The sequence below is a fragment of the Bos indicus genome, chromosome 2 (assembly GCF_029378745.1).
Source record: "Bos indicus isolate NIAB-ARS_2022 breed Sahiwal x Tharparkar chromosome 2, NIAB-ARS_B.indTharparkar_mat_pri_1.0, whole genome shotgun sequence".
Classification (NCBI taxonomy): Eukaryota; Metazoa; Chordata; class Mammalia; order Artiodactyla; family Bovidae; genus Bos; species Bos indicus.
Window position 1 is genome coordinate 131,850,387 of NC_091761.1, and position 69,815 is coordinate 131,920,201.

General features: G+C 52.1%; 2 protein-coding genes and 1 long non-coding RNA gene across 3 annotated transcripts; 2 read left to right on the forward strand and 1 right to left on the reverse strand.

Moving 5' to 3' along the window:
- Positions 1-1,532: 1,532 nt before the first annotated feature.
- LOC109574309 (uncharacterized) lies at positions 1,533-15,025 on the reverse strand. Its single transcript, XR_002183062.2, has 2 exons — positions 14,683-15,025; positions 1,533-10,555 (listed from the first exon to the last, which is right to left on the reverse strand). It is a non-coding gene; the product is annotated as an uncharacterized lncRNA (long non-coding RNA).
- On the forward strand, positions 15,010-22,609 carry MUL1 (mitochondrial E3 ubiquitin protein ligase 1). The gene is made up of 4 exons (XM_019982276.2): positions 15,010-15,249; positions 18,561-18,648; positions 19,295-19,415; positions 20,661-22,609. The coding sequence occupies exons 1-4, from the start codon at positions 15,130-15,132 to the stop codon at positions 21,382-21,384; spliced, it is 1,053 nt and encodes a 350-aa protein (XP_019837835.1). The 5' UTR covers positions 15,010-15,129; the 3' UTR covers positions 21,385-22,609.
- Positions 22,610-34,984: 12,375 nt separating this feature from the next.
- CAMK2N1 (calcium/calmodulin dependent protein kinase II inhibitor 1) lies at positions 34,985-38,987 on the forward strand. Its single transcript, XM_019982294.2, has 2 exons — positions 34,985-36,107; positions 37,669-38,987. The coding sequence occupies exons 1-2, from the start codon at positions 35,942-35,944 to the stop codon at positions 37,737-37,739; spliced, it is 237 nt and encodes a 78-aa protein (XP_019837853.1). The 5' UTR covers positions 34,985-35,941; the 3' UTR covers positions 37,740-38,987.
- Positions 38,988-69,815: the final 30,828 nt, after the last annotated feature.

Here is a 69,815-nt window from a genome sequence, read left to right on the forward strand (position 1 = left end):
ATATTATCCTTGGCCACAGTGATTGGTCTAGGCATAGACATATGACCCAGGGTAGCCAATGGGAAGTCTTCCCTGAGATTTTTTTTTTTCCTTCATGGTCCCCCTCTTTGCCTCATCTGTCCCAGTTTTTCTTGCAAAATGAAGACCTTAGTCTAATGCTGCTTGCAACTGTGATCTAACTGAAAGGAGAAAGACTAATGGTGGTGAGAGACTGAAGTGAAAAGGCAGAGAAAAGCAGAAGAAAGGAGAGGGGAGGGAGGAAAGGGAGAAAAGGAGAGAATTAGCAAATACTGGTGTGTTTGAGCCCTGGATCCATGTGTCCTAGAGACCAGCTTCACCATGTGCTTCTTCTGCTTAGAATGTTCAGTCTATAATTTTCTATTTTGGCTTAAGCTGGTTTGAATTGGGTCTGACTAGGACTGCAGCCGGGCAGGCTTGCTTGTATACTCCTGAGAATGAGCGCCCTTAAATTTGTACCCTAGACTCCTCCCGGTTGCGCCTTAGTCTTTAGCCTGAATTAAGTTTCAATGACTTGTAACTTAATGAATTATTGGCTAATAAAAACTCTGCTTATATTTTGTCATTGCAAGCTAGAAACATATCACTTGATCAAATTAGCCAAATTCATTTAAATACTAATGGGCATAGCCTGAAGAACACAGACAACTGGGTCAGTGTAGTAGGTTTCTAGGTAAGAAAGTAAACCGTGGCCCATTTCACAACTGCCAGCACCTGGCTTGGTAACACAAGCCACGAATTAGGCAACATGACTGTGTTGATTATAACTTGTCCAGATATCATTTGTGACCTCAGAGCTTCTGTCTCTCTAACTTGTCTTATGGTTGGTAGAATGGATGCCGAGAAGTCATCCCTCCTTCCTTAGGTAACGGCGCCCAGAACAGTGCTTGTTACATAGAAGGCGCTCAACTGTTATTTGTTGGATTGAACTGAACTGCACCTTGATCTCTGGGCTCCCATCTCCTCGTACATGTCTAATAGCGAGTGTGTCATTTCTTCTTGGCTTGCTCTTATTGTTCAGTTGCTAAGTCATGTCTGACTCTTTGAGACCTCATAGACTGTAGAATGCCAGGCTCCTCTGTCCTCTGCTATCTCTCCAAGTTTGCTCGAATTTATGTCCAACGAGCGGGTGATACTATCTAACATCTCATCTCTGCTGCCTTCTTCTCCTTTTGCTTTCAATCTTTCCCAGCATCGGGGTCTTTTCCAATGAGCTGGCTCCTCACATCGGGTGGCCAAAGTATTGGAGCTTCAGTGTCAATCTGCCGGGGACCAGCCCCGGCTGAACCAGGGTATTCGAAGGAGAGACGGCGTAGGCGAAGATCAGGAAACAATTGCTTAATTAAACGTTAATTAAGGATATAAAGAGTAATAGAATGAGGATAGCTCAGTAGGAAAATTCAGTGGAGAAGAGAGGCTGAAATAAGGATAGCTCAGTGAGGAAATTCAGTGGAGAAAAGAGGCTGAATAATTCAGCCAGAAGGCAAGAGAAAGAACGACATGGTGAGACCAAGTTTCGGTGAACAAGGCCCGCACTTTATTTTTCAAAGTAGTTTTTATACCTTAAGTTATGCACAGAGGATAATGGGGGAAGGGGTAGAGTCTTGCAGCAAACCAGGCTTTCTTCCTGCAAACTTATCATATGCAAAAGCTTAGGTGATTTGCATCATCTTCTGGCCCGGAGGCCTGTTAACATTTTAAGACCTTTTCTTCAGAAAACTTATTTTTCTCTAAAGGTGATTGGTCAGGAGCCACCCTCCAAAAGCATTAGATAAAGTTGCATTCGTACAGCGCAAAGGTGTGGTGGGCTATAACAAGAAAAAGAATTAACTCAAGGGTCCCAGGTTACAAACATTAAAGCTACTACTTACACCAACTATATTAATCAATACACTGCCAGGGACACAGCAGGTAAGGGATATGGAAACTTAGCAGCAAACATTGGCCCAACAAATGAAAATCCCTTCACCAATACAATTTCTAATCAATCTTTTAACTACTCAAAAGAATCTGTGTTTAGACAGTTTAGAACATCTCCTGCCTCTCACAGTTGGGAGGCTCTGAACAATCACATGTGGCCGGAAAAACCTATTCAGGCAGGCTAGAGGATTTCCAAAGGAGTTTGTAGGTTAAACACTGTCACACCCAGGAATTATTAACTGGAGCTGTAAGCTAACTTTTTTCAGAGAGGTAGTGGGGGACAGCCCCCCGTAAAGTCAGAGGTGTAGGTGAAAGCACAAAGCAGAAAGTAGGCAGACTCTGGTTTTGGGGGTATATGCTCGAGAATTTCCAGGGGGACTCCTGAAGCTCGATCCCGCCTTTGCGTATGCCGAGCCTCCTTCCTCATGACCTTTGTCATGGGCGGAGTTCCTCACGCTGGCTACCGGCAGTGATAGAATTTCCAGTTGAGCTATTCCAGATCCTGAAAAGTGCTGCACTCAATATGCAATATGCACTCAATATGCAATATGCCGGCTCCCGGCATCAATCCTTCCAATGAATATTTAGGGTTGATTTCCTTTGTGACCTCCTTGCTGTCCAAGGGACTCTCAAGAATCTTCTCTGGCACCACAGTTCAAATGCATCAGTTCTTCAGTGCTCAGCTGTCTTTATGGTCCGACCCTCACATCTGTATATGACTACTGGAAAAACCATAGCACTGACTGACTATATGGGCCTTTGTGGGCAAAGTGATGTCTCTGCTTTTTTAATATGCTGTCTAGGTTGGTCATAGTTTTCCTTCCAAGGAGCAAGGGTCTTTTCATTTCATGGCTGCAGTCAGTCACTGTCCGCAGTGATGTTGGAGCCCAAGAAAATAAAACCTGTCAACATTTCCGCTTTCCCCCCTTCTATCTGCCATGAAGTGATGGGGATGGATGCCATCATCTTAGTTTACTTAATGTGAGTTTCAAGCCAGTGTTTTGCTCTCTCCTTGACGAGCAGGTGCTTTGCCTCCCCTGGCTTCAGTGATCAGCTCAGGGATGGATATGTGAGCTGAGGCAGTCCATGAGACTCAACTCCAGAATTTTTCTTGAAACTAGTGGGACCAGAACCAGCTGTGCCTGCCAGTAGTACTAACTCCTGCGTTTGTCAGGGGAATAAAAGGGACCATCTCTTTTAGCCTGTGCTTCTTAAGAGAGGACTTCCCTGAAGCCCCTCCGCAGACCTTCTCTCCCAACTCATTGGTCAGAACGGGATCACATGTTCATTCCCAAGCCGGTCCCTGGCAAGGAGGAGACCACCATGACTGCTGGGACCGAGCCACGGCCAGCCACCCTGCCGCACAAGGTCCCACAGCGGGTGCTTTATTGATCCCTTCCTCCCCAGCGCCGACAGCCTGTTCTCTCTTCAGGTTCCATCTGCCTCGCACATGGACAAGTCCCTTCCACCCCTGGGAAAAGCTCTTCATTTGACCCTACACCCTTTCTAGCCACCAAACTCCTTTCCTTCCTTCCATCAGAATTAGGTAGGCTAATGACTTGCAGAACTCAAACGGTGTTGCTGAGGTGTGCAAAAGGACTCTGTATTCAGCCTCTCTCAAAATGGACAAAAGCTCAAGAAAGGAGAACCAGGGGCAAAGGAACCATTCAAGCAAAGACTGGGTGACCATCTCTGGGTCAGTGTAGAAAGGCTTCTCCTACTGGGAGTGAGCTTGGGCTGATTTTATTTGTTTATTGAGCACCTATGATATACTAGGTATACTGGGCTCAATACTGAGGATGTAGCAGTTAGCAAGACAGAAATATTCCTGGGGTCATTCAGCTTAGAGGTTAGCAGGGGAGACGGGCCTTGAGTGAATAATTATACAGACAAATATATAGTTACAGGCATTGTAAGATGATCCTTAAAATCCCTTCGAATCAAAGACTTATGATTTTCTATGTCAAATCCTTAGCTCAGTGCCTGGCGCATGGTAGGTAGTTCAGTAATTGCTACTATAGATGTTCCCTGCCCGCTGAGCCTACGGGGAATGCTTCTCTCCCCCAAACTCCTACACTCTTTGTGTCTGGGTACTGTGTGCGTACATGGGTGCTGTCTCTTCAGTCGCGTCCGATTTTTTGTGACCCATGGACTGGAGCCCACCAGGCTCCTCTGTTCATGGAATTCTTTGGGCAAGAATACTGGAGTGGGTTGCCATGCTCTCCTCCAAAGGATCTTCCCCCACCCAGGGACTGAACCCAGAGCTCCTGTGTTGCCAGCACTGCAGGCACATTCTTTACCACTGAGCCACCTGGGAAGCCCTGTCTGAGTAGTAATATTTGCTTTTCAGCAGTTGTTGTCAGTCCCTCAGGCATCTGTGACTCTTTGTGACCCCCATGGACTGCAGCATGCCAAGCTTCCCTGTCCATCACTATCTCTCGGAGTTTGCTCAAACTCATCTCCATCGAGTTGGTGATGCCATCCAACCATCTCATCCTCTGTTGTCCCCTTCTCCTCCTGCCTTCAATCTTCCCCAGCATCAGGGGCTTTTGCAATGAGTCAGCTCTTTGCATCAGGTGATCAAAGTATTGGAGCTTCAGTTTTAGCATCAGTCCCTCCAATGAACACCCAGGACTGATCTCCTTTAGGATGGACTGGTTGGATCTCCTTGCAGTCCAAAGGACTCTCAAGAGTCTTCTCCAACACCATGGTTCAAAAGCATCAATTCTTCAGTGCTCAGCCTTCTTTATGGTCCAACTCTCATGCCTGTACATGACTACTGGAAAAATCACAGCTTTGACTAGATGGACCTTTGTCAGCATTCAGCAGAAGTTTTATTATTAAATTTTGAATTTGTTTACCTGGTGCCTCCAACTATAATATTAACCTACCAAACGACCAGATTCAACTAGTTAAGAAACAAGAATTATTCATATTGATTCACTTCTTTGCCTATGTTCTGCAAGCCAAGAACACAAATAGTGATTAAAAAGAGAAGAATTCCTAATATATCTCCAGCAGTTTCCCATATATCAGCTTATCTGGGCCAACAGCAGTCCTGTGCAGAAAGCAGGAATGTTACCCTCCCTTTTCCACTGAGAAAAGTAAGGCTTAGAATATCAAATGGTTTTTCAAACTGCGGAGGAGAATGGTTCTTCCTTCATTTTTTACTTATTTTTAAAAGTTTTATAAAAAATTTATTTGCTGTTAGTTGCAGCACGTGGGATCTTCAGTGTTCCTTGCAGCAGGCGGGATCTTCTGCTGTGGCATGTGGGATCTAGTTCCCTGACCAGGGACCAAACCCCAGCGCCCTGCAGTCCGAGTCTTAGCCACTAGACCCCAGGAAGTCCCTCTTCCTGCAATTTTCAAGCCTCTTGAAAATTGGAACTCCTCTAGAACTCCTGCTGGAAGACACCAGGGGAATCATCTACTCCCATTTTCCCATTTTACAGATGTTCTCATCTGTAAAATGAGACTCAGGTAGGTGCTGGACTTGACGGCAATCACATGGTTAGTAAACCAACGAGCTGACGGAAGACTCCTAGCACCTGACTCCCAAGCCTGAATTGAGTCATCCTGTCCTTATACACTGAGCGATAGCTGCTGTTAATAATTAAGGGTGGGTGGGTGTTAAGGGTGGGTGAATGGGGGATGGGAGAGGGGGGTGAGGGTGCAGGGACGAGGATTCGGGATTTCCCAGGTGGGGCTGGAGGCAGAGGTAGTCACAGGGCCTGGGGCTTGCTTGGGCCCCTGATACAGCCCCACTGGGGCCACAGGTAGCCTCAGGGTTCCCCTTAGGTCTCCTGACCCGGGCCATTATTCCTCCATCTCCCTTCCCTAGGCCCTAGGCCCTCGTGGCGTCCTGATTGCCTTCCGCATTCCGTGCTCTTGGAGCCCCGCTGTGGCTGAAAGTACCCACTGCAGCACTGATTGCACCTGTTCCTGGGGGAAATAGCAGAGCTAGAAAGAGGGAGGTGAAGGACCCTTGGCGACCATTTTACAAATGGTTTCCCCTTTTCTCGGGGGAATCCTGTCTTCTAGGCATTTCCCAAATGTACTGTTCATGACTAACTCTTCGAATAGGAGTAACGTGTGTGGTTCAGGGTCGGGAACGACTCCCACCTGTCACCAAGCAGTTTCTAGGGCCAAACACGAACGAGGGGAAAGTCGGTAGAGTTTAGTGCTTGGGCATGGAGCTCTGGAGAAAGAAAGAGTTGTGTAAGCTGCAGCTTCACCTCAGTGATCCCCATCTGTAAAGTGGGGATGGAAATAATGCCTAATGAGGTTCCCTGGCAGTCCAGTGGTTAGGACTTGGTGCTCCCCATGCCGAGGACACAGGTTTGATCTGTGGTTGGGGAACTAAGATCCCACCTGCCACTCCGCATGACCTAAAAAAAAGTACCTAATCAGTTTGTAGGCAGATGGGAGAATGGCATGGAAAGGGCGGTGCTTGGCACACCACATACAAAAATTAACTTGTGTGATAGATAGTGGTTAACATAGCAGATCCTAAGAGTTCTCATCACACAGGTAATTTAAAAAAATTTTTTTAGTGTCTATATGAGATGATGGATGTTAACTAAATCTATTGTGGTCATCATTTCACAGCATATGTAAATCAAATCATCATGCTCTATACCTTAAACTTACACAGTAATGGATGTTTTATTTATTTCTCAATATAACTGGGAAAAAAAAATAACTTCAGATAGATCATAGCCCTAAATGTAAAACATAAAGCTATCAAACTTTTGGGAGAAAACCTAGGAGAAAAATGACTGTAGTCTTAGATTGGGCAAAGACTTCTTAATGCAATACTGAAAGCATGATACATAAAAAAAAAAAAAATTGACAAACTGGATTTCATAAAAATCAAGAACTTCTGCTCTTCAAAAGACCAAGAGAATGAGAAGTCAAGCCACAATACTGAAGAAAATGTTTGCAAATCACATATTTTGTAAGGGATTTGTATCCAAAATATACAAAGAATGCTCAATAATTAGCAAACAAAACAACTCAATTTAAAAAATAGGGAAAAGATTTGAGCAGATACTTCTCTTGCAAAGATATGTGGGTGGCAAGCAAGCACATAAAAGATGTTTGATGTAATTAATTATTAGAAAAATGCACATTAAAACCACGATGGGGTGTCATTACACACCTACTAGAAGAGGGGTCCCCAGCTCTGGACCATGGAGTGGTGCCGGTCCACGGCCTGCTAGGCACTGGGCCACACAGCAGGGGGTGAGCAGGAGGCCAGCAAGGGAAGCTTCATGTGTATGTACGGCCTCTCCCTGTCTCTCATTACCACCTGAGTTCTGCCTCCTGTCAGATTCTGCATTATGGTAGTGGTCTATTTCATTATACACCACCATGTAATAATCATCAGTATCAGTTATCAGTTCAGTTGCTCAGTTGTGTCCGACTCTTTGCGACCCCATGAACTACAGCCTGCCAGGCCTCCCTGTCCATCACCAACTCCCAGAGTTTACTCAGACTCATGTCCATTGAGTCGGTGATGCCATCCAGCCATCTCATCCGCTGTCGTCTCCTTCTCCTCCTGCCCCCAATCCCTCCCAGCATCAGAGTCTTTTCCAATGAGTCAACTTTTCCAATCAGGTGGACAAAGTATTGGAGTTGCAGCTTCAACATCAGCCCTGCCAATGAACACCCAGGAATGATCTCCTTTAGCATGGACTGGTTGGATCTCCTTGCAGTCCAAGGGACTCTCAAGAGTCTTCTCCAACACCACAGTTCAAAAGCATCAATTCTTCGGCGCTCAGCTTTCTTTATAGTCCAGCTCTCACATCCATACATGACCACTGGAAAAACCATAGCCTTGACTAGACGGACCTTTGTTGGCAAAGTAATGTCTCTGCTTTTTAATATGCTGTCTAGGTTGGTCATAACTTTCCTTTCAAAGAGTAAGTGTCTTTTAATTTCATGGTTGCAATCACCATCTGCAGTGATTTTGGAGCCCCAAAAAACAAAGTCTGTCACTGTTTCCACTGTTTCCCCATCTATTTGCCATGAAGTGATGGGACCGGATGCCATGATCTTAGTTTTCTGAATGTTGAGCTTTAAGCCAACTTTTTCACTCTCCACTTTCACTTTCATCAAGAGGCTTTTTAGTTCCTCTTCACTTTCTGCCATAAGGGTGGTGTCATCTGCATATCTGAGGTTATTGATATTTCTCCTGGCAATCTTGATTCCAGTTTGTGCTTCATCCAGTCCAGCGTTTCTCATGATGTACTCTGCATAGAAGTTAAATAAGCAGGGTGACAATATACAGCCTTGACGTACTCCTTTTCCTATTTGGAACCAGTCTGTTGTTCCATGTCCAGTTCTAACAGTTGCTTCCTGACTTGCATACAGATTTCTCAGGAGGCAGGTCAGGTGGTCTGGTATTCCTACCTCTTTCAGAATTTTCCACAGTTTATTGTGATCCACACAGTCAAAGGCTTTGGCATAGTCAATAAAACAGAAATAGATGTTTTTCTGGAACTCTCTTGCTTTTTCGATGATCCAGCGGATGTTGGCAATTTGATCTCTGGTTCCTCTGCCTTTTCTAAAACCAGCTTGAACATCTGGAAGTTCATGGTTTACGTATTGCTGAAGCCTGGCTTGGAGAATTTTGAGCATTACTTTGTTAGCGTGTGAGATGAGTGCAATTGTGCAGTAGTCTGAGCATTCTTTGGCATTGCCTTTCTTTGGGATTGGAATGAAAATTGACCCTTTCCAGTCCTGTGGCCACTGCTGAGTTTTCCAAATTTGCTGGCATATTGAATGCAGCACTTTCACAGAATCATCTTTTAGGATTTGAAATAACTCAACTGGAATTCCATCACCTCCACTAGGTTTGTTTGAAGTGATGCTTGGTAAGGCCTACTTGACTTCACATTTCAGGATGTCTGGCTCTAGGCAAATGATCACACCATTGTGATTGTCTGGGTTGTGAAGATATTTTTTGTACATAATAATGGACTTCCCTGATAGCTCAGTTGGTAAAGAATCCACCTGCAATGCAGGAGATCCTGGTTCAATTTCTGGGTTGGGAAGATCCCCTGGAGAAAGGATAGGCTACCCACTGCAGTATTCTTGGGCTTCCCTGGTGGCTTAGCTGGTAAAGAATCTGCCCACAATGTGGGAGATGTGGGTTTGATCCCTGGGTTGGGAAGATCCTCTGGCAAAGGGAACGGCTACCCACTCCAGTATTCTGGCCTGGAGAATTCCATGGACTGTAATAATAATAGAAATAAAGTGCACAATAAGTGTAATGCGTCTGAATCATCCTGAAACCATCGTCCCTCCTGGGTGTGTGGAAAAATTGTTTTCCACGAACCTGGCCCCCAGTGCCAAAAAGGTTGGGGACCACTGTATCAGGATGTTTAAAATCAAAAGACTGATTATACCACATATTGCTGAGGATGTGAAGGATGTGGGGTTCTCACCCACTGCTGGTGGGAATGTGAAATGGTGCAACCGTTTTGGGGAACTTCTAGGTAGCTTCGTAAAAAGTTTGAATACACGTCTGATGCACGACCCAGCCATTCCTGTCTCAGGAGTTTACCCAGGAGAAATGAGAGCATCTGTCCACACACAGACTTAGACATGCATGTTCAAAGCAGCTTCATTTGTGATAGTTAAAAACTGGAAACAATCCAAATGTCCATTAACAGGTCAATGAATAAACAGATTGTGATATGTTTACACCATGGAACATTATTCAGCAGTAAAAAAAAAAAGAAAAGGCATAAACAGTTATTGACATGCAGTAATACGGATAAATGTCAAAATAATTATTCTGAGTGAGAGAAGCCAGAGAAGACAAAGTACACAGCATGTGATTCTATTCATATGAACCTTTAGAAGATGCAGACTTACAGCGACAGAAAACAGCTCTGTGGTCACCTGGGGATGGGATGCGGTTTACTTCATTATAAAAAGGAAAAGGTCTCCCTGACACCCTGCCTGAGGTCAGGGGGCATGTCCTGCATCGTATCCCTGCGTTCCACTGTGTCTGGGGGAGTACACTGCATGGGTTAAATGGTCATGAAAAGTATGCTGACACTTGATAATTCCTAACAATGATTAAGTTAAGGGCTCTCCCATGGGAAAGCTCTGTAAGGAAAGTGAGTGACGACCTGACGTGATTGTTAACCTTTTTTAAATTTCCTTCGGCACAGCTGTGTGGCAACATTAGCGCAGGAGGTCTCATCTTTCAAATCTCCCTGGTGCCCAGACCCTGCCAGTGTCTCACCGGAATGGAGCGCCTGCAAGGGCATTTACCCAGTGACTCACGGGGAACTCAGGGACTTTGTGACATGCTTCCAGTGGTGGCACTGCCCGTAGTAAACCCCTCCCCTTCCAGCTCCTCCTAGATTCTCTGCCTGGTACCTCACTTTCCTCTTGGGAACTTAACCTCACTTTCTCTAAGTCAGAGGCTCCTGTTTAACTTGTGATTCAGTGAGGACAGTCACGCTGAGCTGAGAACGGCGCCCTGGGGACATCTGGCTGCAGCTGAAAGTGCCCGTCGTCCATCACTCCTAACAAGGTCCACATGACGGAAATCTCAAAATGTCGCAGTAGTCCAGCCTGGCTGCTGAAGGATTTCAGCCTTTGGCCAAAAAAAAAAAAAAAAGGTAGAGCTATTTAAGACCAAACTGCTTTAAGAATGACAATCTTTTATAGAGTACAAACTTATGTAGGGGAAAGGGGGAAAGATAAATTAGGAAGAGGGATTAACAGATACACACTACTCTACATTAACAGGTAAACAGTAGCACTGGCAACTGCCGGGGTCCAGCCCCGTGGAGTCAGGGGTTTCCAAGGGGAGACGGCATGTTAATTAAAGATACAAAGAGTGGTTAAATAAGGATAGCTCAGTGAGAAAATTTAGTGGACAAAAGAGGCTGAAAAATTCAGCCAGAAGGTGAGAGAAAGAACAACATGGGGAGACCAAGTTTCAGTGAACAAGGCCCGCACTTTATTTTCCAAAGTAGTTTTTATACCTTAAGTTATGCATAGAGGATAATGGGGGAAGGGGTAGAGTCATGCAGTAAGCCAGGCTTTCTTCCTGCAAACTTATCACATGCAAAAGTTTAGGTGATTTGCATCATCTTCTGGCCCGGAGGCCTGTTAACATTTTAAGACCCTTTCTTCAGAAAACTTATTTTTCTCTAAAGGTGATTAGTCAGGCGCCACCCTCCAAAAGCATTAGATAAAGTTACACTCCTATAGGGCAAAGGTGTGGTGGGCTATAACAAGAAGAAGAATTAACTCAAGGTTACAAACATTAAAGCTACCACTTACACGAATTATATTAATCAATACACTGCCAGGGACACAGTAGGTAAGGGATATGGAAACTTAGCAGCAAACATTGGGCCAACAAGTGACAAACCCTTCACCAATACAATTTCTAATCAATCTTTTAACTGCTCAAAGGAATCTGTATTTAGACAGTTTAGAACATCTCATGCCTCTCACAGCTGGGAGGCTCTGAACAATCACATGTGGCCAGAAAAACCTATTCAGGCAGGCTAGAGGACTTCCAAAGGAGTTTGTAGGTTGAAACACTATCACACCCAGGAACTTTATTAACTGGAGCTGTAAGTTAACTCTTTTTTCAGAGAGAGGTAATTGGGGACAGCCCCCCATAAAGTCAGAGGTGTAGGTGAGAGCACAAAGCAGAAAGTAGGCAGACTCTGGTTTTGGGGGTAGATGCTCGAGAATTTCCAGGGGGACTCCTGAGGCTCGATCTGCCTTTGCATATGCCGAGCCTCCTTCCTCATGACCTTTGCCACGGGCGGAGTTCCTCACACTGGCTCCCGGCAGGCAACTACATTCAACACCTTGTAATAACCTATAATGGAAAAGAATCTTAAAAAGAATTGATACATGTGTAACTGAATAGATAAATACGTATAACTGAATACATATGGATACATGTGTACAACTGAACCACTGTGCTGTACACTGGGAACACTGGAAATCAACTACAATTTAATTAAAAAAACAAAAGGAAATCTGGTGTTGGACCCTCCCTTTTCCACCTGGCAGGTTACAGTCCACAGGGTCACAAAAGACTGAGCAACTGAGCAGGCATGCATGCCACACCACATACAAAAATAAACTCTAAACAATAAGAATGAGAACCCGTATCAATCTAGACGGGTGGGATGGGGAGGGAGATGGGAGAGAGGTTCAAAAGGGACGGAAGAGGTGACTCATTGGAAAAGACTCTGATGCTGGGAGGGATTGGGGGCAGGAGGAGAAGGGGACGACAGCAGATGAGATGGCTGGATGGCATCACTGACTCGATGGACGTGAGTCTGAGTGAACTCCGGGAGTTGGTGAGGGACAGGGAGGCCTGGCATGCTGCGGTTCATGGGGTCGCAAAGAGTCGGACGACTGAGCAACTGATCTGATCTGATGGTAGATTCATGTTGAGGTTTGACAGAAAACAACAAAATTCTGTAAAGCAATTATCCTTCAATAAAAAAATAAAATTTAAAATATGGGGGAAAAAAAGAATGAGAACCATAAAACTCTTAGAAGAGAACATTGACAGAACACTCACTGACATAGTTGTGGCACTATTTTCTTGGATAAGTCTCCTACGGCAACAGAAATAAAACCAAAAATGAACACCTGGGGCCTAATTAAACTCAAAACTTGTGCACAGCAAAGAAAACCATCAACAAAATAAAAAGACAATCTATGGAATGGGAGAAAATATTTTTAAATGATGTGACCGACAAGAGGTTAATATGTAAAATATACAGACAGTTCATATAACAATATCAGTATACAATATCATCAACAACAACTACCTAATCAGAAAATGGGCAGAAGACTTGTATAGCCATTTTTCCAAAGAAGACATACAGATGGCTAACAGGCACATGAAAAGATGCTCCACACCACTAATTATTAGAGAAATGTAAATCAAAACAACAATCATATCACCTCACACCTGTCAGAATGAGTATCATCAAAAGTCTACAAATAACAAATGCTGGAGAAAATGTGGAGAAAAGGGAACTCTTGTACACTGTTGGTGGGAATGTAAATTAGTACAGCCACTGTGGAAAATAGTGGCTCCTCAAAAAATTAAAAATAAAGTTATCCAGAAATTCCACTCCTGGGTATATATTTGGAAAAAACAAAAACACTAATTTCAAAAGACAAATACACCTCAGTGTTCATAGCAGCACTATTTACAATAGTTAAGACATGGAGAAGGCAATGGCACCCCACTCCAGTACTCTTGCCTGGAAAATTCCATGGACAGAGGAGCCTGGTAGGCTGCAGTCCATGGGGTCACTAAGAGTCGGACATGACTGAGCAACTTTCCTTTCACTTTTCACTTTCATGCATTGGAGAAGGAAATGGCAACCCACTCCAGTGTTCTTGCCTGGAGAATCCCAGTGAGGGGGAGCCTGGTGGGCTGCCATCTGTGGGGTCGCACAGAGTCGGACATGACTGAAGCGACTTAGCAGCAGCAGCAGCAGCAACACGTGGAAGCAATCTGAGTGCCTAGCAACAGATGCCTGGATTAAGAAGCTGTAATATTTCACTCAGTCATTAAAAAAAAGGCTGAAATACTGCCATTTGCAGCCACTTGGATGGACCTAGAGAATATTATGCTTAGTGAAGTGAGTCAGACAGGGAAAGGCAAATTCTGTAAGATATCATTTATATGTGGAATCTAAAAACAATACAAATCAATGTCCATGCAAAACAGAAACAGACTGAGAGATGTAGAGAATGCGCTTGTGGTTACCAGAGGGGAGAGGGAAGTCAGGAGAGACAAAACAGGGGTTATGTGATGAACTGATACAAACCACCAAATATAAAGTAGATAAGCAAGGAGGATATACTGTACAGCACAGGGAACTATAGGCATTATCTTGTAATAACCTATGTGGAGTATAATCTGCAAACATATTGAATCACTGCTGTACAGATCAGAAAACATTTTGAAATCTGCTCTATAACTGTGCGGTGAGGATTAAATGGTTTGATGTTGGTAAAACTTTTTGTCACAGTTCAGTTCAGTCGGGTCTGACTCTTTGCGACCCTATGGACTGCAGCATGCCAGGCCTCCCTGTCCATCACCAACGCCCGGAGTTTACTCAAACTCATGTCCATTGAGTCAATGATGCCATCCAACCATCTCATCCTCTGTCCTCCCCTTCTCCTCCCGCCTTCAATCTTTTCCAGCATCAGGGTCTTTTCAAATGAGTCAGCTCTTCGCATCAGGTGGCCAAAGTATTGGAGTTTCAGCTTCAGCATCAGTCCTGCCAATGAATATTCAGGACTGATTTCCTTTAGGATGGACTGGTTGGATCTCCTTGGAGTCCAAGGGACTCTCAAGAGTCTTCTCCAACACCACAGTTCAAAAGCATCCATTCTTCGGCGCTCAGCTTTCTTTATAGTCCAACTCTCACATCCATACATGACTACTGGAAAACAACAGTTGTAGCTATAATTATAAATTAGTAAAGTAAGTTGTTATGTGTGGTGCTGGCAGATTAAGGAGTTACTTTAGTGATCTAACCTCCTGTCTTGGAGGTAATAAGCTGTGCAGTCCGGTAAATTCCTCTCCAGTAGCAGTGTGACTTTGAGCACACGCACTAACCTCTCTGGCCTGTCTTCTCATGTGTAAAGCGGAAGAATAAAAGCCAAGACCCAAGGTTTGCCCTGAAACTTAAATGTGTACTCCCCGTAAGTGCTTACCTGACGTTCTTTCCTTCCAATCCAATGGCAGAGTCATCGAACAACTCCTGCAATAATAATAACCCCAGGAAAGCAGAAGCCCTGAAACAGTGGCACCGCAAGCGATACAATTACGGCCAGAGTTGAAGCGGTCGCGGAGCGACGAGAGATCGCTCAAGTTCCGCAAACCATTCCGCACTTCCAACTCCTGGAGACCCGACTCCAGCGGAGGCAGCTGATGCTTGTCCATTACCATGGCAACAGCACCTTCCGGTCTGTTGTGCCCGCCCTCCCCCTCCCCCTTCCGGTTCCGGGTCCCCTTCCGGTTCCGGGTGCTGTGCCTTCGGCGGGCGGCTGGCCGCGGGCTTCCGGGAGGAGTCGTCTCCGGGGGTGTGGTTCCGGGTGGCGGGAGGCTGAGGGGCGAGGGGTCGCTCGAGCGCGCCAGCCTCGCCAGGGCTCGGCGCAGCCATGGAGAGCGGAGGGCGGCCCTCGCTGGGCCAGTTCATTCTCCTGGGCACCAGCTCTGTGGTCACAGCCTTCCTGTATTCCGTGTACCGGCAGAAGGCCCAGGTCGCCCAGGAGCTCAAGGTCAGTGCCCCAGCCCGCCCGGCCTCAGCCGGCCATGCCGCCCCGGGGGAACGGTGAGGCCCCTGACCTGCCGTGGGCCGCTCCACTCTCGGGAAAAGACCCCACAGAGGAACCAGGCTCTGGGACGGCGTCGCCCGGCCCCCAGGAGCCAGGATCAGAGTTCGGGTCGCGTGATAACGGCTTCCCTTCCTCCTTTCTCCCAAGTTCTTCTCGTTGCTCAGAATAAATCTTGACTTCATCACTTTATTGACGAAAAAAATCTTTATTGAACACTTGCTATGCTCCAGGCGCCGAGCCTGGGTAGAACAGACAGAAATTCCTGTCTTCATGGAGAGTGCATTCTAATCCAACCAGACAGACAGTAAAACAGTCAATCAGATGGTGTGACACGTGGGGATAAAAATACAGCCTAGTGCAGGGAAGAGAGGAAATGGGAGTGCTGGAGAAAGGGAGGTTTGCTCTTTTAAACAGGGTGGCAGTTGAGCAGAGCCCAGGAGGATTTGAGGCTAGCGTGCAGGTGCCTGGGAGGGGACAGCTCCTTGCTTCTGCAGACTCTGCCTTTTTATATTATGGCCATTTAAAAAATATTGCTCACTTTCCTAATGCAGCACCTGACGGTTTACACAACATATTCCCATCTTGGTTTTAGTTCTGCTTCACAGTAATTTGAGGTAGATGAAATGATACCTCCAACCTGCCAATCAAGAAATCGAAACTCAGAGGAAAGGTCTCTACAGGGTCAGTTTGGAGCTTAAACTTAGGTCTTTTGATTCCGAGTGTAGGGTTTTGTTGTTGTTGTTGACCACATTTCCTTATTATGAATGTGTGAGTGGCTCATGAGAGATGAACCTCATTAGCTAAGAAATGGCATCTTATCCTTCCTTCTAGGTTCTAACTCAATGGTTAACACAGAATAGACACTCAGTAAATATTTGTGGATTTGTTTGGGGTGAAATTTCTTTTTTAAAAAGGTGAATTTCTTCGAGGCCATGCCGGGCTTTCTCTAGCTGTGGCGAGCAGGGCCAGGGGCTACCCTCTAGCTGCGGTGGGCAGACTTGTCCTTGCAGTGGCTTCTCTAGCTGCAGAGCATAGGCTCTGGAGTGCAGGGCTTAGTTGCCTCGAGGCAAGTGGGAATCTTCACGGACAGGGGATCGAACTGTGACTCCTGCATTGGCAGGTGGATTCTTAACCACTGGACCACCAGGGAAGTCCTGGCTGGAATATTTTCATAATACAGCAGGGCTTAATTTGACATTTATTTGGAAGACGGATGCCTCAGCCTGACACGCTTCGTTATCGTCAGATGATTTGCGTTGAGAGCTTAGAATCAAGTGTGTGAGTTTTGGAGCGCACCTAGTTACCAGGGAGTTGAGTTTGGGGTGTGAATCACAGCCTGGTGAGATTCCAGCTGCCTTCTCGTCTGCTTGATTAAATTACTTCTGAAATGATTGGCTGTGGTTGTAACTTATACTTCAGTTTCTGACGCTGAATCAGAAATCGCATTGGCATCAAGCTGGCTAGAGATGGGATCCTTTGAAGCAGTGAGTGCTCAGGGATCCATCTTTGGGTGACCTTAAAAGCTTTGCCAATTAGTTCCTCAGTGAGGATGAAATAACTAGCTCCTGCCTGGAAAAACAGTTGGGACTCTGTCTTAGGCTCTATTTTCTTGATCCACTTACATAACTTGCCAGACTAGGCTTTGTGTCTTCCCCTTTTACGTGTCTCACAGTGATGGGAATGCATATTTATCGCATACCTACTGTGTGACAGCCCCTGGTCTGGATTCTTTCACACCTTGAGTTTCATTTCATTCACATGAAAATCCTGTGCGATTGTTTTGCCCACCTTTTACATGTTTTGAAACTGAGACTGGGATAAATTAAGTTGCCCAGAGTCAAAATAGATGCCTTGAAGCTTGATTCAGTCACAGGCTTTCTGACTGAATTTCACCTCCTTTCCTTCTAAAAAATGTTTAGACTATCCTGTGGTGGATATTTGACTATTTAGGTGACTTAGAGCAAATTACTTCACTTCTCTGAGCCTCATTTTCCTTATCTGTAATTGGGGGTGATAATGTCTACCGCAGAGGGATGGTATGAGCATTAAATGGGGTTATGCACTTAAAATGCCTAGCAGAGTGCCTGGAATGTAGTATATGTAAGTGCTTAGTTATTCACTAATGTCTTCATCAGAATTGTATTTAGTGCCTGCTACGGGTCAGGCACCGTCTCGGCACTGGGGGACGGCAGTGCACAAGACCAGCAAGGCCCTAGGCCTCCTGCGCTTACAGCCCAGTGGAGGGGGAGACCGACAATAAACGAATAAATGAACCTGAGTGTTAGCTGTTATTACTGCCCGTTGTTTTTATTACCTTCGCAGTGTACGTGGGTAATAATTTTTATTGACCTTGCTCCTGTTGTTTACTGGGTAGCAATAGCTTAAACTCAGAGGGACCTTAATATGTATCCAGTACTACCCACCTCGTGTCTGGTATCCTTAAGATGGTGTTGATGAAAATACCTGAAAGCAGGAACCGTTTCCTTCATTCGTCCCTGAACCCCTGGCCCCCAGCACAGTGCCTGGTTCAGGAAATGTTCAGTGGCTTTCTTAATTTTACCTTACTTTTGATGGAGCAGTAGCAGGCTTGTTTGGTTCCCAAGTACAGCAGATTGGGATGAGAACAGGAAGGAGTGGAGAGCTGGGGTCTGTGAGGGGAAGGGAGCGGCAGAGGTGACTGTGCTTGCCTGTTTATGATGGGGAAGCGGGCAGACAGAGGAGGAGAATGTTTAGCACTGGTTCACAAAGCCGCGCCCTATAGTGCAAAGGCAGTGCTCTATTACAGTGTCTGATGCAGAGTGTGAACTGCCAAGGGCCCGGGGATAACGATAACCTACCACTGCCCGAGCCCCTACCACGTACTGGGCCCTGGTTTACGTGCTTTTCCACATAAACTTCGGATGCATGGTTCTGTGTTGTCGAGAAGAGATCAAATTACATTCAGTCTGTGGTATGCAGATTGATGAGTGCCTTTAATATTTTCGTCTTAGTAAGTGAAACTGAAAAGGGCTGTCTGGCCGGTTAACTGCAGCTGGAATGGAAGTGGCAGCCCCATTTGCAGGTGGCAGAGCGAGGTGCCTGTTGATGTGGTGAAAGTGCTGGGACACAGCTTTGGAATCTGACCGTCCTTAGTCTCTTTCCTGCCTGGTTCCCTTATTCTCTCAATGTGAAAAAAAGAGTCATTTTCTTTCTTCACTTGTTTGATTGAGCATGTCAGTATTCAACAGTCATTCCAATCTGTTGTTTCCATTTAGGGAGCTAAAAGAATCCACTTGGGTGAAGACTTAAAGAGTATTCTTTCAGAAGCTCCAGGAAAGTGTGTGCCTTATGCTGTTATTGAAGGTATGTTTATTTATTGGTAAAATGAAAAATAACTCAGTCTTTCAAAGTTTGATAAAGATCTTCCTGGCTGACATTGACGGCCTTTTGTAGCCTTGGGGTGGGGGTTCAGAATTTGGACTTTGGGGTCAGGAAGACCTGGGTTACTGCTGTATGATTGTGAGGAAATTACACAAGCTTTCGAGCCTCCATTGCCCCATCTGTAAAATATACTTTGAAAGTGCAAGTTGATCTGAAAGTGAACGTTGCTCAGTCATGTCTGACTGCAACCCCATGGACTGTAGCCTGCCAGGCTCCTCTGTCCACGGAATTCTCCAGGCAAGAATACTGGAGTGGGTAGCTATTCCCTTCTCCAGGGGATCTTCCCAACCCAGGGATCAAACTCTGGGTCTCCTGCATTGCAGGCAGATTCTTTATTGTCTGAGCCACCAGGGAAACCCAGAATATACTTTACAGGGTGGTTGTAACACTGAAACGATGTGATCCATGTAGACTGCTCATCAGAGTGCCCCCAAAGCACAACTGTTGGTGATAGCAGTGTCCTCACTTTGATTAATTAAACTAACTCAAACTAAAAACAAAATCTAAATTACTTTAAAGGAAAGGACAGAAGAGTTCTACAGAAATAAAATAATTTGTTTCCATTTAGGAGCTGTTCGATCTGTTAAAGAAACGCTTAACAGCCAGTTTGTGGAAAATTGCAAGGGGGTGATTCAGCGGCTGACGCTTCAGGAGCACAAGATGGTGTGGAACCGGACAACCCACCTCTGGTGCGTATCCTTGCTCCAGGGGCCCAAACCTCGAAGATGGTCAGCTGAAAAGCTGACGTCCTGGCCCTGTCTCCATGTCTTCAAGCTGTTCCTGAGAGAGAGCGGAGACCAGTCTCAGTGCCACTGAGATCTCTGCCACTGCAGTCTCCTAGGCGTCTTGTCCAAATGCAGATTCCTGGCCTCTCTTCCAGATCTGCCTAGATAGAATTTCCAGGATAGGGGACCTGGAGTCTGCAGATATGCACACTAAGGGTTGAGAAGCACTGACTGATGGCATGGATTGATGATTTTCAGTGCTCCATGCTGTAACATGCAGTACCATTTTTCCAAATGATCCTCGGGGGGTTGTGTTTTGGAGTTTTATCTTAATTTTTATTGTAAAAAATTAAAAATTCAATTTTAATTTTTATTAAGGCTGCTTAACCTGCAATCTCCTCTTATTAACGAAATTTTAAGTGCAGCAGTGCAGAACCATTAAGTACGGCACGAGGTTGTACAGCAGATTTCAAACTTACTCGTCTTGTAGAACGGAAACTGCACCCGGTGAACGCCAGCTCCCGTTGTCCTCTTTCCGCAGCCCCTGGCAGTCTCCGTTCTCCTCTGTTCGGACGAGTTGGGCTGCGTTAGACACTTCACGCACACGGGTCCTGCAGTCTCCATCCTTCTGTGGCCGCCTTAGTTGCTTTGCTCATGTCCCCCAGGCTCACCCGTGCTGTCCCATGTGGCAAGGTTTCCTTTTTCTTTCTTGTTTTAAAGGCTGACTAGTATCCTGTTGTATGTATGGACCGCATTTTCTAAGTTCATTCATCGATAGACATTGATGTTGTTTCCGTGTTTTGGCTGCTGTGAATAAGCAGTGAGCCAGGGAGCACAGATCTCTCTTCCAGATCCAGATTTCAGTTCTTTTAGATCCACGATCCGAAGTGGGATTGCTGGGTCATATATGGTAGTTTTTAAATTTTTTGAGGGATTTAAGATAAAAATCGATCTGTCTTAACGGGGGCAAAGGGAAATAAAAAAGAGTAGAGGTGATCTCTGATGGCATATGTTGCCCACTGAGGCGGCCAGAGAACCGGAAAACCTGCGCTTCCTCTTCTGAGGCTCTGGACGAGGGTGGGTCTGTCGTCGTCTTCTCGTGCTCTCAGTTCACGCTTGATCCTGCCTGGCCTTCAGGTGGACTCCACCCTCGTCTGGCTGTGAGGTATTCGCGGTCCTCTGATTTACCTTGGGCCCTCATTCCTGCAGGAACGACTGTTCCAAGATCATTCACCAGAGGACGAACACGGTGCCCTTTGACCTGGTGCCCCACGAGGACGGCGCGGGCGTGGCCGTGCGCGTGCTGAAGCCCCTGGACGCGGTGGACCTGGGCCTGGAGACTGTGTACGAGAGGTTCCACCCCTCCACGCCGTCCTTCACCGACGTCGTCGGCCACTACCTCAGCGGGGAGCGGCCCAAGGGCGTCCAGGAGACGGAGGAGATGCTGAAGGTGGGGGCGCCACTCACGGGGGTGGGCGAGCTGGTGCTGGACCACAGCTGCGTGCGCCTGCAGCCCCCCAAGGGGCCGGGCATGCAGTACTACCTGAGCAGCCAGGACTTCGACAGCCTGCTGCAGCGGCAGGAGTCCAGCGTCCGGCTCTGGAAGGTCCTGGCGCTGGTCTTCGGCTTCGCCGCCTGCGCCAGCCTCTTCTTCCTCCTCCGGAAGCAGTACCTGCGGCGGCGGCGCGAGCGGCAGCGGCCGGAGGAGGAGTTCCGGGAGCGCGCGTGTCCCGAGGAGGACCGTCCCGAGGAGGACCGAGAGGGCCCGAAGGGCGCCTGCGTCGTGTGCCTGAACAACTTCCGGTCGTGTGTCTTCCTGGAGTGCGGGCACGTGTGCGCCTGCACCGAGTGCTACCGCGCGCTGCCCGAACCCCGGCGGTGCCCGATCTGCAGGCAGGAGATCAGCCGCGTGGTGCGCTTGTACAACAGCTAAGGCGGGGCGCGGGGGGACCCTGCCCCGCTTCGGGGGTGTTATCATCTCCGGGCCCTTACAAGAGCAAGCAGTGACGGGGCCGCTACCAGCTGCCGAAGGCCGCCTTTATCCAGCGTGGAGGTGGCCTTTGCCAGCCCGGAGCACAGGCGCACAACCCCATGCCCCGCCCTGGCACGGGCGACGGGGGTGCCGCGACCCTTTCCTGGAGCCAGGTGAGCCCGTGTGTGGCTGAGAAGAGCTCACCGCCCAAGCGCCAAAGTCCGTGGCCTCCAGCTTTTCTGTCCCTGTTGCCTTCTCCCCACTCCGCCCCCCTCCCCCCGGTGTGGGTCCCTGTGGACCTGAGCCTGAAAGACTGGCCGGAGGGGAGAGCAGAGTTGCCTCGAGGAGCCGCCTGAGAGCAGACTGGGGGGCAGTCTTCCTCCCGCTTGCTTACCCCACCCCCACTCCCCAAGGAAGAGCCTCCAGGCTGGTCATGTGCCCCCCGCCCCTTACCTGCCGGCCTCCCGCGTGTGCACACGTGGATCAGCATAGAAGGGAGTGAATGCAGCGGCCGCCCTCTGCCTAACGGGCCGGGACTCTGGTCGGAGAAGGGAGGCAGGTCGCTGCCAGGGGCACTCGGAACGGTGCCCGTTCATTGTTCCCCTGTGGCAGTGCGGACAGGGCCACTTGGCTGCAGCCTTCCTGGGGCCACGGGACCTAAAGAGGGCGCTGGGAGCACGCGGTCTGCCCTGACTTGGAACTCGGAGGCGTGAACCGGCTGAGGGCTGGCTCTGGTTTTCTCTGCCCAGGCTGAGCTGGAAAGGTCTTAGCCCCAAAGGAAGCAGTAAGGATGTTGCTGTCCCAGCCTGGAGTCTTCTCAGCTCCTCACGGAGGCTCCCACCAAGGAAAAGTAGCAGCCAGCATCTTGAGCTCGGGGCCTTGTCCAGGCTAACCCTAACCCCGCCACCGAAGAGCTCACGCCCCAGGGGCGTCATCACGCCACCCCTTCACTCCTCCCCCAACCCGTTTGCGTTTGTGAGAGGAGCCGCGAGCCCCTCGCACTGCCTGTCAAGTGTCCAAGGTCACTAAGTCACGTGCACAGCACTTTCTTCTCTCCCTTCCCTGGCTCTGAGCATCCATGCCCCAGCCCCCTTCGTGCAGGGGAAGGGGGCGTGCTCTCGGGGCTGGCACCAGCTCTGTGCAGTGTCCAGTGTGGGCAGCACTAATAAAACTCCTTCTCACCGAGTGTGAGCATGTTGCTTTGAACAGTTCGATGGCTAGGCTGATGCTTCCCTGGGGGGATGGTGTCTGGTTTTGATAGGATGAACTGGAGACCTTGGCTGCAAGGAGGTCTGGGGCTCCCCACGGTGGGGGCAGCTTGGTGACGCTAAAAGAGGGGGGCCGAGTGGGGAGCCTCAGGGCAGCCTGGAGACTACCTGCAGGTCATGCCTGGCCTCGCCCAGAGCCGTCCTTGAAAAGTGCTGTCCTGACATCCTGAACACAGGCTGTGAGGCTTCACCTGTCGCAAGAATGGGACAGGTGGGCACTGGCATATGTACGCAGTGCTCTTTCCGACCTCAGTTTCAAGGTAAGTTAATCCTCACAAGGCTCTGCGGGCTCGCATGACATCTCATCCTACAAGCAAAGAAACTAGTCCCGAGAGGGCGTGTTCCCTGGGTCAAAAGCACACAGCTGGTGAGGCGGTGGTCCACATTGAAACTCCAAGCTGTTCAGTCTTCCTGACCCTCCTGCTCACCGGCGGTGGGCCAGTTCCCTTGGTGCTCATAGGGACGCCCCACAAGATGCTGTTCCCCATGGTGGTGGAGGAGACCATGCTCTGGAGGAGGAGGCAGATTGGTGACAGCCCACTTGCCCAGTGAGTCCTGTCCAGGGAGGTGTTACGACCCTGGCTTTATATAGAGGCGTTGGGCGGGGGTGGCATGATGGCAGGGGGACTGGTGGGGCTGACCTCGGAGCATCTCAAAAGCATCTGCTGTTCCCTTTAGTAGGCGCTTTGAAAGAGCCCAGGTTATGAGGATGAATGAACTGCTGTGTGTAGGGGTGAGTGGGGGAGGAGGGTTTGTGTTAAATCTATGAAGCGTTCAGCCCTCGGCATGGATTTCATGAGTAAATCTTATCAAGTGATTGAAAAGCAGACAAGGCAGCCTGCCCTTACCCCAGACCGACTCATATCCTGGGCAGACCGATTCTTCTGTCTCGAAGGCTCCTTTAAGGGAGTTGAGGGGCCCATCGTGGGAGACACAGGAGCAGCACACCGTCCCTGCCTCGAGGTGACAGCTGATTGGGAACGTGAGCTCACGCGCGCCCAGACTCCAGACCGGAGGTCCACTCGTGGTCCTAGCCTGGCTGGACTGAGACTGCCCCATGCCCTCCATCACCCACGCAAGTCCCTGCCTTTGGTTTAAGGAGATCCTTTCCAGCAGGCTTGAAGGGGCTTAGACTGTTCTGTGGGATGGAAGCCGGTGAAGAAGTGGAAGTGAAGGTTGCTTAGTGGTTTCTGACTCTGTGACCCCATGGGCTATACAGTCCATGGAATTCTCCAGGCCGGAATTCTCCAGGCCAGAATCCTGGAGTGGGTAGCCTTTCCCTTCTCCAGGGGATCTTCCCAACCCAGGGATCAAACCCAGGTCTCCTGCATTGCAGCAGATTCTTTACCAGCTGAGCCACCAGGGAAGCCCAAGAATATGGGAGTGGGTAACCTATCCCTTCTCCAGATGATCTTCCTGACCCAGAAATCGAACTGGGGTCTCCTGCATTGCAGGCAGATTCTTTACCAACTGAGCTATCAGGGAAGCCCGTGGAAGCTGGTGGTGGGGGACTAACCATGGGATTGTGGTGAATTTCAATTCAACCCTTAGGCCCAGCCACTTGAATCCGACGCAGACAGCATTCAGCCAGGGTGGTCTTGAATAATTGCTCCTGGTGTTTTGAAGTTCTTTGTGAGATACTTGATATGGGTGGATGCTCACAGTCTGACAAAGTGAGCATTGTAAACCCCGTTGTACCAATGAGAACTTCCTGGTGGGGTTACAGTTTACCTATGGCCACACATCATCACCAGCCTGGCAGTGTTGGGCTCTCCTGGTATCAGGTGTGTTTTTTAGCTTTAGAGTGAACTGGAAGTGGAGGCTATATCACCCCTTTTTGTAGCTTATGTGATTTGCTCAAAGCTATCAAGGTCTGAGCAGAAAGCCCTTTCCCTTTAAGTCACACTGAACCTGAGAGGCTAAGAAGGAAAAGTGTCAGACAGACAAGTGGACGTTACCGGCGCACAGTGGTTTTGAAGCCGTTAGCACCCTGAGAATCACCAGTCACCCCTGGTTTTAAGACCGCAGGTTGAGGCTTATCCTGATGGAGGAGGAGCCAGAAGGCAGGTCCTCAGAGGCCTAATTCATTCAGAATTATGATGGAAAATTCAAACAGCAAGCAACGTGACAAACTGGGGTGAACTGACACCTTTTGCAACCCAGGTCCTAGCCTGGATGCGGACAGATCTGATGCGGATGAGCACCAAGGGCCTTGGGGCTGCTCAGAGGAAGAGCTGTCAAGTTTTGGTATCCTTGGTGGGCATTTATTCATCCCAGAAACATCAGCTAAATGTGTATTCTGTGCCTGGGGATTCAGAAATGAATATGGCGCAGTTTCTGCCCTCAAAGCACTCGGTGTTGTCTTTTAAAGTGGCCTGATTGTCTGAAAACGAATAAGCCCTACAGATGGATGGGTGATGGCTGTTGGAGCATTTTTGGTTCACAGAATGTTGTAGCTGGCAGGGCCTTTGAGATTGGCCTAGTTAGAGCAGATGCCCTGATGGTTCAAAATGAAGCCACCAAGGGTAGGGTATCTTTGCTGAAGGGGAGCCTAGCAGAGAACATCCATCCACAGAGCTGAGAATGATCCATGAGAAACACCAGTCTGACCACACGCCTTCTCTGCTTGGGGAGAAGCAGAGCCTGGAAGGTCCCCAGGCTCCCTGTCCCCTCCAGGCTTAAGCCCTGGGTCCCCTAAGGCACATGGAGGTGTGTGGGCCAGCCCCTGGCCATCCGTCCAGGCCTTTCCCCGGCCGTCTGTCTCTCACCTGTGGCTCAGCCACCCTGAGCCTCTGAGCGCCATTAAGCGCACTTGCTGTTCCTGCCTCCTTGCCTCTGCCATTGCTGAGTCTTGCCCCTGGCATTCTAGTCCTTTCTTCACCTTAGGTGCTTGCTTTCTTCACCTCCTCACCCTTTAAAACTCAGCCTTAGGTGTTCCCTTCAGAAAACCTCTCCTGACCCTCCCCACTTAGGTGGAGTTAGGTGCCCCTCCTCTGATATTCCATTATCCAGTCCCCCTGTTCTTTCTCTGAGCCGTCTTGCCCACATCTTGGGCAGGAACAGTGTCTTATTTCTGCTCCAGCACGATTTTTTTTTAGGCTGTCACTCTACACTAATTAGAGCTCACATTAGGGCTTGCTCTTTGCTAAGGGCCTGCAAAGGAATGGACATGATTAATGTCACTTAATCTTCACTGTGAGCTATGTGTTTATATTATTCTTACTTTACGCAAAAGGAAATCAAGGCTCAGAGAGGTCAAGTATCTCACTCAAGCACCCAGGAAAGACAGGATTTAAGGCCAGGCACGTTGACTCCAGAACCCCAGCTCTTACTGGGGTACATGGAACGTACATGGAACGTACATGGAATGAATGAGTAAACTGGTGAATGAGATGATGGATATGGGCCCGTAATCCTGGAAGGCTGCCTGTGGGAGTTGGGTTTTGGACCAGAGGTAAGGGTCATGGCCTGATTGTAAAGAACAAGGGCAGGGGTGTCTCTGAGTGCCTGGAGCTGCAACGCATCGTGTAAGAGAACACCACGTACAGTGAGCTGCCCAGAGCTGTGAGGGCTCCAGACAGGAGAAGTTGGGCCGGCATTGCTGCCTGCTGGCAAATGGTCTGGGCTGGGAGCTGACTTTCTCTCGGGTTCTGTGGCTCTGTGATCTCCACGGAGTGGTGCAACCTCCCTGAGCTTCAGCTGTGTCTGTAAAAGGAGCAGGCTGGATTAGAAGCTCTCCAAGGCTCCATCCAGTTCTGCTATTTGGCCTGTCTGAGACATAGCGAGTGGATGAGCGAGGCCGCAGGGTGACAGTTTCAAAGCCCTTCTCGGGGCTGCCATCTGAGGCCCGAGGGCTGCCTGCCGCGGCCCCAGGACCATGTTCCCGGAAAGCTGGGGAGATCAGCACATTTTCTCCCTAATTAGAGAGTGATAGCTGATCAATTTTGAATGAGATAAGTTTCCATGTACAATGTCCTGAATTGCTCCCCAGAGCGCTCATTAGTCATTTCTCTCGCAGCTGCTGCCTTATTGTTTTTCAGATGCCAGCCGAGGGACCTGGCATTTCCCTCTCCCGAGCGTGGGTCACATGGGGCCGAGCCAGGGACACTGGCAACGGTCCCAGGAGCTGCCCCGGCCTGGGGAGGGCCCTCCGCTCTTGACCTTTACGCTTTGCTCCTGCCAGAGCCCTGGCCTCACCTTCGGTGACTCAAATCCAGATTCCTCTTGGATTGGGCTGTGACCCTGGAGGGCCTCAGCTGAACTCCACGAGCACTTATTAAGCCCCTAGCGCACCAGACACCTTGTATCTTGAACCTGAATGGTCTCCAGGCCGGAGACGGGGTACACACCAATATAAATGTCCACATGGCCATAACGCCAGGCCTTCCACCCCGCGACGGTCTTCCCTAGTATTTAAGGTGTTTCATCAGATAGGGCTTCATTCGTGCTTGCAGTACGTTGGCCCTTAATGTGCGTTTCTTCCTGCCCTTCGCCGCCCCAGGGCTTGTGATGGGATTCCTCTCTTGCTGCGATTTCTACCATGGCCTCCAGGTGGCGCTGTGCTCCCATGGTTGCGGCTGCCAGAGGCCTTGCAGGCGACACTGAGGTGGCGCTTCCAAACGCGGGTGCAATTTTCTCTTTTCCTGGGGGCTGGAGAAGAGGCATGAGAACAGAGCCTGAGAAGGACCTGGGGCTGCTGACACCAGACGCAGCTGGGCACAGGCTGGGAAGGGGACAAGCAGGAATGTTCTCTCTAGTTCCTTTGTCTGCCCAACACACCAGGAAGCAGGGTGCAGATGTGAAAATACTGAGAATCCCAGAAAATTCAGAGGGGGGTAAAAAATCCCACATTTCCCTCCCTATAATTTTCCAGGCATTCACATCTTTAAATATACTAACCATGATTTCTTTCAACAAAAAAATAAGACATGCATAATGCATCACATATTCTTAAAATACCCAGATGACTTCACACCAGTAAAGGATGCTGAAAAAAATTGCATGGCATAGCTTTTGATTTTCCTCCCCAGAAGCTTTTTCTCAGTGGAGAAATCCTGCTTCTCCCGGCCTGGCCTGCTCCCTTGCCATCCTCTCCTCTGTCCTGTCTCTGCCTTCTGCCCTCTTGCCTAGGTATCAAGTTTCTCTGTCTCCTCCTCTGCAAAGAGACAGAAGTGTCAACTCCTGTACTCGACAGACCCGCCTCTCGTCTACCCTGTTGCCTCTTGCCTTTGAGTGTGTGAACGAGTTTCTTCCTCTTCCCGTGGATCTGTCTTCCTCTCTGGGCTTTTTTAGTCTCTCTGCTTCTGTTGGATTCCATCTGCTTCTGTGAGTCTGTCTCTCTTTGCGTCTTTCTCACCTGCACCAGGCTCCTCCCCTCCCAGACCTGTCTCTCCTCTTCTGGATGCCCAGGGTCTGGCAGGGCAGGGTGGGGAGGGCTTCTGTGCCCAGGCCCTGGCTTCTCCAGCTGCTGCCCTTCCTACTACCCAGGAGTTCCTAGGAAGAGAAAGCCCCTCTCTCTGCCCTCGCAGGCCCTGGAGGGCTCCAGGCAGTGGGACTTACTGCGTGGAGCTGACCGCTGGGCAGCTGCCCCACTAGGTCTCATCCTAGGGACCCAGTCAGCACCTCACCTGACCCTCAGTGTCCCCATGAGGCTTATCTGGTTACCCCCACTGTACTACTAAGAGGAAATCTGGCTAAGACAGCGAAGTGACCGCTGGGAGGCCGTGCAGGTAAGAAGGGGTGGAGCTGGGGTTGAGCTGCTGATTTCCCCTCATTTCACTCGCTCATCACCAGGTCCAGCGGACAGAGCTCTGAGCTGGTTGTCGGGAGGCCTGGGCTCTTGGCCCAGGCTCTGGTTCCAGCTGGGCAGCTCGCCTTCCTCGTTTGGGGCTGACTCCTTCCCACCGTGCAGTGGGCCAAGATCCCTCTCTGTCCTGCCAACCTCCCAGATTGTCACGGACACCAAATGACCTTGCATCCGTCGGATGGGGATGTGCCTGAGTAACACCGTGTGGGAACCCGAGAGGCCAGAGCGGCACCTAGGCCCTTGCTGGGAGTCTGGGCTCAGAGGCCCATGGTCACACTGTTCTTCCCAGAGCTGAGTCCCCATAGGTCTGACCCTCGGTTTAGGGGAGAGTCAGGGTGAGGATCCTGGCTTTAAGGTATAAACAAGCTCTTCTGTTTTTACAGGACACCAGTGGGGAGAGTCATTTACAGGATCCAGTCCTGTGTTCTTTATCTGGAGGAACTTTGCGGTTCAGAAATCCCCTGGAAATTGCATACACAGTTTTCTGCATCTGGGAAGGAGAACCCATCTCTTTCAGTCGAGTCCCAGAGGGGGTCCTCCGTGTGCAAGACGTTTGGACCATAACCTCTCTCCCCTCGGTGTATGGGTGGGACGAGGTGCAGAGACTAGAAGAGGCTTGTCCCGGGTTGCCTGACTCCCGGGCGTCCGCAGGGAGGCAGTATCACCCAGCGTTTGAGAGGCTGGCCCGGACTCAGACCCGCCGCCTCTCCAGGTCCTGTGTACTGCTCTGGGCTCCTCACTCAACTTCTTGGACCTCAGAGCCCCTAAGGATGACACAAGAGAGAGAGGGTAATCACAGCCTCCTTCTGTGATTACTGAGTGTGGATATGTGTTCCCGGGGTGTGGGAAGCTCTTCCCAGAGACCAAACTGTGGTCAGAGGCCTACCCTTTCTGAATGCAGTGGGGTCAGCGCCCCTTAGTCCCCGTTAGCAGTCACGGTTTACTCAGCTCATCCACTGGTGAGGTCAGGGGCTCTTGCGTCAGGAGACTTCAGGCCTCTCAGAAGCCTGGTTAGATATTCAGAGCCCAGGTGCTGAAGCCAGACCATGATGCCAGCCTCCTGAATCCCCACAGTCTGTCCGCTAGGCTATGGTTATCCCTGGGCTTGTCTGCAGTGCTCAGGGTCACGCAGACACGGCCACAGCTCTCCTGGCCTGTGCCTGAGCGAGGCAACTGTCCCCCAGGATGGTGCGGAGCCCCAGCACCTCCCACCTGCTGGTTCTGGGCTGGTCTCTCAGAGATCCGAGGACCTCCACCCCACCCCTGCCCCCAGCCCTCCCACCCTCTGTGTGAGGATGTACAGTGGCTGAGCAGGGAGAGTGCAGTCAGGACACCAGTAATCCACCCCCCACCCCACACCTCCTGGTGAAACTGGGCTCCTCAGCTGCCCCCACCCATCCTCACCATTTCTGACATTCTCCTGAAGAGCCCATGGGACTCTCACTTTGCCGGGTTGTTGGTATAATAAAACCTTTTAAAAAATTACCCTCTGATCTTTTTATTCTAAAGGAACACAACAGACTTCATCGTTGCAAAGAGCCCTCTTATTTTGTGACTGATTGTGTGTGTGTGGCTGGAGGTCCCCTCCGGATACTGTTCTGAGGGGCGGCGACGGGCAGGGGTGTGAGACTCAGGGCAGGAGTCCAGTCCCCACCGTGGGCCCTGGCTCCCCCGCCTGTGATGGAGGTGGTGGGACCAGACGAACTCTAGAGGCAGTTTCGTGCAGAGCCTTCTAGCACTCTGGGAGGTCTTTGGAGACCCTCTGGGGAGGCTGAAGGGCCTAGAAGGTGGGTCCTGAGCCCTTAGCTCCCCAGCAGCTTGCCCTTTATCTGCTTTGTATTTACTGAGGTTCCCTGTAGGATTTTATTTGAAGAAAGGGTCTTGGTGATTAAACAAAGCAAAGCAAAGAAGCCACTACTCTTTGAGTTTTTGCAGGGAAGGACTGTGGCTGTCACGAAAATCCTCTGCAGATATTTGCTGAATGAAGGAAAGGTGAGTGAACTCTTCCTGGGTTGTTGCTTGAGTCTAGCTCTGAGCCGCCCCCAGTAGGCTGCTGCTGCTGCTAAGTTGCTTCAGTCGCGTCCAACTCTGTGTGACCCCAGAGACAGCAGCCCACCAGGCTCCGCCGTCCCTGGGATTCTCCAGGCAAGAACACTGGAGTGGGTTGCCATTTCCTTCTCCAATGCATGAAAGTGAAAAGTGAAAGTGAAGTCGCTCAGTCGTGTCCGACTCTTTCTGACCCCGTGGACTGCAGCCTACCAGGCTCTGCCATCCACGGGATCCTCCAGGCAGGAGTACTGGAGTGGGGTCCATTGCCTTCTCCGCACAGTAGGCTACCAGGCTTTTTTTCACTGTTTGTGCACATGTGTGTGTGTCTTGGTACGCATGCACGGTGTGGGGAGGGGGATGGGCAGCAGAGGCCCAGCCTTTCAAGGTTGGTGGGGATTGGGCGGCACCAGGTTCCAGTCACCAAGGTGAGAAGGCTGGAGGCAACGTGGGTGTCTATCCAACCTTGGCTCAGAGGGGTGGTCCCCTGCTGGGAGGGCTCTTGGCGTCTCTGGAGGTGACCCTCTGGCCTTTAGGGAGCACCACATCCCAGCCTTCCCTGATGGGCCATCAAGGGTCTTAGCTAGCCCCATCAGGCTCAGCATTCCCAGGGCTCCGCCCCACGGGAACCTGTGCTTGAGCTGCCAGGAGAGTCCCCACCCCCAGGGCTGAGGCATCCTGGAGCCTCCCTCTTCTCTAAGTCTCCCAGTTACTCTCTGATGCTGCAGACCACGCCTTGGTTTCCCCATCTGGGCAGGAGAGACGGGAAGGGAACCAGGGAGCAAAGGCAGGCAGAGCATCTGACGCTGGGGCCTGTCTGGAGCTGGCTCTCTCTTTTTCTGTCCTGCGGACCCCAGTGCCAGGCTCAGGGCACGGCCAGGCCTTGCAAACACACATCTTTAACCGCGGAGGATTTGTGCTAAAGAAGCTCGCTGACATGGTCCCTGTCCTGTGGTTCTCAGTTTGCAGAGCCCCAGGGTTTGGTGAAGGGGCTTTCAGGTGAGGATTGAGGGGGAAGCCCCCGCCTTGGCCTCAAGCAAGGTTTTATCTACTTTAGATTTGACAGACCTGGTTGATTTTGCAGCTGAAAAAAAAAAAAAATGTGATTTTCTCCAAGTTTCCCATTTTGTGATGCAGAGTTAGAGGCCTAGAGGAGAGAATCAGCTTCTGCAGTCACAAAGAGAGTCAATAGCTAATAATTATAACTCCATTTACTGAGGACTTACTGTGTGCCAGGCACATGATACATATATAATCTCCTTCCCTGGAACAAGCCACCAAGTAGGAATAATTATTACCCCCGTTTGACAGGTGAGGAAACTGAGGCACCATGAGGTGAGATAACCATGGAGTTAGGAGATGACGAGCAGGACTTTGAACTCGGCTTGCCCCCGTGAAGGCCGCTCCCTTCACCCCAGACTGCTGCGGTAGACCAGGATTTCTTGATGGGTGGTGCACGAAGGGGCCTCCACTCCTGCCTTACTTGGTCTCTCCTCCATCTGGACCTGGCGTCTTCAACACAGCTCTGGACATCTGGCTCAGAGCCAGCCGCTCGGCTTTGGTGGGTAAGGCAGGGATGGATGGACACCCAGGGTACACGTCTGCCTCCATGTGTGGGGCTCAGGAATAAGGCAATGGCCTACGGAAGGCTGAACCAATGGAGGACCGAGCGAGGCCTTTGAAATGGAGACAGCTGGGGGAGCGGTGGCGTAGGGATGGAGGAGCTCCATACTGATTCACACTTTCTCTCACAGAGCACGTGTGTGCTCTTGGAGGCACCACTTAACCTCCAGGAACCTTATCTGTCAAATGGGCCTGCGTGTCCTGGTCCCGCCACTTCTGAAGGCTAAAGGGAGGCTCTATGAAGGGAACTGTCATGGAAACACCTTTCTGACTGCAAAGCGCCATGTGCCTGAGAGGGATGGGTGGTTCAGTAAGGGTGTGGCAACTGAGCCGGGAAGGTGTGATGCTGCCCCCCTTCACCTTATGTGGAACAAGGCAAAGTAAACATCGGGCTTCCCAGGTGGCTCAGTGGTAAAGAACCCACCTGCTGATCGATGCAGGAGATGTGGATTCGATCCCTGGGTCGGGGAGATCTCCTGGAGAAGGAGACAATAACTCACTCTTGCCTGGGAAATGCCATGGACAGAGAAGCCTGGCAGTCTACAGTCCATGGGGATGCAAAAAGAGTCACCAGTGAGCGACTAAACATACAGGCAGATGGCTTCTCTTTTTGCTCTCACCCGCTGTGCGTGCCCGGACTCACCAGCCCTCTCTGCGCCTTTCCGTGAATCTTCTGAACGGTGGGACTGTGATAGCTGCTCGGCATGGACACTGCTTTGTTATTTCTCAGCCATAAGGAAGGAACCGGGGGCATATGAGATGAGCAGGGTGGTCCCAGCCCTGCGTGCGGTCGCCACTGCGGGGTGTCCACTGTGGGGACCTGGAGTCACATCTGGGAAAAGTGGATTCTCTTGGCTCCGTCACTATAGCCTGTGACCTTGGCAAGTCACTCATGCTCTTTCTGTGAACAGTTAAACAGGGATGTACTGTCTCCTCTTTCTGTCTCAAAATGTGTTTATTTTGAGAAGCAAGGTCAATAACGACTGTGAGGATGCTTTTGGGGGGTAGGGGAGGAAGAGAAAGCCTGATACAAGACTAAGAGCTTCTTTTAACCATCATCCTACTTCTGATGCTTTTGTTTTCTCTTCCAGCGCTTGGCCTGGTGCGAACCTCGGAGCAGACGCTCAGTAAAGCCTTAATGAATGGAGACAGGCGGCTTGTGGAGCGAAGCAAAGGAGGCCAGAGACCTGCGGCTTCTTCCATTGACAAGCCGGGAAATTTGGAGCAAGTTCCTGACCCTCTCTGGGCTTCCGTTTCCCGGTCTGTAAACGAGGGGACTGGACTGGGTCCTCTCTACAGATCCTTCCAGCTCTGGGGCTCTGAAGTGGGAATGAATGAAGTGCTACTGTTCCTTCTCACTAAGTCATCTCTCAAGTGTTTGGTGCACATTCACGCTCGGCCTGGCGCTGGAAGCCTGATGTCACCTTATTTTCCTAACGGTCCTGTGAGGCACACAGGCAGCCAGTGAGCCACAGGCCCCATTTCATAGCTGAGATCATGGAAGCTCAGAGAGGGGGTGTGACGTGCCCAAAGTCACCCCGCGAGCCAATGGCAGGACAGGGATTCAAGCTCAGGCCTGAGTCCAAAGGCCATGCCTATTGCATCTTCATCCCAGGTTCTCAGCCCCCTTCCTCCCATCTCCCTGGGCGTCTGGCCTGGGGAGGCCAGCCTCTCTTTTAACACAGTTTGGGGAGGGGGCTGGTCTGGCCCCTCTCAGGAAGCCCCTTTACCCCTCTAGCACTAAAACCACCCAGAGTTCTAGATTTAAGGGGCAAGTGAAGCTGAGGCTGCCCTTTTGCTGTTGGCGGGACTCCTCGCAGTGCAGCTGGTCGAGCCAGCTGACACTCTTCGGGGGACCACAATGTGTTCCCCTGCCCTGCTCGCATCATGCTCCGTGCCCTTGGCACGGCCGCCCCTTTCGGTGGTCAGGCTGGCTCTGCTGCTAAAGGCGTCTCCCGGGGTAGGGCAGGTGTTGTTGACTCTGAGTGAGGATAACGAGCCCTTCTCACGCACCTTGCCCCCCTCGGAGTTACCATCTGCGAGGCAGGCACGCCTCCCAGGCCTCTGGGGGCTGCCCCCGTGTCTCCTTCCCGGGATCCAGGGCCCGCTCCTCAGCCCCGAAGCCGCCGTGTCTCCCCTGGCTGTTGCTGGAAGGGAGGTCCCCGAGGGCAGAGGGCTGGAGGCCCGGGACGTCCCTAGAGAAGGCAGCGGGCGCCAAGGGCCGGGCATCCCGGGCAAGCCCGGCGTAATGAGGCGCTCCCCTCTCCTCGGGGAGGCGGGGCCACCCCACCTCCGCCTCCACCCCGAGGCCCCGCGGCGGCCCCAGTCCAGAGCCCCGGCAGGGAGCGGGGCCTTCCAGGGCGAGTGCGAGGTCCAAGGGGCCGAGCCCCGAGAGTCTAAAGTGGTCCCGTGGTGATGGGGGCAAGGGGCTCCCCGGTTGGCGCCGGCGGGGGAGATGGGTCCACAGGTCGCCGGGTGCCCTCCGATTTCTGGCCCAGTCTCTGGCCTCCAGGGAGACCGGCATCCATCTGTCCTTCCCCGTGTGCGCGTCGTGGGCCCCCTGCCCCCCCGCTCCCGGAACACCCCCCCACTGCCCCCCTCCCCGGCCCCCGGGGGGAGGCAGAGCCGGGGGGTTGGTCCCGCGCGCAGCCGCCGCGCACCCGCTCGGGACCGGGTAAACACTCGCAGGAGGGGGTGCGGGGGGGCGGGCGGGGAGGAGGCTCCCGGAGGCCGCCGAGCCGGGGCGGGGCTCACCGGGGGCCCCCTCGGCGCGGGCAGGACGCGGGTGCCGGGGGCGGGGGCAGGAAGCTAGCCGCGGCCCCGTGACGTCGCCCGGCTTCCAGGGATCGCTCCCCGCGGCCCGGGTCCGCTCCTCCCCGCGCTCCCCCCCGGCCTCGCCTCCGCGCCGCGGCCGGCATATCTCGCTCGCGGGCTGACTCCGGGTCCCAGCCGCCTCCTGCTCCCTCTTCCTCTCCTCCTTCCCTTTTTCTCCCTGGCGATCCCCCTCTCCTGTCGCCCCCCGGCCTCTCGGATCCCGAGCTGGACGTTCCCTCCGCCCCTGCTTCGCCGCCTCTCTCTTTCCTTCCTCTCCTTGTCTCTTTCGGTCAGTCCCCCTGCCTCCCATTCTCTCTGCGTCTCCGCTTCTCCCCGCGTCTCCCTCCGGGTTTCTCGCTCCCCCCTCCCTCCGGGCATCCTCTCCAGCCCCCCGCCTCCCGCCCCCCGTGCCCTCCCTCCTCGTTCGCTCCCCTCCCCCTCCGCCCCTCGCAGCCCCGCCGCTCGCAGCTCCCCAGTCAGCCTCCCCGAACCGGCGCCGCCGCCGCCGCCGCCGCAGGACCGGCCCGCCCGGCTCCCCGGGGTGCGCCCTCCTCGGCCCCGCGCCCTCGGGGCTCGCCGGCACAGCCTCCCCCCCGCCTCCGGCTCTCGGCCCCGCCCGGCCCGGCCGCAGCCCCGCGCCCGAGCGCGCCGAGGATGTGAGTCCCGCTCGCCTCTCCCGGAGCAGCATTCCCCGGCGCGCCGAGCCGGAGCGCAGCGCAGCGCAGCCGCGGGCGCTGGCGGGGTCGCTCGGGCCGGCGGCGCGCTCCCGATCCAGCGGCGCCCCCACCCCACCACCACCCCACCGCCGCCCCGGGCCTCTCGCCGGCGCCGCCGCAGCCGCCGCCGCAGCTCGCGGGCCGTCCCCGGCCGGCCGGCCCCGGCCCCAGTGCCGCTGACCCTGTCCGCCGCGGGCGGGGACGCGGGCGGAGGAGGTGCCGCCGCGGAGCCCCCGGACGCGACCATGTCGGAGGTGCTGCCCTACGGCGACGAGAAGCTGAGCCCCTACGGCGACGGCGGCGACGTGGGCCAGGTCTTCTCCTGCCGCCTGCAGGACACCAACAACTTCTTCGGCGCCGGGCAGAACAAGCGGCCGCCCAAGCTGGGCCAAATCGGTCGGAGCAAGCGGGGTGAGTTCGCGCCCCATTCCCCGATACCCGTTTCTCGGGCACCCCGGCCTGGTGGCGGTTCGCTAGGGTTTCCAGCACCCGGGGGACCGTTCCGACCCACTAAAATCTCGTCGCGCAGAATTGCGGGGAGTGGGGGGTGGGGGATCCCGCACTGCGGGTCCAGCTCCGGCTGGCCTTGGGAACCCCTCCCCCTCAGCCTGATCCGCGTTTGGGGTCACCCAGGGGGCGTGGCGGCCACTCGCTGCCGCAGGGGGCCGAAAGGTTTTCCTAGGTCCCTCACCGTGCCAAAGTTTGCGTTCTGATTTCTATCCCTTGCCCCCTTTTGCGCAATGTAATTGCAGCTGCACTCCATCTACAACCCGTGTGTGTGTGTGTGTGTGTGTTGGGGCGGGGGGAGTCCTAGGGCTCCCCAGGGGACGGCGAGGAGACTGCGGGGGTAGGCCCAGTTCCTGCGGGGAATACGAGGGGCTTTCGGATCGCAGGGGCTTTTCATTGTTACTTGGCAGGGGGAGGGGGTTTGCGGAGCCCGGGCGCTCGGCGCGGGAGCTGGAAAAGCCCGGGAGAGACCGGGACTCGGCGAGGCTCCAAGAGGAGCTCCAGAGGCGCGGGGACCAAGAGGGAGACCGACAGTCGCCGGGAGAGACCGAGGCACAGAGACAGGGAGGGAAGCCGCGGGCGGAGGCAGGGGGAGGCCGGGAAGAGCAGAGCCCGAGACAAAGCTCGGGAGAGAGCGAGCCAGAGCCGGGGAGACCGCGAGCCGGGGACGCGAGTCTAGAGGGGACGCAGGAGCCGCTGAAACAATGAGGGCGACCGACACCCCGGACACAGAGAGAGAGGCCTGGAGACCTCGACAGGTGACCGTCGCGCTGGGAGGTGATGGAGAGACCGAGGATGGGCAGGCTAGGCAGAGATGGAGAGAGAGGCGGATGCGGAGAGGCGGGAGAGCCCCCAGCCGGCAGCGAAGAGAGGCTCTCACCTCGGGAGCGGCGAGTGCGGAGAGGACAAGTCCGCCAGCAGGCAGCGCGGAGGGGCGTGGGGGGTGGGTGGGGGGCCTGGCCCCAGCGAAGCCTGAACCCCCGACGGGCTGTGTGACCGGGCCCCTGACGTCCCCGCTGGCTCGCGCACCTCTGAACACCGCCCCCCCCCCCCCAACCCCGCCTTGGCTGCCCCCGCGCGGCGCTCGGGGCACCTGGGCAGGGTCCCAGCCCTCTTTCTGACCCCGGAGCCTTCTTTCGAAAGAGATGCGCCCTCCAGGATGAGTGGCGGTGGGGATGCCGTGGGGTGAGAATCAGGCCGGTGCGCGCCCGGGCTGCAGGCAGGGCTGCGGGTTTTGTGCCCTTTCGGCTTCCTGTTCTCAGAACCGTGCTGGGACGCAGCCTCGGGGTAGAGGTGGGTCAGAGGAAAGCCAGAGAGGGACCCCTGGCTGAGATGAGGAGGATGGGGCTGTTCGGCGAGCGTGGAGCCCCCTCCCTCTCTTTCCCTCCGTTTCTGCCTGTCGGAGACCCCCCGCTAGGCCCAAATAAGAGCGCTCACTTCTGCTTTTCTCCCCATTTTTTTGCAGTTGTTATTGAAGATGATAGGATTGATGACGTGCTGAAAAATATGACAGACAAGGCACCTCCTGGTGTCTAACTCCCCCAAAGACAATGAGTTAAGGGAGAGAATAAGAGTGAGACCGGCGGTTAACAGTTATTGGCAAAAGAGCATGAAAAGAGAAAGCACTTTGAAATTGATTACTAGCTTGCTACCCGCGAGGAAATCAACAACCTGTATCCGTGTCAGGCCGGGAGACAGATGAGGAGTGAGAAGGAGAAGGCTCTGGGCTCCTTTGCAAAAATAAAAGTGAAAAAAAATTTTTAAAAATTAAAGAAATCACTATATACACACATGTAAAGAAATAAAAAGAAGTCTCAGTTGCAGCTATTTGTCAAAGTTAATATCCATTTCTTTTTATATACAGTGAATATTGCGCAATTATAGATCTGGATTTTGAACCACTTAAATAATGAAGCAACACCGGGTGTTTTGGGGTGTTGGCATTCTTCGCTGATTTGGCTGTTCCCAATGTTTACATTATTTAATCTTGCAAAAATGATTCTGTGCACTTGGATGTGAAATGCTGTCCAGTTATTTTTTTTTATGTTATCTTTGGATGTACAAAACAAATCAGAAAATGATCTCTATAGATATACCATCCTATTTTGGTCATCTTTTGAAGTTATCAAGGGTGTGTTTAAAACAAGAAGAGAACTTTTTAAAGGAATCATGCATAGAAGGAATCCTTGCTTTATTTTAAAATGAATTGTAAAGCTGGTGTTTCTTTGTTGCTACAAGCTATTTGCCCAAGTTAATGCAAACGAACACATTTTATATGTCAGGAAAAAAAAACACATAAAAAAAGCAAAGAAAAAAAAATGCTTGAGCTTTTTCTAACCTCTCCCTGCAGTCTGTTGTGTGAGCAGCCTGTTTTTTCCTCTAATATTGTGTCAGTTTATTCTCTTTAATGGACTGTAAAAAAATGTAATCACAAGAGTGCCAAATATCTTGAAATGCCAAAAGGCATTTTGGTTTCTTTTCTTTTCCCTGTGCTCTGAGTCCACGTAAAGGAATGCTTGGAGTGTCTTTTTCTGTTATTTATAGGGGTTCTCTTAAGGCACACCAGCTGCCTGTTTTGCATGGTATTTGCAAAAATGCCTCTTGCGTGAGGAAATCTTCTACCATTTTTTTTTGTTGTTGTTGCAACTTTGGACCTCAAGAGGTTTCTTCCTTACCCTACCCTGCTGTCCCCTCTTTTCTTAATTCGATATTCTGTATGTTGCACCTTTAACCAGCACACAGGGCTATTTCTCCAATGTACAATAAAAGAACTGTTCCTGTGTCTCACTGCTCTCTTTTCTCAGCTTCGGTTGGGAGGGAAGGGGGGACTTGCTTTTTGTCTCTGCTGGCTGGAGAAGGGAGGAGGGGACAGTAGCTTTGGTTGGAGAGGCAAAGAGGCGGTGTGGAGGCTACCGTGGGTTGGGCTCAAATGACAGAAAAGACGAGCTGGATTGGCAAGGCCATCCCCTAAGGGCAAGTGCATCCGATTTGGATTTGGATTTGCGTTGGGCTCTCCCCGCTTCCCTGAGGCTTCCCTGGTGGGGTGTGTTGGCTGGCAGGGAGTCAGTCTTGTGAAAGGCAAAGTTTGGAGGCGGGCAGACTTGGATTCAAATCCCAGCTCCTTCACTTCCTGGCTCTAGGCATTCAAGCAAGTCTCTTCGTTTTTGGTGGCTCAGACAGTAAAGAATCTGCCTGCAATGCAGGAGATCCAGGCCGGGTTTGACCCCTGGGTCAGGAAGATCCTCTGGAGAACGGAATGGCAACCCGCTCCAGTATTCCCTGGAAAATCCCATGGAACCTGGCAGGCTACAGTCCATGGGGTCGCAAACAATCGGACACGACCGAGTGACTAACACACACTTCACTTCTTGGAGCCTCAGTTTTCAAATCTGTGAAATGGGGATAATGCAGCTCCCACCTCAAAGGTTGATGGGAGGATGAACACAGCACCCAGCGCACAGTAGCACTCAGCATGAGATGCCCAGACCATCCATCATGGGCCACCCCTCCTCAAAGGCGGGACTGAGGGGGAGCTGTGCTCTTTCCTGGCACCTTTGCCTTCCCAAGTCCCCAGGTCCTTGCTGGAGGGAAGAGCCTGGTCCTCTGAGGCCCACAGCCCGATTCCATTGTCTCAGGCTTCCCAGACTCTGCGGCCCTCCTCCAATTGCCGCTCAGAAAGTCTCCTTATGAAAAAAAATTCTCAGCCCCTTGTTGGACTCAGGACAGTTAATCGCAGTGGAGCAGGCCCTTAGGGGAGGAGGGGTTCGGAGAAAGATTTTGGCTGAAGAAAGGCCGGGAGAGTTTTGTTTTTTTTTCCTCCTGGGCTGTTCGGCATCCAGGAGTTCCAGTGTGGGGAGCTTTTAATGTGTTTGTTGTAAAACTGTCTGCCAGGGAGTCACAACACAGATCTTGGTGGCAGGAGCCTGAGTGTGACTCAGACTTCAGGTAAGACAGGCCTGGGGGGAGCGGGGAGGAAGAGGAGTTCCAGAGGGCCTGTGGGGAGTGGCGGGGAGGGGGGTGGCTCATCCCGCTTCTCAGGAAGTGGAGGCCCAGAGCCTGGGGAGGCGGGGGAACCCAGCGGAGTCCCTATCTGTCATCATCGGGAATGGCAGGCCAAGTGGAGCTGGCGGGGCCTTCAGGATGCCGGTGGGGGGTGGGGGTGCCAGCTTGATCTTCCCAGGGGCGAGACTCTGTTCCCAAACCTGGCCCTCGTCCCTCCTACCCCAGAGAATCCCAGGGCTCAGAGCTGATCACCTTTAGGCACCGGGGAGCCCCGCTCTGGAGAGTTAGGGGGCGGGCCCACCCTCTGAGCAGCAGCAATTTGCCAAGAGGGGTAAGAGCCAAAGGAAAAGATTCTTTCAGAAGGTAGGTCTCTGTCCGCACCCAGGAGTAATTACCACTTACGTGATCAAAGCACCATGCAATTACGAAACACCCTCCTTTCTGAGCCTCACAGAATCCAAGCCCAGCAACCCTGGAAACCTACAGCCCTTCTGTCTCTTCAGTAGGTGAGGGACTCGACACCTCAGAGGGGCGAAAAGGATGGCACAACATCTGCACTCGTTGAGCTTTTACTGTATGCCAGGCTTACCACAGCTCTATGAACCATGTCCTGATGAGACAGGAGAAACCAGGGCTGGGAGGGGCATTAGGTGTCTTGTACGAGGTCACTCACCGTGGCTCCATGGGCAAAGACTCTGCCGGCAATGCAGGAGACACAGGAGACGTGTATTCGATCCCTGGATCGGGAAGATCCCCTGGAGAAGGAAATGATAACCCACTCCAGGATTCTTGCCTGGGAAATTCCATGGACAGAGGAGCCTGGCGGGCTGCAGTCCAAAGGGCCGCAGTCAGACATGACTGAGCGAGTATGCACACATATGCACACACGAAGTCGCTCGGCTAGTAAGTCATGAAGCACACTTGAACCCAGAGTCCAGGCTCCAGGATGGGGATACAGAGTCATCTGACCCCAGGCTCAGTCCCAGCTGCAGCCATTGTCCTTCAGCCTTAAAGATTCTTTTGTTGGTTGATTCTTCTCAGCCTGGGCTCTCCTGCTATTCTGACAACAGATAACTGCATCAGGGGTCAGAGGGAGGCAGGGCTGGGATGCGGTCAGCTAAGATCTGGAGCTGCCCTCTGCTGGGGACCGGGGAGCCCGAGAGCCCTTGGGCAAGGCTCCGGTCTTCTTGATAAGTGATGTATCAAAATGTTCCTGCTGGAGGCCTTCCCCTTTGCCAAGGCAGGATTCTCAAGCTGGGAAGGCTGAATCTGCCCTTCCCAAGCGCAAGAAGGATATAAATCTTTTAAATACACTGGAACATTGGGGCAAACATTTGTTGAGAAGGTACTTTGGGGACTGGGCAGATATCGAATTATACCAAGTGTGGGATACGTTCGAAGTATCTGGTTGGTTAGGTAGCAATAAATATAGAAAAGGCCACTCAAGGTCTGAGGTGGGGGAGGGTGTCTTGAAGCCTCCAGGCATGAATCAAACATCCGGGGTTGCATTATTCCAACTTGCTTGTAATAAGCATCCAGCTCTCTGGATTCCACCTCCTTGGCCTGTCCAGGCTGACAGCCTGAAGGAAAATCCAAAAGCACCTGTAAGGGGGAAATTGGCAAACTCAGTTTTAAAAGAAAGAGACTCAAAAATTACTGCGGGTCTGGAGGCCACGAATGAAGGGGTGAGTGAGGGTACCTCTGCAGACAGCAGGCAGCTGGTTCTTGGCCCTCAGGACCTAGCAGAAGGGGCAGACTTCGGGCTTCCCTGGTGGTCCAGGGGTTAAGAATCCACCTTCCAACGTAGGGGATGAGGATTTGATCCCTGGTTGGGGGACTAAGATCCTACATGCCTTGGGGCAACCAAGCCCGTGTGCCACAACTAGAGAATCAACCTGTGCTGCAGGGAAAGATACCACGTGCCAGGCAAAGAGCCTGTGTGCCAAGCTAAGATCTGACACAGCCAAATAAATAATTTTTTTTTTTTAAAAGAAGGGGTAGATTTCAGGGTGGCTCCTGGGCACGCAGAGGGCATGAGTTTGGGACTTGGGTGACTTGAATTTGAAACCTCTCTTATATACTTTCTCGTTGAGACTCAGGGCCAGTTTCTCAAGCTCTTAGGGCCTCTGTTTCTTCTGGAAAATGGGATAGTGCCAAAGGCACAAATGATTAAACAGGAACTCCCACCCCACCCGAGCGCAGGGCCTGGGGCCTTACAAATGGCAGTCATCACATGATTGCACAAGAGATGCCTACTGCGTGCCAGGCAATGGACTTTCAAGACCTAGCAAGCAGTTCGCAGTATGTGAAGCTTCTTTGCAGATGGTTTTTGGCACCCCAGGGCTGATACTCCAAGGGGACAGAGGTGAGGGGAGGTGTCCCCGGAGTGGGTAGGGTAGAGGACTCCTCTTGCCTCTCATTACCCCATCAGTTCCCCAAAGCACCCCAATCAATACGATCCTAAGTAAACCTGTGTGCGTGCTCTCCAAAGGCAGTTGAGAAGAGTCTCCTATCCCCTTCCAACCAGACTGCCAGAAGCCTTCCTTCTCTGGATGGAGGCTAGCAGATACTGACTTCTTGCCCTGGGAAGGAAAGAGTTTAACTTTCTGCTTGGATCCCCTCCATCAACAGGTCCTCCAAGGTTTTCATTCACTTGACAAATACTGACTTAGCACCCACCTTGGGGCGGGTCCTGTGCGAGGCTAACTGAGCATCCGATGGTGAAGAAATGGGAGTTTTCCCTAGGCTTGAGAAATGATGACAGTTGCCATGGCAATGAGGTTGGGAGCCAGGAGCTTGGAGATCCCCCAAATCAGCAGCTCAGATCCTACTTGCTGGCAAAAAGAAGGAAGCTAAGAAAACTGGGTCTTGGGGACTGCCTGAAACCCAAATATGGGATCCACTTTTAAAAAATACAAACTTTTACTTTAGAATAGTTTTAGATTTACAGAGAAGTTATGAAGGTAGTAGAGAGTTGCCAAGTACCCCCAACCCAATTTGTTCTCTCCACATCTGACATTTCCATGATATGACATTTCACAACCAAGGAACCAACACGGGCACAGCACTATGAACTGTAAATCCACCCTTCGTTCGGATTTCCTTCGTTTTTACCTAATGTCCTTTCCCGTTCCAGGATTCCACCCAGGATACTACGTAACATTAAGTCATCGTGTCTCCTTAGGCTTCTCTTGGCTGTGAGCATTTCTCAGATTTTCCTTGTTTTTGATGGAGTCCTGCTCAGGTATTTTGTAGGCTGTCCCTCAGTTGCGGTTTGTTTGAGCTTTTCTCATGCTTCCACTGGGGTTATGGGTTTTGAGAGGAAGACCATGGAGGTAAATGAAGTCGTTCTCATCACATCCTCTCAAGGCTGTGCTATGTGCTCAGTCGCTCAGTGGTTTCCGACTCTTTGCAGCCCCATGGACTGTAGCCCACCAAATTCCTCTGTCCATGGGGATTCTCCAGGCAAGAATACTGGAGTGGGTTGCCATACCCTCTTCTAGGGGATCTTCCCAACCCAGGGATCAAACCCAGGTCTCTCGTATTGCAGGCAGATTCTTTACCAACTGAGCCACCAGGGAAGTCCAGGAATATTGGAGTGGGTAGCCTATCCCTTCTCCAAGGGAACTTCCCGACTCAGGAATGGAACCAGGGTCTCCTGAATTGCAGAAGGATTCTTTACCAGCTGAGCTACCCGGGAAGCCCATCAAGGGTACACGCTATCAACATAATGGATACTGTTGATGCTGACCTTGATCACCTGGCTGAGGCAGCACTTGTCAGGTATCCTCCACGGCAAAATTACTCATTTCCTTCCAGTTTCCGTACAGTGCTCTTTGGAAGGAACTCATTCTGGCCCACTTAAGGGCTGGGAAGTTATGTTCCCTCTCCTAGAGAGGGGAGTGAAAGTGAAAGTGAAAGTCGCTCAGTCGTGTCCAATTCTTGGCGACCCCATGGACTCTACAGTCCATGGAATTCTCTAGGCCAGAATCCTGGAGTGGGTAGCCTTTCCCTTCTCCAGGGGATCTTCCCAACCCAGGGATCGAACCCAGGTCTCCCGCATTGCCGGATTCTTTACCAGCTGAGCCACCAGGGAAGCCCAGAGAGGGGAGTATCTCCATAAATTATTGGGATTTTTCTGCCTAGGCGATATGCGTGACCCACTTTTCAGCTGATTGATGTTGCCCCTGTGTTGGGCAAGTCCACTGGCGTTTAGATGGAATCATGAGTTTCAGGCAAAATGGGGAAAAACAAAAGCACCACAAGACCCAAGGTGCTGCCTGATAACCGATAGATGGAGCCTTACAAAAAAAGAGAAAAAGATTCAACAAAATTAATAAAAGCAACTTCCTGTGGAGGGAGAGCTGTCACCCTGATTAGAAACTGTGCAGAATTTTCTCTTGGAAACCTTCAGGCAGCTGCTCTGGTTTATAAAATCCGCCTATTGGAGGGAAGGCGGTGGGGTGGGGGGGAAGGTTGTCATTATTCCAGAAACAGAGATTCTCCCAAACCATATGCAAAAATAAATCCTCAGCGACCGGGCTGTATCCGGGGAAACCTGGCAGCTGGGAGACAGGGCTGGAGCTTGCGGGGTGGCCCCCAGGGACAGACAGCCTGTGTCCATGGGCCCTAGTCGCTTCTCCAGAGGGACCGGGAGTCCCAGAAAGACAGTCCCACCTTGCCGGCACTGGGCCCCCACCTCGAGCCCACCCTCCCTCTCTGAGATGTGGACTTGGTTGATTGCACACACCCACGGGTTTGGAGGAAGGTCCTCGTCCCAGAAGCAGCTGTTTGAGGACAAAGGGTCACTAGAGGGGAAGGGAGGTCGGGGAGGCCAGGCGGACCTGGGAAATGGGCCATGGGAAATCCTAGCAGAGCGGTGATGGGGGCTGGGTGGGCGGGGTCAGGCAGTGATGACCAAAAGTTGTTCAGGGAAATAAATGTCTGCAGAGACAGACAGCCCCGTGGCTGAGGGCTAAAAGAGCATGGTCCAGGCGGGTGTTTGGGTAGAGGAAATTAACTAATTAATTAATTAAATCCCTATTCATTCAAGGACTGAACTGCCAGGGGTGGGGTGGGGAGGGTATTATGCTTGGCACTGGGAAGACAGGGCTGACGAAAACAAGGCTTCTTCTGGCCTTCAGAGACCTCAGAGTCTGGTCAATGACCATCTGGTGACGCCAAAGCCTCAAGAGGTTGAGAAGGGGGGTGGGTGGGCCCACAGGAAGCTTAGGAAATCCTTGGGGAACACCAAGAGCATGCCGCCAGCATCCGCAGTGGGTGTCCTGGAAAAGACTGGCAGCAGCGTCCGGACCACAAATGTGTCAGTAACACCCTGTGCTGCTCCTCGCAGGGTTCAGGCATTTTGCGGCTCTGGGGCTCCTGTACCCAATTTGGAAAGCAATATTTACCAGGTGCTGGCTCTAGGCCAGGTTCTACACTTTGTATTTAATTCATTTACTTTTCGCAACAACACTAGGAGGGAGTTACTATTATTCTTCCCATTTTCCAGATAAGGGAAATCGAGGTACAGAGCAGTGAAGTCACCTGCCTAAGGCGGCCCAGCCAGACAGTCGTGGAGCTGGCACTGACACAGGGAGGCTGAGCCCAAGAGCTCCAGTAAAAGCAGAGGGTAGAAGGCAACTTTGCATCGCTCCCGGCAGCCTGGAGAGCAGCAAGGTTCTGGGCCTACGACGCCCATCCTCCCTTGGGGGAGGGGAGGCTGATCCGGTTGGCGGTGAACCCTGGACCAGGCCAGCCGGTTGCCATGGGGACGGCTGGGCGGAGGCCGCCGGCCGAGGCCGGTCGCCCCGCGGGGCAGTTCCGGGGAGCTCCCGCCACCGACAGGGAGTGGCCTGGGCCCGGCACCTGGGGCCGCGTTTTCCCGGCAGACCGAGCCGCATTACTTCTCCCCTCTCGGACAGGGCAGACCACAAGCGCCCTGCAGCCGTCTGAGCCTCCTCCGACCTGAACTCAATCCCCCACGAAGCCGCACTTTATCTCCAGTTCATCTGCGTGAATTATTTACCGTGTCTGGCGGACTCCCCGGCGGCCTCCGCCCTCCCTGCCCCCGCGGCTTGTTCACATCCTAGTTCGCAGCAGCCCCTCTTCCTCCCCCATTCCGGGTTGGGGGTGGAGTTCGATGGTCAGGCCTCAGGGGGAACTTAGGGCAGAAACTTCCCACCTCAGGCGGCAGCCTCCCCTGGGCATCCTTGACCTGTAAACCAGAGAGAGAGAGAGAGAGAGAGAGAGAGAGAGCGCGCGGGCGCGCGAGCTAGCTCTGGGTTAGGAGTCAGGAGCATTTGATTGGCCCAGCAGTGCTGCCTATCAACATGGTACATTATTCCCATTTCACAGATGAAGAAGCTGAGGCCTGGAGGACTTTACTATCCTGTCTACAGTCAGGAAGGAGCCACAAGTAGGAGCAGTCCGAGGATGACTCTCGCCCTTAACTCTCAGCCACTGCTAAGCAGAGTGAGGTGATGCTGACCTTAGTCTGAGGGCCAGTGGCACCCGTGAGTGGCCATGCGCACAGGGCAGTGAGCCTCTCCCTTTGCCTAGCGCTGTGCTGGGTGCTGGGGACACAGAGGAGTCGGGTACAGCTCCTGCCCTCCAATTGCTTCTGTCTGGAGTGGGGTGGGGGTAGGGCCCAGGGAGCAGGCAAGCACAGACAGGTTGGTGACTGATTGTGATAGGAGTTGGAGGGCTGGGCACAGACAGCAAGGTCTAGGGCCCTGAGAGGTCTTTCTGTGAGTGGGTAGGGCTTCAGCTGGGCCTCAGATGGGCGCGAGGTGGGGAAGACCCGGAGCAGAGGGAGGGAGGCTGGCAAGTTTGAGGTTTGCCTGAGAAAGGGCGGGTTCTCTGGGAGGGTGGTTGGAACAGGGCATTTATGTTGGCGCTGGGGGGAGGAGGGGCGTTCGGGTCAGATCTGGGGCGGGGAAGAGGGGGCGGTTCTTGAAATGTGAGCTCAAGGGTCACTTTAGAGCAGGGCTTCTCCTGGGGGTTGGAAAACAATTTTGCCCTCCAGGGGCCATTTGGCGATGTCCTAAGACCTTTGTGGTTGAGACAGCGTGGGAGGAGGGTAGAGCTCTGGGGGTCCATGGGTGGGGGGCAGGGATACTGTTAAACTTCTTATGGCGCCCAGAACCATCCAGCCCCGAGCGCACCAAAGCTGAGAACTCTTGGTTTAGAATGTGCTTAAGAGCCTTGACCAGGAACCAAAGTGAGGTTTGGGGCAAGTTCCTCAGTCTCATGCCTCAGTGCCCCCCTCCCTAAAATGGGCTGATTATACTGGCTGGTGTTTGAGGAAGTAGCTGGTCACACCCTAGTACTTTACAGATATGATCTCATCTAATTCTTATAACCCAGGGAGGAGGGTATTACTCCTACTAACAGTCAGCTTCTGCAGACACTTTTAAAGCACCAACCCCTATATTAAGCTCTTTGCAGATACTCATTTATTTAATCCCCGCAACAACTCCGTGAGAAAGGCACTATTACAGTCTCCATTGAACAGAGGCATCAGAGAACAGGAGGCTCCCGAGGATGGTGTTTCGCTTGTTTCCCTCTCTCTCTCTGACCCTTGGCAATCCCGTGGACTGCAGCCCATCAGGCCCCTCTGTCCATGGGATTCTCTAGGCAAGAATACTAGAATGGGTTGCCATGCCCTTCTCCAGGGGATCTTCTCCAACCGAGAATCGAACCTGGGCCTCTTGCATTGTGGGCGGATTCCCTACCATCTGAGCCAGTAGGGAAGACCACCAGCATCTAGAACAGCGTCTAAATAACTGTTGAGCAGGAAATACATAAATCCTCCAATGCACTTCAGTGGGCCCGTGACCCTCCTGCCCTTGTGAAGAAACCCAGGCGCAGAAAGGTTGAGGATCTCGCTTGCAGACACAGAGCAGTTCCTGCCTCCCTTGCCTTCTGGCCGAGGAAGCCGCTGGGTGGTTTCTTCTCCTCCAGGCCCCTAGAGCCTGGCTCTTGCGCTGGCAGGAAGGGAGCTTGTGTGGGAGCATTTCTGAGATGCCCAGAGGGCAAGCGGGTTGGGGTTTCCCTGGAGTCCCAGCTGAGCCGGGAAGGACTAGCTTCTTGGACTTGAACCAAACCCGGAAGGCAGTCTGTGCGAGAATGTGTCTAGGGCCTGGGATGGGGTTTGTATCACATCCCCTGGTGAGTGCGGAGAGATACTTATTTAATCTGACCCTGGTCCCCTACCTGCAGGGCCTTGGGAGAGGCAGATGTGGCGTCAGACGAGTCCCCTGCCCAAGCCGCTGTGCCGTCAGGCTCCTTGCTCGAGGTGCCAATCTCAGCCCGGCCTGGGAGCAGCCAGGTGGGGACTTGTTCAGAGGCTGCAATCTCCACCTCTGATGCCTACATCACCTTGAATCCTAAACACACTTTCATTTCACGAGTGCCTATTACTTGACTTTTCTGGCCCTCATTGGTGAAATGGGACCAGGAATCCAGGTCTCACAGGCTTGCTGGAAAGATTATAGTGAAGTCGCTCAGTCGTGTCTGATTCTGCGACTCCATGGACTGCAGCCTGCCATGCTCCTCCGTCCATGGGATTTTCCAGGCAAGAGTACTGGAGTGGGTTGCCATTTCCTTCTCCATGGGATCATCCTGATCCAGGGATCGAAGCCGGATCTCCCACGTTGTAGGCGGATGCTTTACCGTCTGAGCCACCAGGGAAGTCCTGGAAAGGTTTAAAGGCGATAATAATGAATACCCAGCACCTTAGTAGGTTCTTTGCCTGAACTTCTTGGGGAATCCATCAAGTTTGAGCTTTGGGGTATCCCGGGGATGTGGTGGAGCTGGTAGGTGGGGATGGGGGTCTGCGAGGGTGTGCAGAGGCTTGGGAGGAGGCCTCTAAACCCTGCCCTGTTCGGCTTGATGAGGAGTGGCACCTGTAATCCCAGACCATCTCCTCCGGGCCGGTCCCCTGATGCTCTGCGGCCTTTAGGCTGGAGAAAGGGTGGTGCTGCTTGCTGGGCGTGGGTCGTGCCGCCCCTTCTTCATCCCCTCAACGGTTACAGGATCAGCAGCAGTTAAAAGAGCAGATGCTTGGTGTGGACCACAAACCTCCTCTCCTTCCACTTCTCCAGAAACCCGCTACGCCCTGGCCACGCTGTTCTTTCCAGAATGTCATTCTTTTTCTGTCTCCGCACTTTTGCATATGCTGTTCTCTGAAGCCTCCCACCCCTTTTCATCTTGCCAAACGCATCCTCCAGATTTCAGCTGAGTTGTTACCTCCTCCAGGAAGCCTTCCCTGACTTGGGCTCCTGCAGCCCTATGCGCCTCTCTGCCCAAGCACTCACTCCTCTGTGAGTCGCTGCTGGTCAGTCTTGCCACCGTCAGACTGTGTTTCCCTCTGGGTTGGCCCTGGGCTCTCTTGCGGGTCTCCATGTCCCCAGGGCTTCACACAAATGCCTGGCACGCAGCAGCTCCTCAGGGAACACTGTCGACTTAATGCTATAATAACGACAATCTCTTGCATATGTAGAGCTCTTTTTCAGTTTCGAAAGCCTTTTTTATGGCAATTATGTCATCTGATCTCCACCAAGCACTTGCCGTTCAAGGGAGGCAGGGGTCCCACTGGTATTTCTGTTTCCAAGGAGGAGGCCGAGGCTGGGAGACTTGGGGTGTGTTGCCCAGGTGGGCAGGGGACACAGTCCACTGAGCCGTCACAGTCCATCACAGTGCCCACACCGTCTTGCCGAGGCAAGCGTGGAAATGTAATATTTTTGGTCCAGGGTGTAATATAGTCTGCACATAATTCTGATTGCAAGCTTTCTGCCTCGGGGGATGGGGTGGAGAGTTGGGGGCCAGGAGCTGTTGCTTCTAAGCCCTGGGGAGGAGCGGGGGCCAGCTTTGTGAGGCGGTGAGGGGCTGTGTGGGGATGAGCGTTCTCTGGAAGGGAAAGAGTGGGAGGCAGTGGCTCTCTTCTGTGGGGGTTCGTTCACTGCTGTGCTGGAGAGGGTTTCAGAACCCTGAAAATTTGGAGAAAAATATATATCCAAAATAGAGAAATGACTAAGTAAACTGTAGTCCATCGACTTGGAATATTTAGCAACCGTTAAAAATAATGTTTCTGTAGCTCTTGCCTTGGGAAAGTGTATATGTCATAATGCTGAAGACAAAAAGGAGACTATAAATTGGACCTGAGACAGGAGAACGGTGCACAGGAATGGTTGGAACCCCAGCTCTGCCTCTTAGTCCTGCAAACTCAGCCAACCTGATCTCTCTGTGACTCTGTTTACTCATCTGTAAAATAGGCGTAACAACAGTCCTACCTTGTAGAGCTGTAGGGAGGATTAAGTGTGTAAATAGATGTAAAGCACTTAAAGCAATGCCTGGTGTATATTGTTTTAAGATTTAGTAATTCGTTTTCTCAGAGTATCGATTTACAATGCTGTTAGTGTGCAGCAAAGGGAATCAGTGGTGTGCATACACATATCCACTCTTTTCTTTTAGATTCTTTCCCCATATTTAGTTTTTCTTTTTTATTACTTTTCGGCTGTGCTTGGTCTTCGTGTCTTCGCCCAGGCTCTCTCTAGTTGCGGTGGGTGAGTGGGAGGTGCTCTCGCTGCGATGGCTTCTCACTGTGGTGACTTCTCTTGCAGAGCATCACCTCTAGGGCTCCAGGGTTTGGTAGTTGTGGCTCCTAGGCTAGTTGCCACGGCATTTGGGGTTTTCCCAGACCGGGGATCGGATCAGTGTCCCTTGCATTGCAAGGACCATCAGAGAAGCCCTAGTTATTCTTAATAATTACTGTTATCTTCGCAGCTATGGAAAATATATACAGGAAACAAAGATGGAAGAAAAGATCAGTGCTGTATTTTTGCAGGAATGAGGTTACTGGGTGATTTTTACTTTCTTTTTTTCCCACTTCCCTGCTGCTGCTGCTGCTAAGTCGTTTCAGTTGTGTCCGACTCTGTGTGACCCCATAGACGGCAGCCCACCAGGCTCCGCCGTCCCTGGGATTCTCCAGGCAAGAACACTGGAGTGGGTTGCCATTTCCTTCTCCATTGCATCAAAGTGAAAAGTGAAAGTGAAGTCGCTCAGTCGTGTCTGACTCTTAGCGACCCCAGGAACTGTAGCCGACCAGGCTCCTCCATCCATGGGATTTTCCAGGCAAGAGTACTAGAGTGGGGTGCCACTGCCTTCTCCGCCCCACGTCCCTAAATATTCCCTAAAATGTATTGCCTAAATATTTTAAAGTAGGGATGTATTTCTTTTATTATCCTGAGAGGATAATAAACTACTTTCCCCCAAACCACAATAGTGGGGAGACAGACTCAAGAATCCTTTCCCTTTGGACTCAAGGGGCGTGATCACAAGTCACCTCCATAATTAACACCTGGGACGCCCTGAGAACACACGCATGTCAATATATTTTCCTTCTGCCCGGGTCAGCAGTTCTCAGGTAGTCTTTCCCCAGACAGATCAGGCTGACCCTTTTGTCTCTCATCTGCTTGTTTAATAATTTTATATGATGCTTATTGAAACAAGGAGCTGAGCTGTTTAATACCCGCAACCACAAGCTGTCACCACCTGATGGCAATGAGGATTCCCCAGGCAGGGTGCATCAGAGATGAGACTAAATCATTCTGACCACCCCTGTCATCATCACACGCTCCCTCCATCCAGTGAGACAAGGGCATTTACAGCAAAGGAAACACCAACTGCTGTGTAAGCTGATACGACTCCGCCAGTCGGCTGGCCGGGCCGGCAGTCTGCCAGGGCAGGCTGGCCAGCTGGCCGGCAAATGACTGTGCTGAGCACACAGTAGGCGTTCAGTAATTACTCCTGGGCAAATGCAAGTGCAGTTTTGTTAGGTCTGGCAACGTGCGTGACTCTATCCTGGGCACTGTCCTGTGTCCTGGTGGAGAGAGTGGTGTGGAAAAGGACAGTCTTGACCTTTCGAGAGTAAGGGCCCATGGGTTCTTTTAGGTTCTTCTACCAAGAGTTGCATGAGTTCTAGTCTTTTGGGATGGTGGTCCCAGACCTAGCGGGTCTATGGTAGACCTTGAGTTTTCTCTGGATTCTTTTTGGGATAAGGGTTGATGTGACCATGATAACCGTTACTGCAACGTCTTACCAGTTCTCACATCCCCATCCCTCTATTTTTCATTAATCCACCCGTCCATCTCTCCATCTGTCTCTCCATCCATCCATCCGTTGTGAAGCTATTTGTGTGTGCACGTGTATGTATGTGTTAGTCACTCAGTCATATGTGACTCTTTGTGACTCCATGGACTGTAGCCCGCCAGGCTCCTCTGTGCATGAAATTCTCCAGGCAGGAATTCTGGAGTGGGTTGCCGTTCCCATCTCCAGAGGATCTTCCTGACCCAGTGATGAAACAGTGCAGCGTCTCCTGCCTTGCAGGCAGATTCTTTACCGTCGGAGCTGCCAGGAAAGCCCAGCAAGCTATTTAATGGTGGATAAATAATTAGATCCTAGGGCTTCAGATCTGCTTGTGGTCTGGGAGGCAGAGAGGCGGCCAGGCGCTGAGGCCGCAGGGCAATCTCAAAGTCCTGTGAGTAAAGAGAGGCGGAATCCAACACCCACCTGGAGCCTCAGGGGAGACTTCACTTTGGGCACCATCGTTGCCATCACCATCACCACTGAGATTCTTCTGACCAGTGATGGGGCCTCAGCCCAACAGAGTCATTGACAAAGTGAAGGTGAAAGTCATCAGTTGTGTGTCCAACTCTCTGCAACCCCATGGGCTATGCAGTCCCTGGAATTCTCCAGGCCAGAATACTGGAGTGGGTAGCCTTTCCCTTCTCTCGTGGTTCTTCCCAACCCAAGAATCAAACCCAGGTCTCCCGCATTGCAGGTGGATTCTTTCCCATCTGAGCCGCAAAGATGTCCTTAAACCTCCGCCTGGCCCCTGACATGCCTCCTTGGCCCTGCACTCTGACTTCTCCGCCAACCCCTCTGGTCCCTCCTGCCTTCTCTCCTGCCTTTCCTGGTTCTCTTCTCCACTCTCCCTGACTCCTCCATCCCTACCCACTGCCTGTCAAGAGCACCGGTCCCCAGATCCCTGATCCTTGCTAGATGACAACTAATTAGGTCGATAAACTGACTTGTGAAGATGGGCCTTTGGGTGTTGCCGTGTTCCTGTGACACTCCCTGGAAACATCTGTCATCGCCGTTGTGATCTCGCGTGTGCATTTATTGTGCACCGTGAAACGCCTGTTGTGAACAGCACCAACTGTGTGTCATTATCACATATTCTGAGCACCAAATGTGAGCACTAACTCCATGACTGAACTTCTCATGTGGGCCTGTATTGTGAATTTCATTTGGGTCTAGATTTCAGATAGCATGTTGGAGTAGGGCGGAGGAGGAGGTCCCAGTCAGGTGGACCTGAGTTCAGATCTCATAAAACCTCTTGATAGCTCTTGGGTAAGGCATTTAACATCTCTGAGCCTCAGCTTGCTTATCTGTTAAATGGAGACAGTAACACCTACCTGTATGATGGGCCTGTTGCAAACAGTCAGGTATCGTATTAGTGGGAGAGTCACCCCCGGAGTGTTAAATGCCCTGCACGTGTTCCCCCTGCAGAGGGGTGGAGATTAGGGGAGCGTTTGGAGTCAGCTCGCATCTCGGGGTCTGTGCCATGGGCTGGCTGTGTTGTGGGGTCCAGGCAGGTGGTGTAACCAGAAAGGTCTAAGAGTGGTTAATATCTGATTGTCCTCCCCTGGGTCTAATTACACAAAGCCTTGCAGAAAGTTTTACAAGCTGAGGGTGGAGGTTTCACCCACTCAATGACCCCTGGGTCCCAGTCATCACCACTGGGGGGCCCTCTCTTGCTTTCTCCCCTGGGGATTCACATCATCCACCCATGCCTCTCTGTCCTGACTTTGGCCTCCCATGAAGTAGTCCAACCCACTTCCTTATTTTCTTTTAAAACAGGGAAAAACAGGCAAGAGTTTTACAACACATAGACCTCCTGTATACATGATGAGATACAAGGAAAGCTGAGTAACTTCCTTTTCTTCTGTTTTTTTTTTTTTTAATCTATAATTTTGCTTATCAATTTATGGCTGTGCTGGTCTTCGTTGCTGCACGGACTTTTCTCTAGCTGTGGTGTGCACGCTTTCCACAGTGGTGGCTTCCCTGGCTGCTGAGCACAGGCTCTAGGGCGTGCGGGCTTCAGTCCTTGCACGCAGTCTTTGCACACAGGCTCTAGGGCTCCCGGGCTCCAGAGCACAGGCTCAGTCGTCGTGGCACATGGGCTTAGTTGCTCCCAGGCATGCGGGATCTTCCCCGATGAGGGATCAAACCCGTGTCTCCTGCATTGGCAGGCAGACCCTTCACCACCGAAACACCAGGGAAGACCATTCCCTGGGTTTTCAATCAGCAAAAAAGACAGTCCTCCAGGAGTGAGATCCCTCAGAGAGGCCTTGCCCTCCATGCGTTAATCCATCTTCACCTTCATTCAGCCCATGTTTTTAAAGTTCTACTGTGTGCTGAGTCCTGCGCATGAGACAGGGTGTCATGGATGGCAGGGGTGGTACTGAGCTTGGTTCCGTCTGATGAGTGGTTTGAGACATTCCCTTCCCAAGGTCTGTTCTCAAGACTCAATAGGCTTAAGGTCAGATATGTGGCTTGGGACCGCTGCTTGATAATCAGTTCAGCCACTCAGTCGCGTCCAGCTGTTTGTGACACCCTGGACTGCAGCATGCCAGGCCTCCCTGTCCATCACCAACTCCCAGAGCTTGCCCAAACTCATGTCCATCGAGTCGGTGATGCCACCCAACCATCTCATCCTCTGTCGTCCCCTTCTCCTCCTCCCTTCGATCTTTCCCAGCATCGGAGTCTTTTCTGATGAGTCAGTTCTTCGCATCAGGTGCCAAAGTATGGGAGCTTCAGCTTCACCAAAAAGCATAAACTTGCACTTGGACACATCCGCCTGCTGCATCTGAGTTCGAGACTGGGTCACAATGTCATACTTTTGGTGGATCGTTGGGAATGGGGGTGATCAAAAGAGTCGTTGTGACTGGGAGATACTACTGATTTGAGGTTATGATCCTGGAGACAAAGGGTCAGATGATGAGGGTGGGTATTACTGGGCTGGGGTCTGGAGGGGAATACGTGGCGAGACATTGGGGGAAGAAGAGAAGAGAAGGGGGAATGGAGGGGAGAGCCTTGGGAAACGGTCCCTTGAAAGCCTGGGAGGCCAGAAGCCTCTGTTCTCAGAGACGGGATGAGAGCTTGAGGAAAGGGCAGTGGGGATAGGGTTAGGGGAGATCCAGGCCTGGTGGTACCCGGCACAGTGGCCTTGGGGCTGGTCACCTCTGTGACCTTGAGGCCGGAAGCAGAACGTAGGAGGCTGGGAGCCAGGAGAGGTGGGCGGGGGAGGTGGAGAGCCTTGGCCATTCTTTGGAGGAGGTGGGCAGTGAGGTGGAGGGGTGCTCATGAGTTGGGGGCCATCTTTGGGCAGGACGCAGTTAGAGGCAGAGGGAAGGGTCTCCTTAGTGCTGTGCATATATGGGGTTGGCCAAAAAGTTCGGGTTTTCCATACCATCTTATAGAAAAAGCTCAAGTGAACTTTTTTTGCCAATCCAATACCTTGGTGTGGACATGGTGTTGACCAGTCACCTTTTTAGGTCAGCGGTGCCTTTGTCTAATGGCAACTATTCCATCCCTCAGTAACCACTAAGCACCTGTTATGTGCCAGAATTGGTTCCACGTGCTGAGGGTAGAGCTGAGAGCAGGTGGGCAGGATCCTAGCCTTCAAGGATCTTCCCATCTAGTGGGGACGAAGACAGTGAGCACATTATAACTCAACTAGCTTTCAGCGCCGATGAGATCAAACGGAGATAAGAGCCACCAGACTTTAATCAGAGACGAAGCACTGTTATTAATGGTCCAGAACAAGGCTTTATTAACACACACAGACCTTATTCAAGTGGGGCCGTGTGGGGCCATGTGTGCGGGCTGCTCCTCTGCTTCTGAGGTCCGGTCTGGGGGTTGGGAAGGAGGGAAGGACAGACTGGAACCCACGTGTCTCCCCACCACCCACCTTGATGCTGGGGTGACCTCCTGGGTGAGCTGGCCCCTGTCACTGTGGAGCTGCACACTCACCTGGTCCAGGACTCCAAGAGGCTGAAGGGGGCGATCGGGGGAGGCAGAAGGGCTGCAGGGTTGGGGGCTGCTCCTTGCCGAGGGTGGGCCATAGACCAGTGGTCAGGGTGCGCCCCTCCCCGCCCTTCAGACTGTGATACACACTTCCAGCTGCTGCCTCTTCACGCTTGCCTCCCACACCCTGCGCAGGCTGACTTTCGCTGCCCATGCCACCCCAGCACCATCCAGGGGAGGGACTTTCGGGAGAGGGCACATGATCTCAGTCACACGGGGTTAGCTCCACAGACATAGCACAAAGCTAACTCAGCGATGACGGGGGATGATGAGGTAGGGAGGACAGGGCACGATGAGGTGGGAAGAGAGGGGCAAGGGTTTCTTGAGCTCAAGTGGGCGGGGGAGGCCCCTCTGAGGGGGAGGCATGCGTGACAAGACCTGGGGGAGAGAACCTGGCACCTTCCAGGGACAGAGAGAAGGACAGGGAGGCTGGGGCCTGGAGATGAGCCTGGAGGAGCCCTAGCGCCCAGAGCCTCGCAGGCCGTGCTGGATTTGGTTCTGGTCACAGTGAGAAGGGGGTTTCCCAGGCAGCATTAGGGGGTAAAGAATCCGCCTGCCAATTCAGGAGAGATAGGGAGCTGGTGATGGACAGGGAAACCTGGCGTGCTGCAGTCCAGGGGGTCGAAAAGAGTTGGACACGACTGAGCGACTGAACTGATTGAGGAGACTCAGGTTCGATCCCTGGGTCGGGAAGATCCCCCAGAGAAGGAAATGGTAAGCCCACTCTGGTATTCTTGATGGGGAATCCCATGGACAGAGGAGCCTGGCGGGCTACAGTCCATGAGGTCGCAGAGTCAGACACGACTGAGCATCTGGGCACACAGTGCGAAGGGCTTTAAGCAGGGTGGTGACGTGGCTTGCTTTCAGCTTCTGAATGCTCACTGGTGCCACTGGATGGAAGAGGGCCTTCGGGATGGGGTGGGAAAGACTTGGAGTGGGGGGCAAGTGGGGCTGCTACAGTGCTTAACAAGGACGTGATGACAGCCGGGACTGGGTGCTGGCTGGGAGGGGAGATACAGGTGGTTAGACTGTGTGTCCGATCTGGGGACGGAGATAGCATTAAAATGCATTTTTTTGGTTGTTGTTGTTATTTTATTTTTTGGCCACGTGGCAAGGCATGTGGAATCTTGGTTCCCCAACCAGGGATCAACCTGTGCCCTCTGCACTGGAAGAAGAGTCTTCTTAAGCACGGACCCCTCCCTCCCGCCCACACCTACCCTGGGAACTTTCTTAAGTGTTTTTTTTTTTTTTTAAATAATATTCTTAAAGATTTTTTTTTTAATTTATTTTGGGCTGCACTGGGTCTTCGTTGCCGTGAGTGCTTTTCTCTGGTGCTGGGTGGCGATTGCTCTCTAGTTGCATTGCTGAGGCCTCTTGCGGCTTCTCTCATCGTGGAGCGTGGGCTCTAGGGCAGGCGGGCTTCAGTACTTGCCTCTCGGGTTTAGTTGCCCTGAGGCAGCCGGAATCTTCCCAGACCAGGAATCGAACCCCTGTGTCTACAGACAGATTCTTAACCACCGGGCCACCCAGGAAGTCTTCTGGGACTTCCTCCAGGGAGGTGGGTTTTGGGTTAAAGGGTAGAGAGGCTTTAGGGCTTCCTAGGTGGCACTACTGGTAAAGAATCTGCCTGCCAGTGCAGGAGACATAAGGGACATAGGTTCAATCCCTGGGTTGGGAAGATCCCCTGGAGGAGGACATGGCAACCTACTCCAGCGTTCTTGCCTGGAGAATCCCATGGACAGAGGAGCCTGGCGGGCTACAGTCCACGGGGTCCCAAAGAGTCGGACACGACTGAGCGACTTGGCACAGCACAGCACAGAGAGGCTTTAAGGTCCCCTTGAACAGCAGAGTTATTATCCTGCGCTCCTTTGGTCCTTGCCTCTGAGAAAGGCTATCCTTTCCCCAGTGAGTTCCTTGCTCTTCGTGGCCCCTGCCGTCGTCAGCCACGAGAATCCATCCCCTGCTATCCCCTCCTGTCTCCTCCTTGTAACAGGTAGGGCTGCCTCTCCCCCATTTCACCCTTCCCGACCTTGGCATTTCTCTGCCTTTGGGTTCCAGTCAGTTGTGAGCACCCCCGCCGTCCTGTGCCTTTAAGATGGGAAGAGAAGGGCCAGATGAAATCTATCTGCTCAAAGTCCTGCCTTAATGAGAGGCAGAGAGAGAAGATAATAAAAGCAAGAGCCAGCCTGGGGGGAAAAAAAGAAAAGATTTTTATCCTCCCAACCCTGCAAGTTCCCCTCTGGCTCTGAGAAAGCCTCAAAAGATTTCTCTCTGAACATATGAGTAATACCCGGTAAAAAACGCTGTCCTCGGAGCAGAGGGAGAAGATGGAATGATTCTGTGTTTGATTAGAATTTATTTCCAACCTGCAGCCTCCCTGGTGCCAACCTCCCACGCTCCCCGCCCCTGCAGAGCTTGGCAGCCAGAGAAACACAGAGAGGAGGGAGACAGGAAAGTGGGGATGAGGGGAGGCAGGGGTCTCTGGACTCTAGAGAACTTTCCGGGACAGAGAGGAGAGAGGTGTCCTCCGCTTGATGCCTCCAGAGGCAGTGGCCAGCAGGGCTGCAGGTCTCTTAGGACTTTGTGAAAGAGGCCGCTTGGATTTCCGGGGGTCCTGGGAGGGATGGTTGACTGGTGCAGCCAGTCAGGCTGGGCTGCTAGCTTGCTGTGTGATCTTGGAGAGCTCACTTACCCTCTTTCCTAATCGGCCGTCGGTAAGTGTTTAAGGATCTTCAGTTCAGTTCAGTCGCTCAGTCGTGTCCGAGTCTTTGCGACCCCATGGACTGCAGCACGCCAGGCCCCCCTGTCCATCACCAACTCTTAGTGGCTATGATTTTAGGACAATTGCAACATGTCTGTCTGGGAGCCAGTTTGGTTCTCACTGGGTTGGGTTCCAGGGAGATTCCCTCGATGTCAGACTGGGGAGTGATGTGGGGCAGGGGACGGGGTCAGGAGTCCTGAGACTTTGGGGCAGGGGCTCTCTCCTGTCTTGGGTCGTCTCTAGGCAGTAAGGGTAAATCTCACCGAGTGACTCTCCTTCCGCCATCCTTCATTCATTCACCCTTTATTCATCATGGGCTACATGCGGGTTACTGGCTGCATGCGGTCAACAAAATACAGCCCCCATCCGCACAAGGCTCTCGGTGTGGTGGGCGAAGAGCAGGCACAGGGCCCTGGGGACGTGGAGAAAAGGTCCCGGACCTGGGCTTTGGAGGTCACAGCTGCCTGGGGAAGCTGACGTCTAAGCTGGGGCCCACAGAGTGAATGGAGGGAAGGCAGGAGAGGAACTGGGTAAGGGGGGCACCCACAAGAGGCAAGGGGCTGGCAGAGGGGCAGGGTGAGAACGGCCAGGGTGTGTGGGGAGGACTGGAGGCTGCTGTGATGGGAGGTGGGAAGCAGGGGGTCAGGGATGGGGCCCTGGGGGCCCCTCAGCAGGGTCTCTCCAGGAAGGAGTCTGGCCAAGTGCATCTCAGGGGCATGTGGGAAGACACGGGGGTAGGCTTATGACTCTGAGCTCTTTCAAAGCACCACCCCCTGGGGCTCCCTTCTCTCACCCTGGAAGCGGACAGTTCTGGTTGAAACACGTGTAAGAGGCAGCCAGACTTCTTCAGCATGGATCTAGGGCTTCAGTGGGTAAAGGCTTTGGAGAGCCGACCTTGGCTCCATCACTCAGGGCTCAGTGCCGCCCTGGTGGGAGTGCACTCCCATTCTTGGCATAGGGGGCTATCTGTCCAGCTCTGGAAGGAAGGGTGATTGGGATGGACAGACTTCATCCTGGGGTAGAGAGGCATGAGCACTGGAATGAGCCTAGACAGGTCTGGTTTCCCAGTATTGACTCTGTCACGCACAGCTGTGCATCCTTGGGTAGGTCAGTTCACCTCTCTGAGTCTCAGTTTTCTTCTCTGTAAAATGATGTTAGCAGCATCCACTTCCCAGGGTGGTTTTGAAGGGAGGTTGAGGAAGATGATGATGGGGGTGTCACTGACGGTGAGGACGATGGTATTAACAGTGTTGTTTGAGTCCTAAAATCTGTTAGTGGGTGATGCAATGCACTGTTGAGGTTCCCCCTTCAGGACTAAGACACTCATCTCCCAGTTTCCAGGAGTGTTGCCCTCAGCCCAAGTCAAGGTCACACCTGTTCCTGGAGCACAGCGGCCTGGCCTCGGTGTAGAAGAATGCAAAGGGGGAGTTCTCCCACACCCCTCGGAGCTGCAGATGGTGGCAGCTGTGGAACGGGTCCTCTTTCCACTCTGCCCAGACCTGCTTGCTCCACCCACTCCTCTGCCAAGAGCCTTCCCTGACAAACCTCCTGCATCCAGACCTTCCATCTCAGAGGATGCTTCTCAGGAGTCTGATGTCAGACAGCCCTTTGGACTGTCGCATGTCATCCTCCCCATACCACGATTAAACTCTTTTAACACCCAGGGAAACTGGAGTAAAGAGGTGAAATCTCTGCTTGCAGCTGCATAGATTGGAAGTGGTAGAACTTGGACTTGAACACAGGTAAAACTTGGGACCTGATTCCAAAACACAGCTTCCAACCATCACCTGGAGCCTGGCCCGTCACAGGCAGCCAGCAAAGGGCAGTAAGGGGCCAACGCCCCTTTCCACAGGGCGGCTCTAGACTGCTGCCACTCGCTTCAAGACCCCCGTCTCCTGTCCCCCACCCCGTTTTCCCCACGCCGAGACAGCAGCAGCGGCAGCAAGCTTCACGAGCCTCGCCAGCGTGCCTGTATCACAAGGAGAAAACACCACCTTTCTCGGCTACCCACTCCCCAGCTGCCGAGGGAACACCATTGTTCCCGCCGCCAGGGTGGGTGTCTTCGCCTGCCCCCACCCTCCATGTGTGGTTCGTGTCTCTGGGGAAGCTGCTGGGAGGAGAGACGTGGAATCCGATGTTGCCTCACCCCGAGATCTGAGACCGCAGAGGAGGAAGCCCCCCCACTGGCCACACCTGGACCTGTGATAGCAGCATCCTGGTCGTGAGGAGATCTGGGTCTAGTCCAGGCACGCACTGACGCGGGAGCGGGGCACGGGGCTCTCTGGGCCTCAGTTGCCCACCTAAAGGATCTCCAAGGGTCCTTCTGAGCTGGCGTGCCGTGACGCACCTCCACAGGGATGCTCCCCCGGCTTCTGCCTCTTCCTCCCTCGAATGGCCAGAACACCACCTCCTTCTTCACTGGGGTGGAGCTCTACCGTTCAGTCCCTTCACGGGGACTGTCCCTTTCATGGGGACATGGTCGCACTGGAGGCTGGAGGTCACCATGAGGCTGGACGACGACGGCCTTCTCTCATCAGATGACAGACAGGGGCTCCTAGAGGAGCGGCGACTCGCCTCAGGCCATTTGATCTTTCGAAAACTCTTGATATTCTCTCATTTTAAACCTACAAATAAAAATTATATGCTGCTGAATGTGAGACCTGAGAGCTTAGAAGTCACCCCCCGTCAGATCCTCCTGTTTGACAGAAGGGGACATCAGGTGCCCCCCACGCCCCCGCCACCTGGTTGCACAGTGACCTGTGGCAGAGCTGGGTTCAAGACGGAGTCTGGGCTGCCGGGAGGAGAGATGTGGAATCCGCGACGCGTGTGTGTGTGCTCAGTTGCCCCAGTCGTGTCCGACTCTGCACCCCGTGGACTGTAGCCTGCCAGGCTTCTCCGTCCATGGGATTCTCCAGGCACGAATCCTGGAGCGGGTTGCCATTTCCTTTCCCAGGGGATCTTCCTGACCCAGGGATTGAACCCTGAGTTTGCCGCATCTTCTGCCTTGCAAGCAGATTCTTTACCGCTGAGCCACCGGGGCAGCCTTCCATGACCCTTAGTTGCGTATTTTTCAAATTTCATGCCATGAATTATTTCCCTTTTGAAGCCTGAAGCCTAACCCACTAATGGGAAGTCATGCATCACACCTGTTTGTGGACGTGTGGCCCCTGTTCCGGGGGTGGGTGCAGCGTGCTCCCTGTGATGATTGGTCCTATCCCACCCTGCAGCACGCAGCCGGGGACGTGCCCGGTGGAGGAGGCTTCGTGTATTTATTTTCCTATCACGGTAGCACAGGAGGCCCAGAGAGGAGGTGACGCCGAGCAGCAGGGACAAAGAAATGTGTGTGTTCTGGCAAATTTGGGGAATTAACTCTGAGGTTGTTCCAAGGAGAAAATGATGTTTTGAATTGGGAGTTATTATACATTTGAGCTCACTGCTTTTTAAAGAACACCTTGTTTACTTAACTGTTCTGTTTACAGATTTATTTATACCTGGCTCACTTTGAAAAAGAATGTGAAGGGGCAAATTATTTAATTAGATCGTGAGTTTCTTAAGGGCAGAAACTACCCTCACTATCTCCCCTCTTCTGACAGGCTAACTCCTGATTGTTGCTGCCCTCTGCCCTTCCTAGCTGCATTTTCTGCCTCTCTATCGTTGTAATAATCTGTCTCTGTGTCTTTGTTTTCCAGTGAACTATGATGTATTAGACATTTTGGTGTCTCATCCAACTACCTATCCATCCAACAAGCAAACATGCATCCGTGTGTGTGTGTGTGTGTGTGTGTGTGTGTGTGCTTAGTCACTCCGTCGTGTCCGACTCTTTGTGACCCCACGGACTATGGTCCGCCAGGCTCCTCTGTCCGTGGGGATTCTCCAGGCAAGAATACTGGAGTGGGTTGCCATGCCCTCCTCCAGGGGATCTTCCCAACCCAGGGATCAAACTCAGGTCTCCCACATCGCAGGCAGACTCTTAACCAGCTGAGCCGCCATGGAGTTCCTCTCTGGGAATTCCACATGGCTTCCCGTGAACTTGGAAGAGCTGCACCTCCTTTCCCCAAAGCCCCAGGGACTTCTGGGGCCAAACGCTCTCCGCCTTGATTGGTCCTCCCTGGCCCGTTAGACACACTGACTCATCACTGCCCACTCACAGCTGAGTTGCACACCTCATGCGTCTCTGATCCTCCCCAGGGGACAGGATGGGAGAGGATGGCTCTGGCTGCCTGTGGAGAGTCTGTCTTCCTCCTCACCTCTGACCTGGGAAGCCCATCCATCCATCCACCCAACAGGCGGACATCGTCCATGCATCTTTACAGTCATCCATTCATGTAGCTGCTTATCTACCATCATCCGTCCATTTATCTATCCATCGTATATCCATTTGACCATGCATCTATTCTTCCAAAACCCAAGAGAGTTGCACAAGTAAAGCCAACCTGGATGAACTACAAGCAAACATCCTTTTCCCGGGGCTCCTTTTCTCCTAAGCTCTAAGTGTGCACGCATGCTCAGTCCCTTCAGGCGTGTCTGCCTCTTTGTGATCCCAGGGACTGCAGCCCACCAGGCTCCTCTGTCCATAGGAATTCTCCAGGCAAGAATACTGGAGTGGGTTGCCATGCCCGGCTCCAGGGGATCTTCCCGACCCAGGGATCCAACCCTCATCTCTTACATCTCCTGCATTGGCAGGTGGGTTCTTTACTGCTAGCGCTGCCCAGGAAGCCCAAACGCTAATGTAGCACATGTATTAACTAATTGAGTAAATGAAGCCGCAGTCTCCCCAAGACTCCATGAGGCAGGATCACTATCACCGTATTTCAGATGAGGAAAGTAACATGGAGAGAGTTTTAGGAACCTGCCCAAGGTCGCACAGTTGGTCAGTGTGAGTGAGCTGACCCTGGTCACCTGGGTGCAGCGCCCATGGTCTCTTGCTTCCCCGTGGTGGAGGATATTTCTGGCGGAATGCTTTAAGCTGTCTTGTAGTTCCTCCCCACAACGTGCTAATCTCTCTCAGCCCCAGTCTTCATATTTATAAGTTCTGGCCCTCTCCCTGTCGTGTTCCCCTTTCCTTTCTAGTAAGAACAGAGGCTCCCGATCTTAGCCCCTGGGGAGAGAGGGGAAGAGAAAGAGAGAGAGACGTGAGGGCCTTCTGTCTGGGCCAGGTCAGAGGTGAGGAGGAAGACAGACTCTCCACAGGCAGCCAGAGCCATCCTCTCCCATCCTGTCCCCTGGGGAGGATCAGAGACGCATGAGGTGTGCAACTCAGCTGCGAGTGGGCAGTGATGAGTCAGTGTGTCTAACGGGCCAGGGAGGACCAATCAAGGCGGAGAGCGTTTGGCCCCAGAAGTCCCTGGGGCTTTGGGGAAAGGAGGTGCAGCTCTTCCAAGTTCACGGGAAGCCATGTGGAATTCCCAGAGAGGAACTCCATTCCTCCTGAGGTGTGGGGGTTTCCACCTAATGCTATTCGGGCACCTTAAACTCCCCCGAGCCAGAACGAAACCCGTTTGCTTTCTGCGTCATCTCCTCCACTTGGTTTTTCCCTGCCCTTCTCTCTTGCTCCGGAAATGACAGCACCATCTAATCCTTTTGCCTGTCTGTTCCATTCTTCTTTCCCCGTTTCTTTAGGTAACAGCACCTCTCTCTTTGCATAACTGTTCTTGCATTTTAGTTTTTTTATCTATTTATTTATCATATTTTATTTTTGGCCGGGCTGGGTCTTTGTTGCGGTTCCGTGGGCTTTCTCTGGCTGCAGAGTGGGGCTACTCTTCACTGCGGTGCACGGGCTTCCCCTCGGTGGCTCCTCTTGTGGCGGAGCACAGGCTCTAGGCACGAGGGCTGCAGTAGCTGTGTCTTTCCCGGGTTCTAGAGCGCAGGCTTGGCAGTTGTGGAGCACGGGCTTAGTTAGTCCGCGCATGTGGGATCTTCCCAGGCCAGGGATCGAACCAGCGTCCCTTGCATTGCAAGGCAGATTCTTAACCACTGAACGCCCAGGGATGGCCCCTCCCTCCCCCCATTTTAGTTTCTGGTAGAACCAGCCTGTTATCATTCTGCCTGTTCTGCCTGTGGGGGTGGGAAGCATCCCGATTAGGCCAGTCATATTTGCCCAGGCCTCAGGCCACAGCACCAAGTGCAGAGACGGACCTGGGGCCACGCCTGACCAGTCGAGCTCTTCCTTGGGATTTTTCTAATGGCAACTGGTAGGGAAAATGTCCTTCCCTGGATGACAACAGGGCTCTAACGATAAGAGTCCTGAGCTCTTTGCAGTTGGGTAGAGGGTGGTACCAAGACAGAAGAGGGCATCCTGAAGGTACCTGAGGCCCGGGTTCCAGTTGCTTCTAAGGCAGCTCCACCTCTGGCCTCTTCTCAGTTGGTTTCAGGGCGGGGTGAGTGGGTGGGTAATGCATTTGCCCTTTTGCCCAGGTTCTGTTTCTGTCACTTGCCATCCAAGAATCCTCGTGATCACATTGCTCAAATCAGCAACTCAAGCGTCTTCCTTGTTCAGCCCTCCCCACTACCTCCCCATCCAATCGAAGCCAGATCTCTTAAACTCTACCTTTTAATGAGTTCTCATGTCTGCTCACTTCTCTCCACCCCCACAGCCTCCTGGGTTATTCACTGCTCTCTTTGGGTCTAGGCTCACCCACTCCAGTCTCTCACTTTAGCCAAAGTAAATTTTCATTTAAAAAAACCTTTTGTTTTGTACTGGAGTATAGCTGATTAACAGTGTGGTGACAGTGTCAGGTGGACAGTGAAGGGACTCAGTATGTAGCATGTATCCATTCTCCTCCAAACTCTCCTCCCATCCAGGCTGCCACATAACATTGAGCAGAGTTTCATGTGCTATATGGTAGATCCTTGGTTATCCATTTAAAATACAGCAGTGTGTACATGCTTATCCCAAATTCCCTAACTATCCCTTTCCCCCATCCTTCCCCCTGGCAACCGTTAGTTCGTTCCAGCCAGAGTAATCTTTATAGCACCCTAGTCTGACCTGGTTATTCCATAGCTATAAACTCTTCAACAGCTACCCCATTACTCTCAAGATTAAGCCTTAGCTCTGAAAATAAACTTTTTATTTTGAAATAATTTTCTTTTTCATAGGAGAGTTGTAAAAAACCACACAGTTTCTGTGCATCCTTTACTCATTTTCTTCTAATGTCAGCATCTCATATAACCACAGTATGTCTGTTAAATGCAGGAAATTAGCATTAGGACAACACTATTAACTGAATTATAGACTTCCTTCAGATTTCACCTGTTTTTCCAGTATCGTCCTTTTTCTGGATACCAGGTTGCCCCCAGAAGTCCTAGTTTTTAAACAGGGCGTAAGGAACCTTTTGTGATCTTGGTGTCTTTTTACCTCCAAGCCTATCTTGAGCCCATCACTCCATCCCTGTCTGCTCTGGCCACCCTGAGTTGCCTGCAGTTCCTCCAACACGCCAGGCCTTTGCTGTTCTGTCTGCGGAGACCCGTTTCTCCTTCTCGACCTTCAATTTATTCATCTTTTAAGCTTCCCTGCAGTCAGCTCACCTAGGAAGACTTTTTTTTTTAAAGTGTGGATCTGGTTCTTTTTCTGTTCTATTGATCTCTTTATCATTTTGCTGATTCCACACTATCTTTTTAAAATAAGTATTTATTTTTCTGGCTGTGCCGGGTCTTAGTTTCAGCCTGCAGGACCTTCCATCTTCGCTGTGTGGCTTATGGGATCTAGTTCCCTGACCAGGGAACAAAAGCCCAGGCACTCTGCATTGGAAGCACAGAGTGTTAGCCTCTGGACCACCAGGGAGGCCTGCATCCCCGTTGTCTTTACCCCAGATGTCGATGATCTGTTTCCCTGTCCTCCCAAGTGGGGTGAAGAACCTTGGGATCCGTGCCCTGCTTTATTTTTCTCTGCAAGAGCTCAATGAGTGCTTACAAAATGGATGAAGTCAGGAAAAAGCCCATATCCACACAAGTGTCAGCAATAGCTCAGAGAGCGGCTGGCCAGGGGAGGTTTCTTGACTTGACTTTTGCAAAATGAAGGAGTAAACTAACATTTACTGAGCACAGGCTCTGTGCCAGGCACTGTTCTAAGCGCTCTGTATGTGCTAATTGAGTTCTCACAGAAGCCCGGGGAGGTGTGTCTGGCTCTCCCCGTCTGACAGATGAAGGGACGAAGCTGCAGCAATTCACCAGGAAGCGCCGGTATTGGAGGTAGACCTGGGGTGTGCCCTGAACCGCTGCTTCTCTGCTAGACTTTGGTGTGTGTGTGTGTGGCCTATGGAAGGGAGTAGGAGGCAGAATTCCAGGCCAGGGCAACTGGTAAATCAAAAGCATTTTGGAAGGTAAGCACTGGCTTCCCAAGTGGTGCTAGTGGTGAAGAAGCCACTTGCCAATTCAGGAGATGTAAGAGACAAGGGTTCTATGCCTGGGTTGGGAAGATGCCCTGGAGGAGCGCACGGCAACCCACTTCAGAATTCTTGCCTGGAGCATCCCATGGACAGAGGAGCCTGGAGGGCTGTGCTCTATAGGATTGCAAAGAGTGACTGAAGCGACTTAGCACACGTGGGTGACCCAGGTTCTTGAAAAGTTTCCGTTGTGGGGGACGTGTTGTTAGTTACCCTGGAGGGGGACAGACGGGGGGGACAGCTGCTTGGAGATTGGCTGGAGGCGGGGTGACTACATCCTGGTAAGAGAGGCCACAGATGATGCTCTCTGGAGTGTGAGCTGGCCAGAAGCTAATTAATTAGAACGCTCTGAGAACTGGGAGCAACCCAAAAGGAGAATGCTCAAGGAAGGAAGAACTTACAGGCCCAGAGAAAGCAGCGCCATCTGGACGAGGGTGGGCATGGAGTCAGGAAGAGCCTGCTAAAGTGAGGTCCTCTAACGACATTCCGGCGAGATGGATGAGGGGTTCAGCTGTGCACCTGTGAATTTCCACTGTGTTTATCACTTGCAGCCTGGAATTTCCTCTGGTTGAATTGTGTAGCTTTGTACTCTAAATGGAGGTGTACCGCCTCACGTGAGTAATAGCTACTATTTGTGCAGTGTTTATGAAATAGGCCTTTTATACTCTGCTGTTTTCTTCTTCCTCTTCAAAAATATTTATTCTGGGGGGCTGCATAAGGTCTTATTTGTGGCGCGTGGGCTTAGTTGCTCCGCAGCAAATGGGATCTTAGTTCCCCAACCGGGGACTGAACCCATATCTCCTGCATTGCAAGGCAGATTCTTAACCACTGGACCACCAGGGAAGCCCCTACTCTGTTGTTTTTAATTCGTCCTTCCAAAGCACAGACAAGGTGGGCATCATTTCCATGTCCTGGTTACAGATTAAGAAACGGAGACTTAGAAGGAAGAGGACCCGCCTGAGGTCAGACAGCTAGAAAGGGACACAGTAAATATTCGATGAGTGAATGAATACATAAGAACTGAAGCCAGGCTCTGAGTCTGGTTTCTGTTCCTTTTCTATCACCTTTGAGAAAAGGTATTTTGTGTCTAAAGCGCCTGGCACATGATGGGGTTTCAGTAAAGTGTGGAATGAATGAATGAAAGTGGTGTCAGCAAAAACAGGAGAAAAAGACCCTAATACATAAAAACCAGCCATCGGTTTGTAACAGGAACAGTGCTCACAGTACATCATTCAGTCAGTTGTCACCGCAACTTAGATGCCGAGAGGACCACTCGCTCCGTTTCACGGGGGACGGAAGGAGACTCAAAGAGTTAAGCGACTTGAGGAATCCCACGGCCAGTGAATTGTATAGACAGAACCAGAGCCCAGGACCCACAGGGAATATCTGTGCCATTAGAGGGTCACCTGCGCGTACAGACACACAGACTCACACTAAGACACATATACACAGATACTCACACATGCCCACAGACACACCTGGACACACGTAGACGGACACAGATTTGCACATAGAAATACAGACTCACAGAGACACACTCAGAGGCAAGCGCCTCGACACACGCACACACAGACACTCACAGCTTGTAGGCTTGGGAGAAGATTCCTTGATGCCGTGGCTACTGGTTCCACTTGAGTAAATCCTGGGGAACCTTCTTTTTGCTGTTCCCTGGCTGGTTCCATATTTAATCTCTTCAAAGAATACAAAGAGCCAAGCTTCCTGGAAGGAAGAACCTCCCTTCCCTCACTTACTTGTGGCTTTTCTGAGAGGAGGATGGAGAATTCAAGGTGCTGGAGGAAGATAAGGGTGGTGAAATCCCAGGGAATCGGGAGGCTGTTCCCACAGGAGTCAGTGGCTCTGCATAGCCTCTAATTCTTTTTAAAAGGGCCATGGTGATGCTCTAGCTGGCTGGGCTGTGGGCTTCCGGTCCTCAGGGGCAAACGGCTCCCTTTGCTATGGAATACGACCATCTTCCAACCTCCACTGGCACCGCAGGAAGACTCCCATGCCCTGTGGAAGCAGAAAGAACCCTGGGTTTGGAGTCACATCCAGTTTCAAGTCAAGCTCAACCTCTTTCTGACTGTGCATTGCCGTTGTTCACTCCTTAAGTCGTGCCCGATTCTCTGCGACCCATGGAATGCAGCATGCACAGGCTTTCTGACTGTGTAATCTTGGACAGCTCACTTGGAGCCTCACTTTTCCCATCTGTAAAAGGGGGCAGCAGTGCCTCTCTCATGGGTTGCTGGGAGGATTAACCGAGGTCATTGCCATGAAATGCCCAGGACTCAGTCTAGCATAGAGCAGATGCTCCCT

Bases quoted from the DNA above. Each gene is read 5' to 3' on its own strand.
- MUL1 (XM_019982276.2), top strand. From the start codon at position 15,130: ATGGAGAGCGGAGGGCGGCCCTCGCTGGGCCAGTTCATTCTCCTGGGC. The intron at 15,250-18,560 runs GTCAGTGCCCCA...GTTTCCATTTAG, and splicing joins AGGTCGCCCAGGAGCTCAAG to GGAGCTAAAAGAATCCACTT. The intron at 19,416-20,660 runs GTGCGTATCCTT...TCATTCCTGCAG, and splicing joins AACCGGACAACCCACCTCTG to GAACGACTGTTCCAAGATCA.
- CAMK2N1 (XM_019982294.2), top strand. From the start codon at position 35,942: ATGTCGGAGGTGCTGCCCTACGGCGACGAGAAGCTGAGCCCCTACGGC. The intron at 36,108-37,668 runs GTGAGTTCGCGC...ATTTTTTTGCAG, and splicing joins AATCGGTCGGAGCAAGCGGG to TTGTTATTGAAGATGATAGG.